Raw genomic sequence first — 72,089 nt, 5'->3', positions numbered from 1 at the left:
GTCATGTCTCTCCTCACGTCTAGAGTTGTCATGTCTCTCCTCTCCTCACGTCTAGAGTTGTCATGTCTCTCCTCACGTCTAGAGTTGTCATGTCTCTCCTCTCCTCACGTCTAGAGTTGTCATGTCTCTCATGTCTCTCCTCACGTCTAGAGTTGTCATGTCTCTCTCCTCACGTCTAGAGTTGTCATGTCTCTAGAGTTGTCATCCTCTCCTCACGTCTAGAGTTGTCATGTCTCTCCTCTCTCCTCTCCTCACGTCTAGAGTTGTCATGTCTCTCCTCACGTCTAGAGTTGTCATGTCTCTCCCTCCTCACGTCTAGAGTTGTCATGTCTCTCCTCACGTCTAGAGTTGTCATGTCTCTCCTCTCCTCACGTCTAGAGTTGTCATGTCTCTCCTCTCCTCACGTCTAGAGTTGTCATGTCTCTCCTCACGTCTAGAGTTGTCATGTCTCTCCTCTCCTCACGTCTAGAGTTGTCATGTCTCTCTCTCACGTCTAGAGTTGTCATGTCTCTCCTCACGTCTAGAGTTGTCATGTCTCTCCTCTCCTCACGTCTAGAGTTGTCATGTCTCTCTTGTCATGTCTCTCCTCTCCTCACGTCTAGAGTTGTCATGTCTCTCTCTCTCCTCACGTCTAGAGTTGTCATGTCTCTCCTCACGTCTAGAGTTGTCATGTCTCTCCTCTCCTCGTCTAGAGTTGTCATGTCTCTCCTCACGTCTAGAGTTGTCATGTCTCTCCTCTCCTCACGTCTAGAGTTGTCATGTTGTCATGTCTCTCTCTCCTCACGTCTAGAGTTGTCATGTCTCTCTCCTCACGTCTAGAGTTGTCATGTCTCTCCTCTCCTCACGTCTAGAGTTGTCATGTCTCTCCTCTCCAGAGTTGTCACGTCTAGAGTTGTCATGTCTCTCCTCACGTCTAGAGTTGTCATGTCTCTCTCTCTCTCACGTCTAGAGTTGTCATGTCTCTCCTCTCCTCACGTCTAGAGTTGTCATGTCTCTCCTCACGTCTAGAGTTGTCATGTCTCCTCTCCTCACGTCTAGAGTTGTCATGTCTCTCCTCACGTCTAGAGTTGTCATGTCTCTCTCTCCTCACGTCTAGAGTTGTCATGTCTCTCTCCTCACGTCTAGAGTTGTCATGTCTCTCCTCTCCTCACGTCTAGAGTTGTCATGTCTCTCCTCACGTCTAGAGTTGTCATGTCTCTCCTCTCCTCACGTCTAGAGTTGTCATGTCTCTCTCCTCACGTCTAGAGTTGTCATGTCTCTCCTCACGTCTAGAGTTGTCATGTCTCTCCTCTCCTCACGTCTAGAGTTGTCATGTCTCTCTCCTCACGTCTAGAGTTGTCATGTCTCTCTCTCCTCACGTCTAGAGTTGTCATGTCTCTCTCCTCACGTCTAGAGTTGTCATGTCTCTCCTCTCCTCACGTCTAGAGTTGTCATGTCTCTCCTCACGTCTAGAGTTGTCATGTCTAGAGTTGTCTCCTCTCCTCACGTCTAGAGTTGTCATGTCTCTCTCTCCTCTCCTCACGTCTAGAGTTGTCATGTCTCTCTCTCCTCACGTCTAGAGTTGTCATGTCTCTCCTCACGTCTAGAGTTGTCATGTCTCCTCTCCTCACGTCTAGAGTTGTCATGTCTCTCCTCTCCTCACGTCTAGAGTTGTCATGTCTCTCTCTCCTCACGTCTAGAGTTGTCATGTCTCTCCTCTCCTCACGTCTAGAGTTGTCATGTCTCTCTCTCCTCACGTCTAGAGTTGTCATGTCTCTCCTCTTCACGTCTAGAGTTGTCATGTCTCTCCTCTCCTCACGTCTAGAGTTGTCATGTCTCTCCTCACGTCTAGAGTTGTCATGTCTCTCTCCTCCTCACGTCTAGAGTTGTCATGTCTCTCCTCTCCTCACGTCTAGAGTTGTCATGTCTCTCCTCACGTCTAGAGTTGTCATGTCTCTCCTCTCCTCACGTCTAGAGTTGTCATGTCTCTCCTCACGTCTAGAGTTGTCATGTCTCTCCTCTCCTCACGTCTAGAGTTGTCATGTCTCTCCTCTCCTCACGTCTAGAGTTGTCATGTCTCTCCTCACGTCTAGAGTTGTCATGTCTCTCTCTCATGTCTCACGTCTAGAGTTGTCATGTCTCTCCTCACGTCTAGAGTTGTCATGTCTCTCCTCTCCTCACGTCTAGAGTTGTCATGTCTCTCCTCACGTCTAGAGTTGTCATGTCTCTCTCTCCTCACGTCTAGAGTTGTCATGTCTCTCTCTCCTCACATGTCTAGAGTTGTCATGTCTCTCCTCTCTCTCCTCACGTCTAGAGTTGTCATGTCTCTCTCTCCTCACGTCTAGAGTTGTCATGTCTCTCCTCACGTCTAGAGTTGTCATGTCTCTCTCCTCCTCACGTCTAGAGTTGTCACGTCTAGAGTTGTCTCTCCTCACGTCTAGAGTTGTCATGTCTCTCTCCTCACGTCTAGAGTTGTCATGTCTCTCCTCTCCTCACGTCTAGAGTTGTCATGTCTCTCTCCTCTCTCACGTCTAGAGTTGTCATCTCTCTCCTCACGTCTAGAGTTGTCATGTCTCTCCTCTCCTCACGTCTAGAGTTGTCATGTCTCTCCTCACGTCTAGAGTTGTCATGTCTCTCTCTCCTCACGTCTAGAGTTGTCATGTCTCTCTCTCCTCACGTCTAGAGTTGTCATGTCTCTCCTCACGTCTAGAGTTGTCATGTCTCTCCTCACGTCTAGAGTTGTCATGTCTCTCCTCTCCTCACGTCTAGAGTTGTCATGTCTCTCCTCACGTCTAGAGTTGTCATGTCTCTCCTCTCCTCACGTCTAGAGTTGTCATGTCTCTCCTCACGTCTAGAGTTGTCATGTCTCTCCTCTCCTCACGTCTAGAGTTGTCATGTCTCTCCTCACGTCTAGAGTTGTCATGTCTCTCCTCACGTCTAGAGTTGTCATGTCTCTCTCCTCACGTCTAGAGTTGTCATGTCTCTCCTCTCCTCACGTCTAGTTGTCATGTCTCTCCTCTCCTCACGTCTAGAGTTGTCATGTCTCTCCTCACGTCTAGAGTTGTCATGTCTCTCCTCACGTCTAGAGTTGTCATGTCTCTCCTCACGTCTAGAGTTGTCATGTCTCTCCTCACGTCTAGAGTTGTCATGTCTCTCCTCTCCTCACGTCTAGAGTTGTCATGTCTCTCCTCACGTCTAGAGTTGTCATGTCTCTCCTCTCCTCACGTCTAGAGTTGTCATGTCTCTCTCACGTCTAGAGTTGTCTCTCCTCACGTCTAGAGTTGTCATGTCTCTCCTCTCCTCACGTCTAGAGTTGTCATGTCTCTCCTCACGTCTAGAGTTGTCATGTCTCTCCTCACGTCTAGAGTTGTCATGTCTCTCTCTCTAGAGTTGTCATGTCTCTCTCCTCACGTCTAGAGTTGTCATGTCTCTCTCTCTACGTCTAGAGTTGTCTCTCCTCTCCTCACGTCTAGAGTTGTCATGTCTCTCTCTCCTCACGTCTAGAGTTGTCATGTCTCTCTCTCCTCACGTCTAGAGTTGTCATGTCTCTCTCCTCACGTCTAGAGTTGTCATGTCTCTCTCTCCTCACGTCTAGAGTTGTCATGTCTGTCTCTCCTCACGTCTAGAGTTGTCATGTCTCTCCTCTCCTCACGTCTAGAGTTGTCATGTCTCTCCTCTCCTCACGTCTAGAGTTGTCACGTCTAGAGTTGTCATGTCTCTCCTCACGTCTAGAGTTGTCATCTCTCTCTCTCCTCACGTCTAGAGTTGTCATGTCTCTCTCTCCTCACGTCTAGAGTTGTCATGTCTCTCCTCTCCTCTAGAGTTGTCATGTCTCTCTCCTCTCCTCACGTCTAGAGTTGTCATGTCTCTCCTCACGTCTAGAGTTGTCATGTCTCTCTCTCCTCACGTCTAGAGTTGTCATGTCTCTCCTCACGTCTAGAGTTGTCATGTCTCTCGTCTCTCCTCACGTCTAGAGTTGTCATGTCTCTCCTCACGTCGTCTCAGAGTTGTCATGTCTCTCTCCTCACGTCTAGAGTTGTCATGTCTCTCCTCACGTCTAGAGTTGTCATGTCTCTCTCTCCTCACGTCTAGAGTTGTCATGTCTCTCTCCTCACGTCTAGAGTTGTCATGTCTCTCCTCACGTCTAGAGTTGTCATGTCTCTCCTCTCCTCACGTCTAGAGTTGTCATGTCTCTCTCTCCTCACGTCTAGAGTTGTCATGTCCTCTCCTCACGTCTAGAGTTGTCATGTCTCTCCTCACGTCTAGAGTTGTCATGTCTCTCTCCTCACGTCTAGAGTTGTCATGTCTCTCCTCACGTCTAGAGTTGTCATGTCTCTCTCTCTAGAGTTGTCATGTCTCTCCTCCTCACGTCTAGAGTTGTCATGTCTCTCCTCTCCTCACGTCTAGAGTTGTCATGTCTCTCCTCACGTCTAGAGTTGTCATGTCTCTCCTCTCACGTCAGAGTTGTCATGTCTAGAGTTGTTGTCATGTCTCTCTCCTCACGTCTAGAGTTGTCATGTCTCTCTCCTCTCGTCTAGAGTTGTCATGTCTCTCCTCACGTCTAGAGTTGTCATGTCTCTCCTCTCCTCACGTCTAGAGTTGTCATGTCTCTCTCTCCTCACGTCTAGAGTTGTCATGTCTCTCCTCACGTCTAGAGTTGTCATGTCTCTCTCTCCTCACGTCTAGAGTTGTCATGTCTCTCCTCACGTCTAGAGTTGTCATGTCTCCTCCTCACGTCTAGAGTTGTCATCTCTCTCTCTCCTCACGTCTAGAGTTGTCATGTCTCTCCTCACGTCTAGAGTTGTCATGTCTCTCCTCTCCTCACGTCTAGAGTTGTCATGTCTCTCCTCACGTCTAGAGTTGTCATGTCTCTCTCTCCTCACGTCTAGAGTTGTCATGTCTCTCTCTCCTCACGTCTAGAGTTGTCATGTCTCTCCTCACGTCTAGAGTTGTCATGTCTCTCCTCTCCTCACGTCTAGAGTTGTCATGTCTCTCCTCACGTCTAGAGTTGTCATGTCTCTCCTCTCCTCACGTCTAGTTGTTGTCATGTCTCTCTCTCACGTCTAGAGTTGTCATGTCTCTCCTCACGTCTAGAGTTGTCATGTCTCTCCTCACGTCTAGAGTTGTCATGTCTCTCCTCACGTCTAGAGTTGTCATGTCTCTCGTCTAGAGTTGTCTCTCCTCACGTCTAGAGTTGTCATGTCTCTCCTCTCCTCACGTCTAGAGTTGTCATGTCTCTCCTCACGTCTAGAGTTGTCATGTCTCTCCTCTCCTCACGTCTAGAGTTGTCATGTCTCTCTCTCCTCACGTCTAGAGTTGTCATGTCTCTCCTCACGTCTAGAGTTGTCATGTCTCTCCTCACGTCTAGAGTTGTCATGTCTCTCTCTCTCCTCACGTCTAGAGTTGTCATGTCTCTCCTCACGTCTAGAGTTGTCATGTCTCTCCTCTCCTCACGTCTAGAGTTGTCATGTCTCTCCTCACGTCTAGAGTTGTCATGTCTCTCCTCTCCTCACGTCTAGAGTTGTCATGTCTCTCCTCTCCTCACGTCTAGAGTTGTCATGTCTCTCCTGTCTAGAGTTGTCTCTCCTCACGTCTAGAGTTGTCATGTCTCTCCTCTCCTCACGTCTAGAGTTGTCATGTCTCCTCTCCTCACGTCTAGAGTTGTCATGTCTCTCCTCTCCTCACGTCTAGAGTTGTCATGTCTCTCTCCTCACGTCTAGAGTTGTCATCTCCTCTCTCCTCTCCTCACGTCTAGAGTTGTCATGTCTCTCCTCACGTCTAGAGTTGTCATGTCTCTCCTCTCCTCACGTCTAGAGTTGTCATGTCTCTCCTCACGTCTAGAGTTGTCATGTCTCTCCTCTCCTCACGTCTAGAGTTGTCATGTCTCTCTCTCTCCTCACGTCTAGAGTTGTCATGTCTCTCCTCACGTCTAGAGTTGTCATGTCTCTCCTCTCCTCACGTCTAGAGTTGTCATGTCTCTCTCTCCTCACGTCTAGAGTTGTCATGTCTCTCCTCACGTCTAGAGTTGTCATGTCTCTCCTCTCCTCACGTCTAGAGTTGTCATGTCTCTCCTCTCCTCACGTCTAGAGTTGTCATGTCTCTCTCTCCTCACGTCTAGAGTTGTCATGTCTCTCCTCACGTCTAGAGTTGTCATGTCTCTCCTCTCCTCACGTCTAGAGTTGTCATGTCTCTCCTCTCCTCACGTCTAGAGTTGTCATGTCTCTCTCTCCTCACGTCTAGAGTTGTCATGTCTCTCCTCTCACGTCTAGAGTTGTCATGTCTCTCTCCTCACGTCTAGAGTTGTCATGTCTCTCCTCCTCTCCTAGAGTTGTCATGTCTCTCTCTCCTCACGTCTAGAGTTGTCATGTCTCTCCTCACGTCTAGAGTTGTCATGTCTCTCTCCTCACGTCTAGAGTTGTCATGTCTCTCTCTCCTCACGTCTAGAGTTGTCATGTCTCTCCTCTCCTCACGTCTAGAGTTGTCATGTCTCTCCTCACGTCTAGAGTTGTCATGTCTCTCCTCTCCTCACGTCTAGAGTTGTCATGTCTCTCCTCACGTCTAGAGTTGTCATGTCTCTCCTCTCCCTCACGTCTAGAGTTGTCATGTCTCTCCTCTCCTCACGTCTAGAGTTGTCATGTCTCTCCTCACGTCTAGAGTTGTCATGTCTCTCCTCTCCTCACGTCTAGAGTTGTCATGTCTCTCCTCACGTCTAGAGTTGTCATGTCTCCTCTCCTCACGTCTAGAGTTGTCATGTCTCTCCTCACGTCTAGAGTTGTCATGTCTCTCCTCTCCTCACGTCTAGAGTTGTCATGTCTCTCCTCTCCTCGTCTAGAGTTGTCATGTCTCTCCTCTCCTCACGTCTAGAGTTGTCATGTCTCTCCTCACGTCTAGAGTTGTCTCTCCTCTCCTCACGTCTAGAGTTGTCATGTCTCTCCTCTCCTCACGTCTAGTTGTCATGTCTCTCCTCACGTCTAGAGTTGTTGTCTCTCTCTCCTCACGTCTAGAGTTGTCATGTCTCTCCTCACGTCTAGAGTTGTCATGTCTCTCCTCTCCTCACGTCTAGAGTTGTCATGTCTCTCCTCACGTCTAGAGTTGTCATGTCTCTCCTCTCCTCACGTCTAGAGTTGTCATGTCTCTCCTCACGTCTAGAGTTGTCATGTCTCTCCTCTCCTCACGTCTAGAGTTGTCATGTCTCTCCTCACGTCTAGAGTTGTCATGTCTCTCCTCTCCTCACGTCTAGAGTTGTCATGTCTCTCCTCACGTCTAGAGTTGTCATGTCTCTCTTCACGTCTAGAGTTGTCATGTCTCTCCTCTCCTCACGTCTAGAGTTGTCATGTCTCTCCTCTCCTCACGTCTAGAGTTGTCATGTCTCTCCTCACGTCTAGAGTTGTCATGTCTCTCCTCACGTCTAGAGTTGTCATGTCTCTCCTCTCCTCACGTCTAGAGTTGTCATGTCTCTCCTCACGTCTAGAGTTGTCATGTCTCTCCTCTCCTCACGTCTAGAGTTGTCATGTCTCTCCTCACGTCTAGAGTTGTCATGTCTCTCCTCTCCTCACGTCTAGAGTTGTCATGTCTCTCCTCACGTCTAGAGTTGTCATGTCTCTCTCATGTCCTCACGTCTAGAGTTGTCATGTCTCTCCTCACGTCTAGAGTTGTCATGTCTCTCCTCTCCTCACGTCTAGAGTTGTCATGTCTCTCCTCTCCTCACGTCTAGAGTTGTCATGTCTCTCCTCACGTCTAGAGTTGTCATGTCTCTCCTCACGTCTAGAGTTGTCATGTCTCTCCTCACGTCTAGAGTTGTCATGTCTCTCCTCTCCTCACGTCTAGAGTTGTCATGTCTCTCCTCACGTCTAGAGTTGTCATGTCTCTCCTCTCCTCACGTCTAGAGTTGTCATGTCTCTCCTCACGTCTAGAGTTGTCATGTCTCTCCTCTCCTCACGTCTAGAGTTGTCATGTCTCTCTCTCCTCACGTCTAGAGTTGTCATGTCTCTCCTCACGTCTAGAGTTGTCATGTCTCTCCTCTCCTCACGTCTAGAGTTGTCATGTCTCTCCTCACGTCTAGAGTTGTCATGTCTCTCTCTCCTCACGTCTAGAGTTGTCATGTCTCTCCTCACGTCTAGAGTTGTCATGTCTCTCTCCTCACGTCTAGAGTTGTCATGTCTCTCTCTCCTCACGTCTAGAGTTGTCATGTCTCTCCTCACGTCTAGAGTTGTCATGTCTCTCCTCTCCTCACGTCTAGAGTTGTCATGTCTCTCCTCACGTCTAGAGTTGTCATGTCTCTCTAGAGTTGTCTCTCCTCACGTCTAGAGTTGTCATGTCTCCTCCTCACGTCTAGAGTTGTCATGTCTCTCCTCACGTCTAGAGTTGTCATGTCTCTCCTCTCCTCACGTCTAGAGTTGTCATGTCTCTCCTCACGTCTAGAGTTGTCATCTCTCCTCTCCTCATGTCTAGAGTTGTCATGTCTCTCTCCTCACGTCTAGAGTTGTCATGTCTCTCCTCTCCTCACGTCTAGAGTTGTCATGTCTCTCCTCTCCTCACGTCTCTCCTCTCCTCACGTCTAGAGTTGTCATGTCTCTCCTCACGTCTAGAGTTGTCATGTCTCTCTCCTCTCCTAGAGTTGTCAGAGTTGTCATGTCTCTCCTCACGTCTAGAGTTGTCATGTCTCTCCTCTCCTCACGTCTAGAGTTGTCATGTCTCTCTCTCCTCACGTCTAGAGTTGTCATGTCTCTCCTCACGTCTAGAGTTGTCATGTCTCCTCTCCTCACGTCTAGAGTTGTCATGTCTCTCCTCACGTCTAGAGTTGTCATGTCTCTCTCCTCTCCTCACGTCTAGAGTTGTCATGTCTCTCCTCTCCTCACGTCTAGAGTTGTCATGTCTCTCTCCTCACGTCTAGAGTTGTCATGTCTCCTCCTCTCCTCACGTCTAGAGTTGTCATGTCTCTCTCTCCTCACGTCTAGAGTTGTCATGTCTCTCTCTCCTCACGTCTAGAGTTGTCATGTCTCTCCTCACGTCTAGAGTTGTCATGTCTCTCCTCTCCTCACGTCTAGAGTTGTCATGTCTCTCCTCCTCACGTCTAGAGTTGTCATGTCTCTCCTCACGTCTAGAGTTGTCATGTCTCTCTCCTCACGTCTAGAGTTGTCATGTCTCTCTCTCTCCTCACGTCTAGAGTTGTCATGTCTCTCCTCTCCTCACGTCTAGAGTTGTCATGTCTCTCTCTCCTCACGTCTAGAGTTGTCATGTCTCTCCTCACGTCTAGAGTTGTCATGTCTCTCTCCTCACGTCTAGAGTTGTCATGTCTCTCCTCTCCTCACGTCTAGAGTTGTCATGTCTCTCCTCACGTCTAGAGTTGTCATGTCTCTCTCTCCTCACGTCTAGAGTTGTCATGTCTCTCTCTCCTCACGTCTAGAGTTGTCATGTCTCTCCTCTCCTCACGTCTAGAGTTGTCATGTCTCTCCTCACGTCTAGAGTTGTCATGTCTCTCCTCTCCTCACGTCTAGAGTTGTCATGTCTCTCCTCTCCTCACGTCTAGAGTTGTCATGTCTCTCCTCACGTCTAGAGTTGTCATGTCTCTCTCCTCTCCTCACGTCTAGAGTTGTCATGTCTCTCCTCACGTCTAGAGTTGTCATGTCTCCTCTCCTCTCCTCACGTCTAGAGTTGTCATGTCTCTCCTCACGTCTAGAGTTGTCATGTCTCTCCTCACGTCTAGAGTTGTCATCCTCTCCTCTCTGTCATGTCTCTCCTCACGTCTAGAGTTTGTCATGTCTCTCCTCACGTCTAGAGTTGTCATGTCTCTCTCTCCTCACGTCTAGAGTTGTCATGTCTCTCTCTCCTCACGTCTAGAGTTGTCATGTCTCTCCTCACGTCTAGAGTTGTCATGTCTCTCCTCTCCTCACGTCTAGAGTTGTCATGTCTCTCCTCTCCTCACGTCTAGAGTTGTCATGTCTCTCCTCACGTCTAGAGTTGTCATGTCTCTCCTCTCCTCACGTCTAGAGTTGTCATGTCTCTCCTCTCCTCACGTCTAGAGTTGTCATGTCTCTCCTCACGTCTAGAGTTGTCATGTCTCTCCTCTCCTCACGTCTAGAGTTGTCATGTCTCTCCTCACGTCTAGAGTTGTCATGTCTCTCCTCTCCTCATGTCTCTCCTCACGTCTAGAGTTGTCATGTGTCTCTCCTCACGTCTAGAGTTGTCATGTCTCTCCTCTCCTCACGTCTAGAGTTGTCATGTCTCTCCTCACGTCTAGAGTTGTCATGTCTCTCCTCTCCTCACGTCTAGTTGTCAGTTCTCTCCTCATGTTGTCATCTCCTCACGTCTAGAGTTGTCATGTCTCTCTCCTCACGTCTAGAGTTGTCATGTCTCTCCTCACGTCTAGAGTTGTCATGTCTCTCCTCTCCTCACGTCTAGAGTTGTCATGTCTCTCTCCTCCTCTAGAGTTGTCAGAGTTGTCATGTCTCTCTCCTCACGTCTAGAGTTGTCATGTCTCTCCTCACGTCTAGAGTTGTCATGTCTCTCCTCACGTCTAGAGTTGTCATGTCTCTCCTCTCCTCATGTCTAGAGTTGTCATGTCTCTCCTCACGTCTAGAGTTGTCATGTCTCTCCTCTCCTCATGTCTAGAGTTGTCATGTCTCTCTTCACGTCTAGAGTTGTCATGTCTCTCCTCTCCTCACGTCTAGAGTTGTCATGTCTCTCCTCTCCTCACGTCTAGTTGTCATGTCTCTCCTCACGTCTAGAGTTGTCATGTCTCTCCTCTCCTCACGTCTAGAGTTGTCATGTCTCTCCTCACGTCTAGAGTTGTCATGTCTCTCTCTCCTCACGTCTAGAGTTGTCATGTCTCTCCTCTCCTCACGTCTAGTTGTCATGTCTCTCCTCACGTCTAGAGTTGTCATGTCTCTCCTCTCCTCACGTCTAGAGTTGTCATGTCTCTCCTCACGTCTAGAGTTGTCATGTCTCTCCTCTCCTCACGTCTAGAGTTGTCATGTCTCTCCTCACGTCTAGAGTTGTCATGTCTCTCCTCACGTCTAGAGTTGTCATGTCTCTCCTCTCCTCATGTCTAGAGTTGTCATGTCTCTCCTCACGTCTAGAGTTGTCATGTCTCTCCTCACGTCTAGAGAGTTTGTCATGTCTCTCCTCACGTCTAGAGTTGTCATGTCTCTCTCTCCTCACGTCTAGAGTTGTCATGTCTCTCCTCTCCTCACGTCTAGAGTTGTCATGTCTCTCCTCACGTCTAGAGTTGTCATGTCTCTCCTCTCCTCATGTCTAGAGTTGTCATGTCTCTCCTCACGTCTAGAGTTGTCATGTCTCCTCTCCTCACGTCTAGAGTTGTCATGTCTCTCCTCTCCTCACGTCTAGAGTTGTCATGTCTCTCCTCTCCTCACGTCTAGAGTTGTCATGTCTCTCCTCTCCTCACGTCTAGAGTTGTCATGTCTCTCCTCACGTCTAGAGTTGTCATGTCTCTCCTCTCCTCACGTCTAGAGTTGTCATGTCTCTCCTCACGTCTAGAGTTGTCATGTCTCTCCTCACGTCTAGAGTTGTCATGTCTCTCCTCTCCTCACGTCTAGAGTTGTCATGTCTCTCCTCTCCTCACGTCTAGAGTTGTCATGTCTCTCCTCACGTCTTAGAGTTGTCATGTCTCTGTCTCTCCTCACGTCTAGAGTTGTCATGTCTCTCCTCACGTCTAGAGTTGTCATGTCTCTCCTCACGTCTAGAGTTGTCATGTCTCTCTCTCCTCACGTCTAGAGTTGTCATGTCTCTCCTCTCCTCACGTCTAGAGTTGTCATGTCTCTCTCCTCCTCACGTCTAGAGTTGTCATGTCTCTCCTCTCCTCACGTCTAGAGTTGTCATGTCTCTCCTCACGTCTAGAGTTGTCATGTCTCTCCTCTCCTCACGTCTAGAGTTGTCATGTCTCTCCTCACGTCTAGAGTTGTCATGTCTCTCATGTCTCTCCTCATGTCTAGAGTTGTCATGTCTCTCTCTCTTCGTCTAGAGTTGTCATGTCTCTCCTCTCCTCACGTCTAGAGTTGTCATGTCTCTCCTCACGTCTAGAGTTGTCATGTCTCTCCTCTCCTCACGTCTAGAGTTGTCATGTCTCTCTCCTCACGTCTAGAGTTGTCATGTCTCTCCTCTCCTCACGTCTAGAGTTGTCATGTCTCTCTCTCCTCACGTCTAGAGTTGTCATGTCTCTCTCTCTCACGTCTAGAGTTGTCATGTCTAGTTGTCTCCTCTCCTCACGTCTAGAGTTGTCATGTCTCTCCTCACGTCTAGAGTTGTCATGTCTCTCCTCCTCACGTCTAGAGTTGTCATGTCTCTCCTCACGTCTAGAGTTGTCATGTCTCTCCTCTCCTCACGTCTAGAGTTGTCATGTCTCTCCTCTCCTCACGTCTAGAGTTGTCATGTCTCTCCTCTCCTCACGTCTAGAGTTGTCATGTCTCTCCTCTCCTCACGTCTAGAGTTGTCATGTCTCTCCTCACGTCTAGAGTTGTCATGTCTCTCCTCTCCTCACGTCTAGAGTTGTCATGTCTCTCCTCACGTCTAGAGTTGTCATGTCTCTCCTCACGTCTAGAGTTGTCATGTCTCTCCTCTCCTCACGTCTAGAGTTGTCATGTCTCTCCTCACGTCTAGAGTTGTCATGTCTCTCCTCTCCTCACGTCTAGAGTTGTCATGTCTCTCCTCACGTCTAGAGTTGTCATGTCTCTCCTCTCCTCACGTCTAGAGTTGTCATGTCTCTCCTCACGTCTAGAGTTGTCATGTCTCTCCTCACGTCTAGAGTTGTCATGTCTCTCCTCTCCTCATGTCTAGAGTTGTCATGTCTCTCCTCACGTCTAGAGTTGTCATGTCTCTCCTCTCCTCATGTCTAGAGTTGTCATGTCTCTCCTCACGTCTAGAGTTGTCATGTCTCTCCTCTCCTCACGTCTAGAGTTGTCATGTCTCTCCTCTCCTCACGTCTAGTTGTCATGTCTCTCCTCACGTCTAGAGTTGTCATGTCTCTCCTCTCCTCACGTCTAGAGTTGTCATGTCTCTCCTCACGTCTAGAGTTGTCATGTCTCTCTCCTCACGTCTAGAGTTGTCATGTCTCTCCTCACGTCTAGAGTTGTCATGTCTCTCCTCTCCTCACGTCTAGAGTTGTCATGTCTCTCCTCTCCTCACGTCTAGAGTTGTCATGTCTCTCCTCACGTCTAGAGTTGTCATGTCTCTCCTCTCCTCACGTCTAGAGTTGTCATGTCTCTCCTCTCCTCACGTCTAGAGTTGTCATGTCTCTCTCTCCTCACGTCTAGAGTTGTCATGTCTCTCTCCTCACGTCTAGAGTTGTCATGTCTCTCCTCTCCTCACGTCTAGAGTTGTCATGTCTCTCCTCTCCTCACGTCTAGAGTTGTCATGTCTCTCTCTCCTCACGTCTAGAGTTGTCATGTCTCTCTCTCCTCACGTCTAGAGTTGTCATGTCTCTCCTCACGTCTAGAGTTGTCATGTCTCTCCTCTCCTCACGTCTAGAGTTGTCATGTCTCTCCTCTCTCATGTCTCTCCTCACGTCTAGAGTTGTCATGTCTCTCTCTCCTCACGTCTAGAGTTGTCATGTCTCTCCTCTCCTCACGTCTAGAGTTGTCATGTCTCTCCTCACGTCTAGAGTTGTCATGTCTCTCCTCTCCTCACGTCTAGAGTTGTCATGTCTCTCCTCACGTCTAGAGTTGTCATGTCTCTCCTCACGTCTAGAGTTGTCATGTCTCTCCTCTCCTCACGTCTAGAGTTGTCATGTCTCTCTCTCCTCACGTCTAGAGTTGTCATGTCTCTCCTCACGTCTAGAGTTGTCATGTCTCTCCTCACGTCTAGAGTTGTCATGTCTCTCCTCACGTCTAGAGTTGTCATGTCTCTCCTCTCCTCACGTCTAGAGTTGTCATGTCTCTCCTCTCCTCACGTCTAGAGTTGTCATGTCTCTCCTCACGTCTAGAGTTGTCATGTCTCTCCTCTCCTCACGTCTAGTTGTCATGTCTCTCCTCTCCTCACGTCTAGTTGTCATGTCTCTCCTCACGTCTAGAGTTGTCATGTCTCTCCTCACGTCTAGAGTTGTCATGTCTCTCCTCTCCTCACGTCTAGAGTTGTCATGTCTCTCCTCTCCTCACGTCTAGAGTTGTCATGTCTCTCCTCACGTCTAGAGTTGTCATGTCTCTCCTCTCCTCACGTCTAGAGTTGTCATGTCTCTCCTCACGTCTAGAGTTGTCATGTCTCTCCTCTCCTCACGTCTAGAGTTGTCATGTCTCTCCTCACGTCTAGAGTTGTCATGTCTCTCCTCACGTCTAGAGTTGTCATGTCTCTCCTCTCCTCACGTCTAGAGTTGTCATGTCTCTCCTCACGTCTAGAGTTGTCATGTCTCTCTCCTCACGTCTAGAGTTGTCATGTCTCTCTCTCCTCACTCTCTCAGTCTAGTTGTCATGTCTCTCCTCACGTCTAGAGTTGTCATGTCTCTCCTCACGTCTAGAGTTGTCATGTCTCTCCTCTCCTCATGTCTAGAGTTGTCATGTCTCTCCTCACGTCTAGAGTTGTCATGTCTCTCCTCTCCTCATGTCTAGAGTTGTCATGTCTCTCTTCACGTCTAGAGTTGTCATGTCTCTCCTCTCCTCACGTCTAGAGTTGTCATGTCTCTCCTCTCCTCACGTCTAGAGTTGTCATGTCTCTCCTCACGTCTAGAGTTGTCATGTCTCTCCTCTCCTCACGTCTAGAGTTGTCATGTCTCTCCTCACGTCTAGAGTTGTCATGTCTCTCCTCTCCTCACGTCTAGAGTTGTCATGTCTCTCCTCTCCTCACGTCTAGAGTTGTCATGTCTCTCCTCACGTCTAGAGTTGTCATGTCTCTCCTCTCCTCACGTCTAGAGTTGTCATGTCTCTCCTCACGTCTAGAGTTGTCATGTCTCTCCTCTCCTCACGTCTAGAGTTGTCATGTCTCTCCTCACGTCTAGAGTTGTCATGTCTCTCCTCACGTCTAGAGTTGTCATGTCTCTCCTCTCCTCACGTCTAGAGTTGTCATGTCTCTCCTCACGTCTAGAGTTGTCATGTCTCTCCTCTCCTCACGTCTAGAGTTGTCATGTCTCTCTCCTCACGTCTAGAGTTGTCATGTCTCTCCTCTCCTCACGTCTAGAGTTGTCATGTCTCTCCTCACGTCTAGAGTTGTCATGTCTCTCCTCACGTCTAGAGTTGTCATGTCTCTCCTCTCCTCACGTCTAGAGTTGTCATGTCTCTCCTCTCCTCACGTCTAGAGTTGTCATGTCTCTCCTCACGTCTAGAGTTGTCATGTCTCTCCTCTCCTCACGTCTAGAGTTGTCATGTCTCTCCTCACGTCTAGAGTTGTTGTCATGTCTCTCCTCACGTCTAGAGTTGTCATGTCTCTCCTCTCCTCACGTCTAGAGTTGTCATGTCTCTCCTCTCCTCACGTCTAGAGTTGTCATGTCTCTCCTCACGTCTAGAGTTGTCATGTCTCTCCTCTCCTCACGTCTAGAGTTGTCATGTCTCTCCTCTCCTCACGTCTAGAGTTGTCATGTCTCTCCTCACGTCTAGAGTTGTCATGTCTCTCTCTCTCCTCTCCTCACGTCTAGAGTTGTCATGTCTCTCCTCACGTCTAGAGTTGTCATGTCTCTCCTCACGTCTAGAGTTGTCATGTCTCTCCTCTCCTCACGTCTAGAGTTGTCATGTCTCTCCTCTCCTCACGTCTAGAGTTGTCATGTCTCTCCTCTCCTCACGTCTAGAGTTGTCATGTCTCTCCTCACGTCTAGAGTTGTCATGTCTCTCCTCTCCTCACGTCTAGAGTTGTCATGTCTCTCCTCTCCTCACGTCTAGTTGTCATGTCTCTCCTCACGTCTAGAGTTGTCTCTCCTCTCCTCACGTCTAGAGTTGTCATGTCTCTCCTCCTGTCTAGAGTTGTCATGTCTCTCCTCTCCTCACGTCTAGAGTTGTCATGTCTCTCCTCTCCTCACGTCTAGAGTTGTCATGTCTCTCCTCTCCTCACGTCTAGAGTTGTCATGTCTCTCCTCTCCTCACGTCTAGAGTTGTCATGTCTCTCCTCTCCTCACGTCTAGAGTTGTCATGTCTCTCCTCTCCTCACGTCTAGAGTTGTCATGTCTCTCCTCTCCTCACGTCTAGAGTTGTCATGTCTCTCCTCACGTCTAGAGTTGTCATGTCTCTCCTCACGTCTAGAGTTGTCATGTCTCTCCTCTCCTCACGTCTAGAGTTGTCATGTCTCTCCTCACGTCTAGAGTTGTCATGTCTCTCCTCACGTCTAGAGTTGTCATGTCTCTCCTCACGTCTAGAGTTGTCATGTCTCTCCTCTCCTCACGTCTAGAGTTGTCATGTCTCTCCTCTCCTCACGTCTAGAGTTGTCATGTCTCTCCTCTCCTCACGTCTAGAGTTGTCATGTCTCTCCTCCTCACGTCTAGAGTTGTCATGTCTCTCCTCACGTCTAGAGTTGTCATGTCTCTCCTCACGTCTAGAGTTGTCATGTCTCTCCTCATGTCTAGAGTTGTCATGTCTCTCCTCATGTCTAGAGTTGTCATGTCTCTCCTCACGTCTAGAGTTGTCATGTCTCTCTCTCCTCACGTCTAGAGTTGTCATGTCTCTCCTCTCCTCTCCGTCTAGAGTTGTCATGTCTCTCCTCACGTCTAGAGTTGTCATGTCTCTCCTCACGTCTAGAGTTGTCATGTCTCTCCTCATGTCTAGAGTTGTCATGTCTCTCCTCACGTCTAGAGTTGTCATGTCTCTCCTCTCCTCACATCTAGAGTTGTCATGTCTCTCCTCTCCTCACGTCTAGAGTTGTCATGTCTCTCCTCACGTCTAGAGTTGTCATGTCTCTCCTCACGTCTAGAGTTGTCATGTCTCTCCTCATGTCTTGAGTTGTCATGTCTCTCCTCACGTCTAGAGTTGTCATGTCTCTCCTCACGTCTAGAGTTGTCATGTCTCTCCTCTCCTCACGTCTAGAGTTGTCATGTCTCTCCTCACGTCTAGAGTTGTCATGTCTCTCCTCACGTCTAGAGTTGTCATGTCTCTCCTCTCCTCACGTCTAGAGTTGTCATGTCTCTCCTCACGTCTAGAGTTGTCATGTCTCTCCTCATGTCTAGAGTTGTCATGTCTCTCCTCACGTCTAGAGTTGTCATGTCTCTCCTCACGTCTAGAGTTGTCATGTCTCTCCTCTCCTCACGTCTAGAGTTGTCATGTCTCTCCTCATGTCTAGAGTTGTCATGTCTCTCCTCACGTCTAGAGTTGTCATGTCTCTCCTCACGTCTAGAGTTGTCATGTCTCTCCTCACATCTAGAGTTGTCATGTCTCTCCTCATGTCTAGAGTTGTCATGTCTCTCCTCACGTCTAGAGTTGTCATGTCTCTCCTCACGTCTAGAGTTGTCATGTCTCTCCTCTCCTCACGTCTAGAGTTGTCATGTCTCTCCTCATGTCTAGAGTTGTCATGTCTCTCTTCACGTCTAGAGTTGTCATGTCTCTCCTCTCCTCACGTCTAGAGTTGTCATGTCTCTCCTCATGTCTAGAGTTGTCATGTCTCTCCTCACGTCTAGAGTTGTCATGTCTCTCCTCTCCTCACGTCTAGAGTTGTCATGTCTCTCCTCATGTCTAGAGTTGTCATGTCTCTCCTCACGTCTAGAGTTGTCATGTCTCTCCTCTCCTCACGTCTAGAGTTGTCATGTCTCTCCTCATGTCTAGAGTTGTCATGTCTCTCCTCACTTCTATTTGTCATGTCTCTCCTCACGTCTAGAGTTGTCATGTCTCTCCTCGCATCTATATATGAGATGGAGGATGAGGAGGAATAGAAGTAGGATGCGGAAGAGAAGTAGAAGTGTCTGAATATTTGTGTGTATGAGAGTGTACACAGTTATACTACACAGTGATGTCCTCCTTACTCTGGACAGGGCAGTGCATCAGGGGCTTCCCTCCTGACACAGATCCTCTTCCACATACCTCACAACCAGAGGCCAACTATGTGACGCACCTTCGGCATGCCTGCTAGGGGCTCTGTGTCTGTTCGGTCATACCCCCTTAGGGACTCACCTGCCCTCTCCTGTTACAGCATGAGGCAGAGAGTATGATGGGTAAAAACCACAGAGGCAGACCTAGACATGTTACCACCATAAAGAATAAACTAAACTCGACACCTAGGAAGCGGGAACCTAGTGTGCAGTTCTCAGAACAGCACTCCCCTGGTCATACGCTAACCTAAACAACAGTTCTCAGAACAGCACTCCCCTGGTCATACGCTAACCTAAACAACAGTTCTCAGAACAGCACTCCCCTGGTCATACGCTAACCTAAACAACAGTTCTCAGAACAGCACTCCCCTGGTCATACGCTAACCTAAACAACAGTTCTCAGAACAGCACTCCCCTGGTCATACGTGTGTGCTAACCTAAACAACAGTTCTCAGAACAGCACTCCCCTGGTCATACGTGTGTGCTAACCTAAACAACAGTTCTCAGAACAGCACTCCCTGGTCATACGTGTGTGCTAACCTAAACAACAGTTCTCAGAACAGCACTCCCCTGGTCATACGTGTGTGCTAACCTAAACAACAGTTCTCAGAACAGCACTCCCCTGGTCATACGTGTGTGCTAACCTAAACAACAGTTCTCAGAACAGCACTCCCCTGGTCATACGTGTGTGCTAACCTAAACAACAGTTCTCAGAACAGCACTCCCCTGGTCATACGTGTGTGCTAACCTAAACACCAACATTGTTTTTTCCCCCCTCACTCTGTCCATGCAGCACATGTTGAGATTATTAACATACATCTGTCTTGACAGAGCCGGCTAGAGGAATGTCCCCAGGAGGCCCTGGCATTACCAATGAGGCCAGTGGGAGAGGCTTGCGGTAAGTGACAACAGCAGCTGCCGCCCATGACTGATCACTGTGTGTGTGTGTGTGTGTGTGTGTGTGTGTGTGTGTGTGTGTGTGTGTGTGTGTGTGTGTGTGTGTGTGTGTGTGTGTGTGTGTGTGTGTGTGTGTGTGTGTGTGTGTGTGTGTGTGTGGAGTTAGAATTTCGGAGGGAGGGTAGTTGGGGAGATCACAGATAGTCGAGGAGAGGTAGAAAGATTGAGATGGGGGGTTAGAGTTAGGGAGGGAGGTTGAGGGGTTAGAGTTAGGGAGGGAGGTTGGGGGTTAGAGTTTGGGAGGGAGGTTGGGGGTTAGAGTTTGGGAGGGAGGGAGGTTGGGGGTTAGAGTTAGGGAGGAGGTTGGGGGTTAGAGTTAGGGAGGGAGGTTGGGGGTTAGAGTTAGGGAGGGAGGTTGGGGGTTAGAGTTAGGGAGGGAGGTTTGGGGTTAGAGTTAGGGAGGGAGGGTTAGATTTAGGGAGGTTAGGGAGGGAGGTTGGGGGTTAGAGTTAGGGAGGTTAGAGTTCAGGGAGGGAGGATGGGGGTTAGAGTTAGGGCGGGGGAGGGCCTCATAGCCATCCCGGAAGGGAGAGTAACAATGGTTGAGAGTTTTTGAAGAGTGAGTACTACAGGTAATGTGTTGATAAAACTTTGGTAGCATTTTCCTCAAATTTCCTGTTCAAGTCCCCACCCACCGTAAATACAGTCCCCGGTTCAAATTCAGGCTGAATCACATCCGGCTGTGATTGGGAGTCCCATAGGGCGGCACACAATTGGCCCAGCATCGTCTGGGTTTGGTTGGGGTAGGCCGTCATTGTAAATAAGAATTTGTTCTTACTGACTTGCCTAATTAAATAAAGGTAACATATATATAGATATAGATATAGATATACATATATACAGTATATATATATATATATATATATATATATATATATATATATAAAAAAAATTTAAGCGGCCTCAGGATATGTGGTTTGCAGAAAGTCTAGTGTAGGAAATAGAGGTAATACGGTCGGCCTTTGATTGTGAGATGTTCTAGGTCGGGTGAACAAAAATACTTGAGTTCCTGTACGTTATTACAATCACACCATGAGTAGTTAATCATGAAACATACACCACCCCCTTTCTTCTTCCCGGAGAGTTCTTTATTCCTGTCTGTGTGATGTACTGAGTACCCAGCTGGCTGTTTGGACAGGGACAGTATATCCGGAGAGAGCCATGATTCCATGAAAGAGAGTATGTTACAGTCCCTGATGTCTATCTGGAAGGAGATCCTCGCCCTGAGCTTGACTACTTTATTATAAAGCGACTGAACATTAGCGAGTAATATACTCTGAAGTGGTGGATGGTGTGCACGCCTCCTGAGGCGGACTAGAAGTCCACTCCGAATACCTCTTCTCCAGCTCTTCTCCAGCTGTGGGGTCTTGGAGCAGACTCTGGGTAAGTTAAATTGCCTTACCAACAAAGGATCCAATTCGGGAAAGTCATATTTCTGGTCAGAATGCTGGTGAGTTACCGCTGCTCTGATAGCCAAAACTTCAGTGTGTATGTAATAACACCTAAAAATCAATCAAATGTATTTTTTGAGCCCTTCTTAGATCCACAGGTGTTACAAAGTGCTATACAGAAACCCAGCCCAAAACCCAAAACATCAAGCAATGCAGATGTAGAAGCCTGGTGGCTAGAAAAAACTCCCTAGGAAGAAACCTAGAGAAGAACCAGGCTCTGAGAGGTGGCCAGTCCTCTTCTGGCTGTGCCGGGTGGAGATTATAAGAGTACATGGCCATTAAGGTCAGATTGTTCTTCAAGATGTTCAAATTACTTATCAGCTATGAAGGTAAGACCCAAATGCAAACAATGTCGAATAAACGGTATAAAAATGGTTTTATAATCCAACAGGGGCAGGCAATAGAGAAGTCAGGCAGAGGTCAATAAACCAGAGGTGGGGCAACGGTACTGGACGGCAGGCAGGGTCAGGGTAAGGCAGAGGGGTCAGGCAGGCAGGCTCGGAGACAGGACAGGCAAGGGTCAAAACCAGGAGGGGGAGAAAAGAGAGACTGGAAAAAGCAGGAGCTGAGACACAAAATGTTTGTTAACTTGAACAAAGAAGACAAACTGGTAACAGACAAACAGAGAACACAGGTACACATACCCAGGGGATAATGGGGAAGATGGGGGACACCTGGAGGTGGGTGGAGACAATCACAAAGACAGGTGAAACAGATCAGGGTGTGACATGACTGTTTCTCTACAGCTGCAGTACATTACTGACTGTTTCTCTACAGCTCCAGTACATTACTGACTGTTTCTCTACAGCTCCAGTACATTACTGACTGTTTCTCAACAGCTTCAGTATATTACTGACTGTTTCTCTACAGCTCCAGTATATTACTGACTGTTTCTCTACAGCTCCAGTACATTACTGTACTGACTGTTTCTCAACAGCTCCAGTATATTACTGACTGCTTCTCAACAGCTCCAGTACATTACTGACTGTTTCTCTACAGCTCCAGTACATTACTGACTGTTTCTCTACAGCTCCAGTACATTACTGACTGTTTCTCTAAAGCTCCAGTTGTCATGCCCTGAACTTAGTATTCTTTGTTTTCTTTATTATTTTGGTTAGGTCAGGGTGTGACATGGGTGATGTATGTGTGTTTTGTTACTGTCTAGGGTTTATATCCTGTCTAGGGTTTTTGTATGTTTATGGGGTTGTTTACCATCTAGGTGTTTATGTATGTCTATGGTTGCCTAGTTTGGCTCTCAATTAGAGGCATCTGTTTATCGTTGTCTCTGATTGGGAACCATATTTAGGCAGCCATCTTCTTTGGGTATTTTGTGGGTTATTGTCTATGTGTTAGTTGCCTGTGTCAGCACTATATTTAGCTTCACGTTCGTTTTGTTGTTTTGTAGTTTGTTTATGTGTTTCTGCGTCGTCATTAAAGTAACATGTATTCATATCACGCTGCGCCTTGGTCTCCTCCATTCAACGAACGTGACAGAATAACCCACCGTAAACGGACCAAGCAGCGTGATAAGGAGGAACAGCGCTTTGTGGAAGAATGGACCCGGGCGAAGGATGAGTTGGTAACAACCTGGGAGGAGATAGAGAGGTGGTCGATCGATCCAGAGAGAGTGCCAGTGCCCGCCTGGGATTCGATGGAACAGTGCGAGGAGGGATACAGGAGAATGGAGGAACGGTGACGATATAAGGGTACACGGCTAGCACGGAAGCCCGAGAGACAGCTCCAATGATTTTTTGGGGGGGCACACAAGAAGATTGGCTAAATCAGGTAGGAGACCTGAGCCAACTCCTCGTGCTTACCGTGGGGAGCGTGTTACTGGTCAGGCACCGTGTTATGCAGAGATGCGCACGGTGTCTCCAGTGTGCATTTCTAGCCCGGTGCGCTACATTCCAGCTCCTCGCATTGGCCGGGCTAGAATGAGCATCCAGCCAGGAAGGAGGGTGCCGGCTCAGCGCTCCTGGTCTCCAGTATACCTCCATGGACCAGGATATCCTGCGCCGACTCTGCGTACTGTGAGTCTGCACAGCCCTGTGCGTCCTGTGCCAGCACCCTGCATTTGCAGGACAAGTATAACCATCCAGCCAGGATGGTTTGGGTCAGCTCTACACTCCAGACCTCCAGTACACCTCCACAGCCCAGTACGTCCGGTGCCTCCTCCCCGCACTCGCTCTGAGGTGCGTGTCTCCAGCCCAGAGTCTCCCTCCAGTCTGGATCCGCCAGAGTCTCCCTCCAGTCTGGATTCGCCAGTCACACACACAAACACACACATATGAATGCAGGCAGGTAGGTACTCACACGAACAAAGAAACATACACATGCATGCGCACACACCAGACAACCCAGTCACGCCAGACAACCCAGTCACGCCAGACAACCCAGTCACGCCAGACAACCCAGTCACACCAGACAACCCAGTCACACCAGACAACCCAGTCACACCAGACAACCCAGTCACACCAGATAATCCAGTCACGCCAGACAACCCAGTCACACCAGATAATCCAGTCACACCAAACAACCCAGTCACACCAGATAATCCAGTCACACCAGATAATCCAGTCACACCAGATAATCCAGACAACCCAGTCACAACAGATAATCCAGTCACACCAAATAATCCAGTCACACCAGACAACCCAGTCACACCAGATAACCCAGTCACACCAGACAACCCAGTCACACCAGATAACCCAGTCACACCAGACAACCCAGTCACACCAGACAACCCAGTCACACCAGATAATCCAGTCACACCAGATAATCCAGTCACACCAGATAATCCAGACAACTCAGTCACACCAGATAATCCAGTCACACCAGATAATCCAGACAACTCAGTCACACCAGATAATCCAGTCACACCAGATAATCCAGTCACACCAGATAATCCAGTCACACCAGACAACCCAGTCACACCAGACAACCCAGTCACACCAGATAATCCAGTCACATCAGACAACCCAGTCACACCAGATAATCCAGTCACACCAGATAATCCAGTCACACCAGACAACCCAGTCACACCAGATAATCCAGTCACACCAGATAATCCAGTCACACCAGATAATCCAGTCACACCAGATAATCCAGTCACACCAGATAATCCAGTCACACCAGTAACACCAGATAATCCAGTCACACCAGACAACCCAGTCACACCAGACAATCCAGTCACACCAGACAACCCAGTCACACCAGATAATCCAGTCACACCAGACAACCCAGTCACACCAGATAATCCAGTCACACCAGATAATCCAGTCACACCAGATAATCCAGGCAACCCAGTCACACCAGATAATCCAGTCACACCAGACAACCCAGTCACACCAGACAACCCAGTCACACCAGATAATCCAGTCACACCAGACAACCCAGTCACACCAGACAACCCAGTCACACCAGACAACCCAGTCACACCAGACAACCCAGTCACACCAGATAATCCATTCACACCAGATAATCCAGTCACATCAGATAATCCAGTCACACCTAGGGTTGTTACGCTGACCGTATTGCAGCCACACCGTTACCGCTGTTAGTTGCCAGGACTCCATGAAGAGCCTTCCACTGGAGGTCTCTCCGCCCCACATACCCCCTGCCTTCACTCCCGTTAGGCTCCTAATGTTCCGCACCTTAATGCAGAGGTGGTAGAGGGCTTTACCTTCCACCACCTTAAACTTCCCCAGGCTCGGATTGTTAAAATCTAACTGGTGTTAACCCCGGTGTCCTGAGTAAATTCCCAATCTGCCCTCAAACCATCACGGTCACCTAATAATCCCCAGTTTACAATTGGCTCATTCATCCCCCTCCTCTCCCCTGTAACTTTTCCCCAGGTCGTTGCTGTAAATGAGAACGTGACCTCAGTCAACTTACCTGGTAAAATAACGGATAAACAAACAAAATATATAATTCCTCCAGACCCCCTTGCCAGTCCCTAGTGTCTGCCATCACCTGCAGTGGCGGAAATATTGGTGCCCCATCCCTCTTTGGCCGCTCAAACACCCCCTTACCGGCTCCGACAGTGCCTCCTGGACCTTCCCCAGAAATCTATCTAGTCCTGTTTGTTGTGCTAGGACTTCCAGGGGTTTCCACCCCTCCTCCCCCCGCAGCCGCAGGTCACCCAGCCTTAGTAAACCCAGTGTCATCAGTCTCCCTTGCAGGGTGGCAGACTGAACCGATCTCAAAAGGATGGCTGGGTTGTGGAAGATAGGCTCCTCCCACACCCCCTTCTCATGTGGGTCTTAGCAGCTGCCAGGCCCTCAGCACCACAAAGTCAAAATCTGAGAGACCTGCTGTATTCAGCTTCTCCAGCGTTATGAGGAACAGCCACCGGTCCAACCCTAGTCCACCAGCTCTCCTCAGCAGCGCGCATGCTGGGTCCCTCCTGCTGGCTCCCTCCTGCTGGGCCCCTTCCTGCCGACATCAGTATGGCACAGCAGTCTTTCTGCCTCCATTAGTCATGCAGCCACCCTGCTCTCCAGTTCCACCAGGCCCTGTCCTTCCTAGTGGACAGACATATACAACACTGCCGGCCTCAGCCAGTGATGTCCCGATCAGAAAAAAATCCACCAGCTTGAGTTGCAGGTCTGTGAGCAGACCCCCAGGGGGGTTGAGGACTGCCAGTTTATGCCACAGTGAGGATGCCACTAGTTTGTTGATTATGACACTTGGGACAGGAGCCACCTCCACCTGGCCAGTCTTGACACCACTGCCTGTGAAAGCCCCTCCCAGTTCTTCCTGACCCACCTCTTCGAGCCCAGGTACACCTCCAAAATGTTAAGCCCTTCACAACCCCACTGCAAACCTCCTGGAAGAAGAGGGGGGGCCCTATCTCTCCATGCCCCACATAACAGAGTTTTGCTCTTGCCCCACTTCACCTTAGCTGACGAAGCTCCCTCGTACACCTTCAGACTTGTCTCTAGTACCTGCATATCCTGCCCATCCATGACCATCATAGAAATGTCATCTGCATACGCCGACACTGCTATGCCTGTCAACACACCCATGCCTGTCCAGCACTCTCCCTGCAGTCTCCTGCGTAGCAGGCCCAAAAAAGGTTCAATGGCTAGTGTATATAACTGCCCCGATAGAGGGCATCCCTGTCTAATGCCCCGTCTCATCCAGACTGGCCTACTGAGCCCCTCTCCCACCTTGACCATACATGACGCCCCAGCTTACAACATCTTCACACAGGCAGCAAGCCTTCCCCCAAACCCAAACACAGACATCACATTAAACATAGTCTCATAGTCCACTCTATCAAAAGCCTTCTCTTGGTCTAAAGAGACCAGTCCAAAGTTCACATTAGAAACTCTCAACAAGTCCAACATGTCTCTGATTAAGAACAAGTTGTCCGTGATTGAGAGTACCGGTACACAATATGCCTGGTCGTTGTGTACTATAGAGTCCAGATAGGACTTCAGTCAGTTAACGAGGACCTTGGCAAATATCCTGTAGTCCGCAGCAGAGTAATGCCACAGGCCTCCAGTTCTTAAGTAAACACAAGTCCCCTTTCTTGGGCAGGAGAGTCAACTCTCCTACCCCAACGCACTCACGCAACACGCAAAAGTCCAGTCCAATTATTCCCCAGTATTTTTAATAAAACTCCACAGTCAATTCCCGCGTCTCCCGCACCACATAACTGGGTGTGTTTTATAACAACAGAACTGGGTGTGTTTTATAACAACAGAACTGGGTGTGTATATTGTGTATCTGTATGTATACAGTATTTATACAAGCAGTGGTTTTCCTTGTCCATGTAAGGGTTTTCTTGTGATGAAGTAGAGGCGGACCAAAACGCAGCGTGGTTATATTGATTCATGTTTAATAAAAAAAGATAAACACGAACACTACAAAACAATAAACGTGGAAAACCAAAAACAGCCCTATCTGGTGCAAAACACAGAGACCGGAACAATCACCCACAAACACACAGTGAAACCCAGGCTACCTAAGTATGATTCTCAATCAGAGACAACTAATGACACCTGCCTCTGATTGAGAACCATACAAAGCCGAAACATAGAAATACCCCAAAACATAGAAAAACAAACATAGACTGCCCACCCAACTCACGCCCTGACCATACTAAAATAAACACAAAACAAAGGAAATAAAGGTCAGAACGTGACAGTCCAGACCCCCTCACACTGTGGAGTGTTGAAGATGTAATTGGGATATCTCTGGCATGCCCTCGTGCCTTCGTGACCCTGTTGTGGTCATATGATGTGTTTGTGTTTTCCCTTACCACTGAGCTCCGAGCCAGCAGAATGTCTGTTATGGTAGAGGTCAGAAGTCATGGCACACTCTGAAAGGTTACCTTTCATCATGTTCATCAGACCTAGATCAGTGTTATTGTGTAGTTCCTAGTTGGACAGGAGCTCGTTGTTCATGAGACCTAGATCAGTGTTATTGTGTAGTTCCTAGTTGGACAGGAGCTCATTGTTCATCAGACCTAGATCAGTGTTATTGTGTAGTTCCTAGTTGGACAGGAGCTCGTTGTTCATCAGACCTAGATCAGTGTTATTGTGTAGTTCCTAGTTGGACAGGAGCTCATTGTTCATCAGACCTAGATCAGTGTTATTGTGTAGTTCCTAGTTGGAGAGGAGCTCATTGTTCATCAGACCTAGATCAGTGTTATTGTGTAGTTCCTAGTTGGAGAGGAGCTCATTGTTCATCAGACCTAGATCAGTGTTATTGTGTAGTTCCTAGTTGGACAGGAGAGGAGCTCGTTGTTCATCAGACCTAGATCAGTGTTATTGTGTAGTTCCTAGTTGGAGAGGAGCTCATTGTTCATCAGACCTAGATCAGTGTTATTCTGTAGTTCCTATGAAAGTAACTGCTACTTTCTCTGGACCCTGTCTCTGCTTTATGCAGACTTAGCTTTGTCTCTATTTCCTTCTTCCCTCCTTTCCTTCTCTTTCTGATCAAAACTCTGATTGCCAGGGTGGACCGTTGGCGGCGCAAGCTAATCTTTAGCACACGTCACAAAACACATACAAGTCAGCCCGGTCTCACGGATGTCTCTCAATACTTCAGGTTAGTTTGGCTTTAGGGTGATATTATTGATACTGTGTCTCACTACTGGCAGGCTGCTCTCTAGAGTATAAAGTGAGCCTATATAAGGAGAAAGGACACTGCATGAGACAAACAGCTGTCAGAGTTCTGGTTCTAGTAGAGTTGAGGATAGGGTTACATGAACAGTAAGAGTGGAATATCTGAATCCTGAAATATCGGCCCTGGTCAAAAGCAGTGCAGTATATAAGGAAGAGGGTGCCATTTGCTCTTCTTGCTGATGGACAGACATGTAGTTACTCATGTTTTTTTTGTTGGTATTTAACTTTTATTCAAGTTTTGTTGTCGTTCTACTTGTGCTTCTTGACAAAGTTGAGGTACTCGTTGACGTCATCAGGTGAACCCACAATAAACGGAACTCTCTGGTGGATGTTGGTTGGAACCACGTCTAGGACACGCCCTTCTCCCGTAGTCGCCACGCCTCCACACTGCTCGATCAGGAAGGCGATGGGGTTGCACTCGTACAGCAAACGCAGCTAGGGAAGGGAAAGGAATACACACACCAAGATTAGAGGAGGGAATGTGAAGGAGTGATACACAGCTTCAAACTATTTAACTGGATTGGCTATTGTTTATACCTTTCTTAACTTTCCTTCTCTTAGCCAGAGGGATCTGGGCCCTGTTTCCCCACATCCAGAGAGCCCTGGGCCCTGTTTCCCCACATCCAGAGAGACCTGGGCCCTGTTTCCCCACATCCAGAGAGACCTGGGCCCTGTTTCCCCACATCCAGAGAGACCTGGGCCCTGTTTCCCCACATCCAGAGAGACCTGGGCCCTGTTTCCCCACATCCAGAGAGACCTGGGCCCTGTTTCCCCACATCCAGAGAGACCTGGGCCCTGTTTCCCCACATCCAGAGAGACCTGGGCCCTGTTTCCCCACATCCAGAGAGACCTGGGCCCTGTTTCCCCACAGCCAGAGAGACCTGGGCCCTGTTTCCCCACAGCCAGAGAGCCCTGGGCCCTGTTTCCCCACATCCAGAGAGACCTGGGCCCTGTTTCCCCACATTCAGAGAGACCTGGGCCCTGTTTCCCCACATCCAGAGAGACCTGGGTCCTGTTTCCCCACATCCAGAGAGACCTGGGTCCTGTTTCCCCATAGCCGGAGAGATCTGGGCCCTGTTTCCCCATAGCCGGAGACTCTACTACAACTGTAATGGTATTACTACAGCTGTAATGGTATTACCACAGCTGTAATGGTATTACTACTATTACTAAGCCAGGGACTTGTCATCTCCTGTCTGGACATCTGCAACTCTCTGTTGGCTGGGTTCCCCGCTTGTGCCGTCAAACCCATGCAACCTATTGAGATTGCAGCAGGCCGCCTGGTTTTGAACCCAAGTTCTCTCATGTCACACCGCTCCTCCTCACTCTCCACTGGCCTCCTGTTGAAGCTCCACTACCAGACCATGATGCTTACCTACGGAACTGCAAGGGGAACTGCCCCTCCCTACCTTCAGGCTCAAACCCTACACCCCAACCCGAGCACTCTGTTCTGTCACCTCAGGTCCCTTGGCCCTCCAACCCCCAAGGGAGGGCAGCTCCTGTCTCAGCCCAGTCTATGCTCCTCCTCCTGTCTCAGCCCAGTCTATGCTCCTCCTCCTGTCTCAGCCCAGTCTATGCTCCTCCTCCTGTCTCAGCCCAGTCTATGCTCCTCCTCCTGTCTCAGCCCAGTCTATGCTCCTCCTCCTGTCTCAGCCCAGTCTATGCTCCTCCTCCTGTCTCAGCCCAGTCTATGCTCCTCCTCCTGTCTCAGCCCAGTCTATGCTCCTCCTCTGTTCTGGCACCCCAATGGTGGAACCAGCTTCCCCCTGAATCTAGAACATCAGAGTCCCTGCTCATCTTCTGAAAACATCTGAAACCCTACCTCTTCAAACATTATCTTAAAGAATCCCCCTCCTCACCTTGACCCCCCCCCACCCAAAAGATAAATAATACAAATACAAAAATAACCACTTAACCTGTTTTCTGTGGTCTGTGGATGAGTTAAATCTATAGAGTCTATAATTCAATTAATCTTTTCACTGACGTGGTTAGAGGTCAAGGGATACTTTTAGGGTCAGGGCCTGCCTACCTAGCCCTTGGGGCTCTTCTTGTTGATAGGGTTATGGCTAAAGGTCAGGGGTTAGGGGTTAGAGGTCAATGGTTAAGGCTAAACCTACCTTTCCCTTAGGGCTCTTTTCATTGGCGGGGTACATGAAGATTCCTCCATATGCGATGGTGCGATGGACGTCTGCCACCATAGAGCCCACATACCTTGCTCCATAGGGGGCGCTCCCGTCCTATAGGGGCAGAGACAACAAGACACTGAACTCACTCTCATCACCATACACTGTTATCAAAACAACTTTGATTGATTGATGTACAGTTTTGATTGATACCATCACAACCATATTAGTTTGCCAGAGCCATAGATGAAGCTACAGTAGCAAGCAACAGGAGGCTATGCACATATCTGAGTGTTGATTCTAGTGGGGTTAACACCAGGGTTATATCTGAGTGTTGATTCTAGTGGGGTTAACACCAGTGTTATATCTGAGTGTTGATTCTAGTGGGGTTAACACCAGTGTTATATCTGAGTGTTGATTCTAGTTGGGGTTATATCAGTGTTGATTCAGTGTTATATCTGAGTGTTGATTCTAGTGGGGTTAACACAGTGGTATACCAGTGTTGATTATATCTGTATAGTGTTGATTCTAGTGGGGTTAACACCAGTGTTATATCTGAGTGTTGATTCTAGTGGTTAACACCAGTGTTATATTTAGTGTTGATTCACCAGTGTTATATCTGAGTGTTGATTCTAGTGGGGTTAACACCAGGTATAAGTGTTGATTCCAGTGGTTATATCTGAGTGTTGATTCTAGTGGGGTTAACTGAGTGTTGACCAGTGGTTATATCTGAGTGTTGATTCTAGTGGGGTTAACACCAGTGTTATATCTGAGTGTTGTTAACACCAGTGTTATATCTGAGTGTTGATTCTAGTGGGGTTAACACCAGTGTTATATCTGAGTGTTGATTCTAGTGGGGTTAACACCAGTGTTATATCTGAGTGTTGATTCTAGTGGGGTTAACACCAGTGTTATATCTGAGTGTTGATTCTAGTGGGGTTAACACCAGTGGTATATCTGAGTGTTGATTCTAATGGGGTTAACACCAGTGGTATATCTGAGTGTTGATTCTAGTGGGGTTAACACCAGTGTTATATCTGAGTGTTGATTCTAGTGGGGTTAACACCAGTGGGATTAAAATTGATACCACCTGCGGTGAATAAATAAAGTGTTATTTGAATTACAGTGGTATCAACACTGCGTGGTGTTGGTTAATCGACTGTGTTGAGTTCATTTCCGTTAACTCTCGGAGTGAAAGAACATGTTGAAGGACCTCTGTCATATTTCCCAGGATGCTTTGTTGCAGGTTGATTTTTAGAATTTTTTATTTTAATATCTAGATCTTTGTGATCAATACTCAGTCTTGTCTCAGGGTGGTATGTTGGTGGTTGAAGATATCCTTGTAGTGGTGTGGAGACTGTGCTTTGGCAAAGTGGGTGGGGTTATATTCTGCCTGGTTGGCCCTGTCCGGGGGTATCATCGGACTGGGCCACAGTGTCTCCTGACCCCTCCTGTCTCAGCCTCCAGTATTTATGCTGCAGTAGTTTGTGTCGGGGGGCTAGGGTCAGTTTGTTATATCTGGAGTACTTCTCCTATCGTATCCGGTGTCCTGTGTGAATTTAAGTATGCTCTCTCTAATTCTCTCTCTCTTTCTCTCGGAGGACCATGCCCCAGGACTACCTGGCCTGATGGCTCCTTGCTGTACCCAGTCCACCTGGCCGTGCTGCTGCTCCAGTTTCAACTGTTCTGCCTGCGGCTATGGAACTCTGACCTGTTCACCGGACGTGCTACCTGTCCCAGACCTGCTGTTTTCAACTCTCTCTCTCTCTACTGCACCTGCTGTCTTTAACTCTAAATGCTCGGCTATAAAAAGCCAGCTGACATTTACTCCTGAGGTGCTGACCTGTTGCGCCCTCTACAACCACTGTGATTATTAATATTATTTGACCCTGCAGGTCATCTTTGAACATTTGAAAATCTTGGCCATGTACTGTTATAATCTCTACCCGGCACAGCCAGAAGATGACTGGCCACCCCTCAGAGCCTGGTTCCTCTCTAGATTTCTTCCTAGGTTCCTGCCTTTCTAGGGAGTTTTTCCTAGCCACTGTGCTTCTACACCTGCATTGCTTGCTGTTTGGGGTTTTAGGCTGGGTTTCTGTATAGCACTTTGTGACATCGGCTGATGTAAAAAGGGCTATAAAAATACATTTGATTGATGCATCCTCACACAGATCTAATCAAATCAAATCACATGTTATTTGTCACATGAGCCGAATACAACAGGTGTAGTAGACCTTACCGTGAAATTCTTACTTACAAACCCTTAACCAACAATGCAGTTTTAGGAAAATAGAGTTAAGTAAAGATTTACAAAATAAAACACCGTAAAAAATCAATTAAAAAGTAACACAATAAAATAACAATAATGAGGCTATATAAATAAGGTTATATACAGGGGGTACCGGTGCCAAGTCATTGTGCAAGAGTACAGGATAGTAAAACAAGGTCATTTGTACATGTAGGTAGGGGTAAAGTGACTATGCATAGATAATATGCATAGTACCTGACGTGCTACCTGTCCCAGACCTGCTGTTTTCAACTCTCTAGAGACAGCAGGAGCGGTAGAGATACTCTGAAGGATCGGCTATGAAAAGTCAACTGACATTTACTCCTGAGGTGCCAAACAGCATTGCTTGCGGTTTGGGGTTTTAGGCTGGGTTTCTGTACAGCACTTTGAGATATCAGCTGATGTAAGAAGGGCTTTATAAATACATTTGATTTGATGATAATAAACAGCGTGTAGCAGCAGTGTACAAAACAAATGGTGGGGGTCAATGTAAATAGTCCAGGCGGCCATTTGATTAGTTGTTCAGCAGTCTTATGGCTTGGGGGTAGAAGCTGGTAAGGAGCCTTTTGGACCTGGACTTGGCGCTCTGGTACCGCTTGCCGTGCAGTAGCTGAAAGAACAGTCTATGACTTAGGTGACTGGAGTATTGGGTGACAATCTTTTGGGCCTTTCTCTGACACCGCCTGGTATATAGTTACGGGATGGCAGGAAGCTTGGCCCCAGTGAATATCCTGGGCCATACGCACTACCCTCTGTAGCGCCGTATGGTCGGATGCCGAGCAGTTACCATACAACTGGTCAGGATGCTCTCGATGGTGCAGCTGTAGACATTTTTGAGGATCTGGGGACCCATGCCAAATCTTTTCAGTCTCCTGAGGGGGAAAAGGTGTTGTGGTGCCCTCTTCTCTTTCTTGGTGAGTTTTTGAACATGATAGTTCGTTGGTGATGTGGACACAAAGGAACTCTCGACCCACTCCACTACAGCCTCCTCGATGTGAATGGGGTTGTGTTTGACCCCCCCTTTACCTGTATCATGAGCTAGTGAGTGGTACCGTGAGGTGAGAGTAACTGACTACTGGAATCACTGTCTGCAAGAATACATAAGGCTAGACAGAGAGGTTACTGTGAGGCTAACTGACTACTGGACTCACTGTCAGCAAGAATACATAAGGCTAGACAGAGAGGTTACTGTGAGGCTAACTGACTACTGGACTCACTGTCAGCAAGAATACATAAGGCTAGACAGAGAGGTTACTGTGAGGCTAACTGACTACTGGACTCACTGTCAGCAAGAATACATAAGGCTAGACAGAGAGGTTACTGTGAGGCTAACTGACTACTGGACTCACTGTCAGCAAGAATACATAAGGCCAGTGTGTTTAATGGGTTCCATAAGGCTAGACAGGAGGTTACTGTGAGGCTAACTGACTACTGGACTCACTGTCAGCAAGAATACATAAGGCTAGACAGAGAGGTTACTGTGAGGCTAACTGACTACTGGACTCACTGTCAGCAAGAATACATAAGGCTAGACAGAGAGGTTACTGTGAGGCTAACTGACTACTGGACTCACTGTCAGCAAGAATACATAAGGCTAGACAGAGAGGTTACTGTGAGGCTAACTGACTACTGGACTCACTGTCAGCAAGAATACATAAGGCTAGACAGAGAGGTTCAGATGGGTTCCATAAGACTAGTGTGTGTAATGGGTTCCATAAGGCTAGTGTGTGTTAATGGGTTCCATAAGACTAGTGTGTGTAATGGGTTCCATAAGACTAGTGTGTTTAATGGGTTCCATAAGGCTAGTGTGTTTAATGGGTTCCATAAGGCTAGTGTGTGTAATGGGTTCCATAAGGCTAGTGTGTTTAATGGGTTCCATAAGGCTAGTGTGTTAATGGGTTCCATAAGGCTAGTGTGTTTAATGGGTTCCATAAGGCTAGTGTGTTTAATGGGTTCCATAAGGCTAGTGTGTTTAATGGGTTCCATAAGGCTAGTGTGTGTAATGGGTTCCATAAGGCTAGTGTGTTTAATGGGTTCCATAAGGCTAGTGTGTTTAATGGGTTCCATAAGGCTAGTGTGTGTAATGGGTTCCATAAGGCTAGTGTGTTTAATGGGTTCCATAAGGCTAGTGTGTTTAATGGGTTCCATAAGGCTAGTGTGTTTAATGGGTTCCATAAGACTAGTGTGTGTAATGGGTTCCATAAGGCTGTGTGTGTAATGGGTTCCATAAGGCTAGTGTGTTTAATGGGTTCCATAAGGCTAGTGTGTTTAATGGGTTCCATAAGGCTAGTGTGTTTAATGGGTTCCATAAGGCTAGTGTGTTTAATGGGTTCCATAAGGCTAGTGTGTTTAATGGGTTCCATAAGGCTAGTGTGTTTAATGGGTTCCATAAGGCTAGTGTGTTTAATGGGTTCCATAAGGCTAGTGTGTGTAATGGGTTCCATAAGGCTAGTGTGTTTAATGGGTTCCATAAGGCTAGTGTGTGTAATGGGGAAATGGAAGATCGTTAAAAGTTATTTGTGGTTCCAAAACTCAAGGTGTCAGATGATGATCATGTTTGCGTGTGTGTGTACCTCTGGGTATTTCTTGTGCTTCAGGTACGCGTTGATGGATGGGTGCATGTATTTGGCGTATCCCTCGTTCAGACTGTAGATCTTTCCTTTGGGCTTGATCTTCACATTTTTCTCTGTCAGGATAAACTCTCCAATCGCCTGGAAACCAAACAACACAGTTAGTTAAGGACATTCACTTGTTATTTTACCGACACTGGCCTCTGTCTCTGTCCTGGGTTCCACTAAGTCACTTTAATGGGTTCCTCTGTCTCTGTGTTTACTGTCTCTGCTAGTGTGTTTCTGGGTTCCATGTCTCTGTGTTTCTGTCTCTTCCATAAGGCTAGTCTGTTTAATGGGTTCCTCTGTCCTCTGTCACTGTCCTCTGGGTTCCTCTGTGTGTGTAATGGGTCTCTGGAAGTCCACTGTTCCAAAACTCTGTCCTCTGTCCTCTGTCACTGTCCACTGTCCTCTGTAGATCTTTCCTTTGGGCTTGATCTTCACACTTTGTCCACTTTTCTCTCTGTCCACTGTGGAAACCAAACAACTCTGTCCTAAGGACATTCACTTGTTATTTTACCGACACTGTCCTCTGTCCTCTGTCCTCTGTCCTCTGTCCTCTGTCACTGTCCTCTGTCCTCTGTCCTCTGTCCTCTGTCCTCTGTCCTCTGTCCTCTGTCTCTGTCCTCTGTCTCTGTCCTCTGTCCACTGTCACTGTCCTCTGTCTCTGTCACTGTCCTCTGTCTCTGTCCTCTGTCCTCTGTCACTGTCCACTGTCTCTGTCCTCTGTCCTCTGTCCTCTGTCTCTGTCCTCTGTCCTCTGTCACTGTCCTCTGTCTCTGTCACTGTCCTCTGTCTCTGTCCTCTGTCCTCTGTCCTCTGTCCTCTGTCTCTGTCCTCTGTCCACTGTCACTGTCCTCTGTCTCTGTCACTGTCCTCTGTCTCTGTCCTCTGTCCACTGTCTCTGTCCTCTGTCCTCTGTCCTCTGTCCTCTGTCTCTGTCCTCTGTCACTGTCCTCTGTCTCTGTCCTCTGTCTCTGTCCTCTGTCTCTGTCCTCTGTCTCTGTCTCTGTCCTCTGTCTCTGTCCTCTGTCTCTGTCCTCTGTCTCTGTCCTCTGTCCACTGTCCTCTGTCCACTGTCACTGTCCTCTGTCTCTGTCCTCTGTCCTCTGTCCTCTGTCTCTGTCCTCTGTCCTCTGTCACTGTCCTCTGTCTCTGTCTCTGTCCTCTGTCTCTGTCCTCTGTCCACTGTCACTGTCACTGTCCTCTGTCCTCTGTCCTCTGTCCTCTGTCTCTGTCCTCTGTCCACTGTCACTGTCCTCTGTCTCTGTCACTGTCCTCTGTCTCTGTCCTCTGTCCACTGTCACTGTCCACTGTCCTCTGTCCTCTGTCCTCTGTCCTCTGTCTCTGTCCTCTGTCACTGTCCTCTGTCTCTGTCCTCTGTCTCTGTCCTCTGTCTCTGTCCTCTGTCTCTGTCCTCTGTCTCTGTCCTCTGTCCTCTGTCCTCTGTCCACTGTCTCTGTCCACTGTCCTCTGTCACTGTCCTCTGTCCTCTGTCACTGTCCTCTGTCCTCTGTCACTGTCCACTGTCTCTGTCCTCTGTCCTCTGTCCTCTGTCCTCTGTCCTCTGTCCTCTGTCACTGTCCACTGTCCTCTGTCACTGTCCTCTGTCTCTGTCTCTGTCCTCTGCCTCTGTCCTCTGTCCTCTGTCCTCTGTCCTCTGTCCTCTGTCACTGTCCTCTGTCCTCTGTCCTCTGTCCACTGTCCACTGTCACTGTCCTCTGTCCTCTGTCTCTGTCCTCTGTCCACTGTCCACTGTCACTGTCCTCTGTCACTGTCCTCTGTCTCTGTCCTCTGTCCACTGTCACTGTCCACTGTCTCTGTCCTCTGTCCTCTGTCCTCTGTCCTCTGTCCTCTGTCCTCTGTCTCTGTCCACTGTCTCTGTCCACTGTCCTCTGTCCTCTGTCCTCTGTCCTCTGTCACTGTCCACTGTCCACTGTCACTGTCCTCTGTCCTCTGTCCTCTGTCCTCTGTCCTCTGTCCTCTGTCCACTGTCTCTGTCCTCTGTCCTCTGTCCTCTGTCCTCTGTCCACTGTCTCTGTCCACTGTCTCTGTCCACTGTCCTCTGTCCACTGTCCTCTGTCCACTGTCCTCTGTCCACTGTCCTCTGTCACTGTCACTGTCCTCTGTCACTGTCCTCTGTCACTGTCCTCTGTCCTCTGTCCTCTGTCCTCTGTCCTCTGTCTCTGTCCACTGTCACTGTCACTGTCCACTGTCCACTGTCCTCTGTCCTCTGTCACTGTCCTCTGTCCTCTGTCCTCTGTCCACTGTCCACTGTCCACTGTCCTCTGTCCACTGTCCTCTGTCCACTGTCTCTGTCCTCTGTCCTCTGTCCACTGTCCACTGTCTCTGTCCACTGTCTCTGTCCTCTGTCTCTGTCCTCTGTCTCTGTCCTCTGTCACTGTCCTCTGTCACTGTCCTCTGTCCTCTGTCCTCTGTCCTCTGTCTGTCCTCTGTCCTTGTCCACTGTCACTGTCCTCTGTCTCTGTCCACTGTCCTCTGTCCACTGTCCTCTGTCCTCTGTCCTCTGTCACTGTCCTCTGTCCTCTGTCCTCTGTCCTCTGTCCTCTGTCCTCTGTCCTCTGTCCTCTGTCCTCTGTCTCTGTCTCTGTCCTCTGTCTCTGTCCTCTGTCCTCTGTCTCTGTCCTCTGTCTCTGTCTCTGTCTCTGTCCTCTGTCCTCTGTCTCTGTCCTCTGTCTCTGTCCTCTGTCTCTGTCCTCTGTCTCTGTCCTCTGTCTCTGTCCTCTGTCTCTGTCCTCTTGCCTCTGTCCTCTGTCCTCTGTCCACTGTCACTGTCCTCTGTCTCTGTCCTCTGTCTCTGTCCTCTGTCTCTGTCCTCTGTCTCTGTCCTCTGTCCTCTGTCCTCTGTCCACTGTCACTGTCCTCTGTCACTGTCCTCTGTCTCTGTCCACTGTCCTCTGTTTCTGTCCTCTGTCTCTGTCCTCTGTCCACTGTCACTGTCCTCTGTCCTCTGTCCTCTGTCCTCTGTCCTCTGTCCTCTGTCCTCTGTCTCTGTCCTCTGTCCTCTGTCCTCTGTCCTCTGTCCTCTGTCACTGTCCTCTGTCACTGTCCTCTGTCACTGTCCTCTGTCCTCTGTCCTCTGTCCTCTGTCCTCTGTCTCTGTCACTGTCCTCTGTCCTCTGTCCTCTGTCCACTGTCCACTGTCTCTGTCTCTGTCCTCTGTCCTCTGTCCTCTGTCCTCTGTCCACTGTCCACTGTCCTCTGTCTCTGTCCTCTGTCTCTGTCCTCTGTCTCTGTCCTCTGTCTCTGTCCTCTGTCTCTGTCCTCTGTCTCTGTCCTCTGTCTCTGTCCTCTGTCTCTGTCCTCTGTCTCTGTCCTCTATCCTCTGTCTCTGTCCACTGTCCACTGTCCACTGTCACTGTCCACTGTCACTGTCCACTGTCACTATCCTCTGTCCTCTGTCCTCTGTCCTCTGTCCTCTGTCCTCTGTCCACTGTCCACTGTCTCTGTCCTCTGTCCTCTGTCCACTGTCCAATGTCCACTGTCCTCTGTCTCTGTCCTCTGTCTCTGTCCTCTGTCTCTGTCCTCTGTCTCTGTCCTCTGTCTCTGTCCTCTGTCCACTGTCTCTGTCCACTGTCCACTGTCCACTGTCCACTGTCCACTGTCACTGTCCACTGTCACTGTCCACTGTCACTATCCTCTGTCCTCTGTCCTCTGTCCTCTGTCCTCTGTCCTCTGTCCTCTGTCTCTGTCCTCTGTCCTCTGTCTCTGTCCTCTGTCTCTGTCCTCTGTCTCTGTCCTCTGTCACTGTCCTCTGTCCTCTGTCTCTGTCCTCTGTCCTCTGTCTCTGTCCTCTGTCTCTGTCCTCTGTCTCTGTCCACTGTCACTGTCCTCTGTCTCTGTCCACTGTCACTGTCCTCTGTCCTCTGTCTCTGTCCACTGTCACTGTCCTCTGTCTCTGTCCACTGTCACTGTCCTCTGTCTCTGTCTCTGTCCTCTGTCCTCTGTCCACTGTCACTGTCCTCTGTCTCTGTCCTCTGTCTCTGTCCTCTGTCTTCTGTCACTGTCCTCTGTCCTCTGTCCTCTGTCCTCTGTCTCTGTCCTCTGTCCTCTGTCCTCTGTCCTCTGTCCTCTGTCTCTGTCCACTGTCACTGTCCTCTGTCCTCTGTCCTCTGTCCTCTGTCCTCTGTCCTCTGTCCACTGTCACTGTCCACTGTCCACTGTCATCTGTCCTCTGTCATCTGTCCTCTGTCCTCTGTCCTCTGTCCTCTGTCCTCTGTCTCTGTCCTCTGTCCACTGCCCTCTGGCCTCTATCTCTGTCACTGCCCTCTGTCCTCTGTCACTGTCCACTGTCCTCTGTCTTTTTACTTTGTTTATCTTCTGTCTCTGACCTCTGTCTGTCTCTGTCCTCTCTACGTCCTCTGTCTCTGTCCTCTTTCTTCTGTCTCTGACCTCTGTCTCTGTCTCTGTTCTCTGTCCTCTATATCTGTCCTCGAGTCTGAGTAAACACTGTTGCTCAGTGTGGGTGGTGGATTAGCCTGCGCTAAGGAAACTCCTGTGAATTAACTTTGAATATGGGGCTATTACTTCCACAAACTCACAGGGTCCAGCATAAAGAAGTTGAGGCCCTGTCCGGTGGAGAGGGCAACCAAGGTGGCACTACCATAGAGTGCATATCCCGCGGCAACAATCTTGCTGCCAGGCTGCAGCGCATCCTTCTCTGTGGCGTCGTTAGTTGATGTCTGACAAAAATAGACATTGTATCATATTAGTGGATATTCACACTACTCTCACAGGGCAAGTCTGCCGGTTTTGACGATCACTGACTTTTAGTAGCAGGTTAGGAGAATTAGGTTCATGTTAGGAAAATGAACGTGTCAGGTTAGGAGAATTAGGTTAAGGTTAGGAGAAACTTCTTCAGGATTGGTGGGTCCCCTGCGTGACGGTTGAGCTAACGTAGGCTAATGCGATTAGCATGAGGTTGTAAGTAAACAAGAACATTTCCCAGGACATAGACATATCTGATATTGGCAGAAAGCTTACATTCTTGTTAATCTATCTGCACTGTCCAATTTACAGTAGCTATTACAATGAAATAATACCATGCTATTGTTTGAGGAGAGTGCACAGTTTTGAACTTTGAAAAGTTATTAATAAACAAATTAGGCACATTTGGGCAGTCTTGATACAACATTTTGAACAGAAACTTTGCACATGCACTGCTGCCATCTTGTGGCCAAAATCTAAATTGCACCTGGGCTGGAATAATACATTATGGCTTTTCTCTTGCATTTCAAAGATGATGGTACAAAAATAATACAAAAAACAGTTATGTTTTCTTTGTATTGTCTTTTACCAGATCTAATGTGTTATATTCTCCTACATTACCAGATCTAATGTGTTATATTCTCCTACATTACCAGATCTAATGTGTTATATTCTCCTACATTACCAGATCTAATGTGTCATATTCTCCTACATTTCCACAAACTAAAAAAGAGTGTCCTTTTGGTACCAAGAATATGCATATCCCTGCTTCAGGGCAGTTAGATTTGGGGTATGTTATTGCTACAGGCAGTTAGATTTGGGGTATGTCATTGCTACAGGCAGTTAGATTTGGGTATGTCATTGCTACAGGCAGTTAGATTTGGGTATGTCATTGCTACAGGCAGTTAGATTTGGGTATGTCATTGCTACAGGCAGTTAGATTTGGGTATGTCATTGCTACAGGCAGTTAGATTTGGCGTATGTCATTGCTACAGGCAGTTAGATTTGGGTATGTCATTGCTACAGGCAGTTAGATTTGGGTATGTCATTGCTACAGGCAGTTAGATTTGGGTATGTCATTGCTACAGGCAGTTAAATTTGGGGTATGTCATTGCTACAGGCAGTTAGATTTGGGCTATGTCATTGAAAAAAAGGGTCCGATCCTTAAGAAGTTACAGGAATTTACATGTCAGTTTAGGAGAATTAACATACCAGGTTAGGAGAATTAGGTTAAGGTTAGGAGAATTAACATACCAGGTTAGGAGAATTAGGTTAAGGTTAGGAGAATTAACATGGTACGTTAGGATAATTAGGTTACGGTTAGGAGAATTAGGTAGGAAAACAGTTAGGGTTAGCTAAAATTGTTCCCGACACGACTCAAACATATCTAGCTACAATCAGACCTCCCTGAGAACGGTCTACATTTTCATGATTGTGATTCTGCCAAGTAGACATGAATTAGAACATAAACTACACACTGGCTGTGTCCACTGGCTAGACCTATACACACTGGATATAACATGGGCCAGCTGGATATTCCCCCTAATAGACCTATACACACTGGATAGAACATGGGTCATCTGGGTATTCCCCCTACTAGACCTATACACTGGATAGAACATGCAAACATGGGCCAGCTGGATTTTCCTCACTAATAGACCTATACACACTGGATAGATCATGGGCCAGCTGGATATTCCCCCTAATAGACCTATACACACTGGATATAACATGGGCCAGCTGGATAATCCCCCTAATAGACCTATACACACTGGATATAACATGGGCCAGCTGGATATTCCCCCTAATAGACCTATACACAATGGATAGAACATGGGTCATCTGGGTATTCCCCCTAATAGACCTATACACACTGGATAGAATATGGGCCAGCTGGATATTCCCCCTAATAGACCTATACACACTGGATAGAACATGGGTCATCTGGATATTCCTCCCTGATAGACCTATACACACTGGATAGAACATGGGTCATCTGGGTATTCCCCCTAATAGACCTATACGAACTGGATAGAACATGCTAACATGGGCCAGCTGGATATTCCCCCTAATAGACCTATACACACTGGATAGAACATGGGCCAGCTGGATATTCCTCCCTAATAGAGCTATACACACTGGATATAACATGCTAACATGCTAACATGGGCCAGCTGGATATTCCTCCCTAATAGAGCTATACACACTGGATATAACATGGGCCAGCTGGATATTCCTCCCTAATAGAGCTATACACACTGGATATAACATGCTAACATGCTAACATGGGCCAGCTGGATATTCCTCCCTAATAGAGCTATACACACTGGATAGAATATGGGCCAGCTGGATATTCCCCCTAATAGACCTATACACACTGGATAGAACATGGGTCATCTGGGTATTCCCCCTAATATACCCATACACACTGGATAGAACATGGGCCAGCTGGATAATCCCCCTAATAGACCTATACACACTGGATAGAACATGGGCCAGCTGGATATTCCCCCTAATAGAGCTATACACACTGGATATAACATGCTAACATGGGCCAGCTGGATATTCCCCCTAATAGAGCTATACACACTGGATATAACATGCTAACATGCTAACATGGGTCATCTGGGTATTCCCCCTAATAGAGCTATACACACTGGATAGAACATGGGTCATATGGGTATTCCCCCTAATAGACCTATACACACTGGATAGAACATGGGCCAGCTGGATATTCCCCCTAATAGACCTATACACACTGGATAGAACATGGGCCAACTGGATATTCCCCCTAATAGAGCTATACACACTGGATATAACATGCTAACATGGGCCAGCTGGATATTCCTCCCTAATAGAGCTATACACACTGGATATAACATGGGCCAGCTGGATATTCCTCCCTGAAAGAGCTATACACACTGGATATAACATGGGCCAGCTGGATATTCCCCCTAATAGAGCTATACACACTGGATATAACATGCTAACATGGGCCAGCTGGATATTCCTCCCTAATAGAGCTATACACACTGGATATAACATGGGCCAGCTGGATATGCCCCCTAATAGACCTATACACACTGGATAGAACATGGGTAATCTGGAGATTCCCCCTAATATACCTATAAACACTGGATAGAACATGGGCCAGCTGGATATTCCCTCCTGATAGACCTAAACGAACTGGATAGAATATGGGCCAGCTGGATATTCCTCCCTGATAGACCTATACACACTGGATAGAATATGGGCCAGCTGGATAATCCCCCTAATAGACCTATACACACTGGATATAACATGGGTCATCTGGATATTCCTCCCTGATAGACCTATACACACTGGATAGAACATGGGCCAGCTGGATATTCCTCCCTGATAGACCTATACACACTGGATATAACATGGGCCAGCTGGATATTCCCCCTAATAGACCTATACACACTGGATATAACATGGGCCAGCTGGATATTCCCCCTAATAGAGCTATACACACTGGATATAACATGTTAACATGCTAACATGGGCCAGCTAAATATCCCCCTGATAGACCTATACACACTGTATATAACATGCTAACATGCTAACATGGGCCAGCTAAATATCCCCCTGATAGACCTATACACACTGGATATAACATGGGCCAGCTGAATATCCCCCTGATAGACCTATACACACTGGATATAACATGGGCCAGCTGAATATCCCCCTGATAGACCTATACACACTGGATATAACATGCTAACATGCTAACATGGGCCAGCTGAATATCCCCCCTAATAGACCTATACACACTGGATATAACATGGGCCAGCTGAATATTCCCCTGATAGACCTATACACACTGTATATAACATGCTAACATGCTAACATGGGTCAGCTGAATATCCCCCTGATAGACCTATACACACTGTATATAACATGCTAACATGCTAACATGGGCCAGCTGAATATCCCCCTGATAGAGCTAAACACACTGTATATAACATGCTAACATGGGCCAGCTGAATATCCCCCTGATAGAGCTAAACACACTGTATATAACATGCTAACATGTTAACATGGGCCAGCTGAATATCCCCCTGATAGAGCTATACACACTATATATAACATGCTAACATGCTAACATGGGCCAGCTGAATATCCCCCTGATAGAGCTATACACACTGTATATAACATGCTAACATGCTAACATGGGCCAGCTGAATATCCCCCTGATAGAGCTAAACACACTGTATATAACATGCTAACATGCTAACATGGGCCAGCTGAATATCCCCCTGATAGAGCTAAACACACTGTATATAACATGCTAACATGGGCCAGCTGAATATCCCCCTGATAAAGCTAAACACACTGTATATAACATGCTAACATGGGCCAGCTAAATATCCCCCTGATAGAGCTATACACACTGGATAGAACATGGGCCAGCTGGATATTCCCCCTGATAGAGCTAAACACACTGGATATAACATGCTAACATGCTAACATGGGCCAGCTGAATATCCCCCTGATAGAGCTATACACACTGGATATAACATGCTAACATGCTAACATGGGCCAGCTGAATATCCCCCTGATAGAGCTATACACACTGTATATAACATGCTAACATGGGCCAGCTGAATATCCCCCTGATAGAGCTATACACACTGGATATAACATGCTAATATGCTAACATGGGCCAGCTGAATATCCCCCTGATAGAGCTAAACACACTGGATATAACATGCTAACATGCTAACATGGGCCAGCTGAATATCCCCCTGATAGAGCTATACACACTATATATAACATGCTAACTTGAGTCAGTGAAATAAAATCTACTACTTCCATAAAATAAAGTATTTGTGTAAATGTTGAGCGTGACATGATTATTGCATGTCAGGTCTGTGCAACAACAGCACCCTCTATTGTTGGTTATTGTAACTGCGGTCTTCTAAGCCTGCTGGTGCTGGAGCATGGATGGATCCTTCATCTGTTGTAGCTCCTTCAACTCAACCACAGCTTGGACTGAATTTCTCTGTCAATTATGCATGTCTGATACTAATACTAAGTCTGATACTATGATACTAAGAATCATGTTGTTAGTGTCTAATGTCTAAAGAATGTGTCAATCCTTGTGTCTAATGTCTTGTCACACCCTGATCTGTTTCACCTGTCTTGTGCTTGACACCCCCCACCAGGTGTCTCCACCCCCCACCAGGTGTCTCCACCCCCCACCAGGTGTCTCCCATTTGTCCCCATTCTCTCCTGTATATTAATACCTACGTTTACTGTTTGTCTGTTCCAAGTTCGTTTTGTCCCGTCATGTCCTAACAGCGTGTTCCTGTGTTTTTGTTTTTCTTAGTCTTCCCAGTTCTGACCTTTCTGCCTGTCCTGATCCTGCCTGCTGTCCTGTACCTGCCTGCTGTCCTGATCCTGCCTGCTGACCTGATCCTGCCTGCTGTCCTGTACCTGCCTGCTGTCCTGATCCTGCCTGCTGTCCTGTACCTGCCTGCTGTCCTGTACCTGCCTGCTGTCCTGTACCTGCCTGCTGTCCTGTACCTGCCTGCTGTATCTGCCTGCTGTCCTGTACCTGCCTGCTGTCCTGTACCTGCCTCCTGTCCTGTACCTGCCTGCTGTCCTGTACCTGCCTCCCGTCCTGTATCTGCCTGCCGTCCTGTACCTGCCTGCTGTCCTGTACCTGCCTGCTGTCCTGTACCTGCCTGCTGTCCTGTACCTGCCTGCCGTCCTGTACCTGCCTCCCGTCCTGTACCTGCCTGCTGTCCTGTACCTGCCTGCTGTCCTGTACCTGCCTGCTGTCCTGTACCTGCCTGCTGTCCTGATCCTACCTGCCTCCCGTCCAAGTCCTGTACCTGCCCTGTCCTGTACCTGCCTGCCGTCCTGTACCTGCCTGCGTGCCGTCCTGTACCTGCCTGCTGTCCTTATCCTGCCTGCTGTCCTGTACCTGCCTGCTGTCCTGTGCCTGCCGTCCTGACCTGTACCTGCCTGTCCTGTACCTGCCTGCTGTCCTGTACCTGCCTGCCGTCCTGTACCTGCCTGCCGTCCTGTACCTGCCTGCTGTCCTGTACCTGCCTGCTGTCCTGATCCTGCCTGCTGTCCTGTACCTGCCTGCCGTCCTGTACCTGCCTGCTGTCCTGTACCTGCCTGCCGTCCTGTACCTGCCTGCCGTCCTGTACCTGCCTGCTGTCCTGTACCTGCCTGCTGTCCTGATCCTGCCTGCTGTCCTGTCCTGCCTGCCTGCTGTCCTGCCTGCCTCCCGTCCTGTCCTGTACCTGCCTGCTGTCCTGATCCTGCCTGCTGTCCTGATCCTGCCCTGTCCCTGCCTCCCGTCCTGTACCTGCCTGCTGTCCTGTACCTGCCTGCTGTCCTGATCCTGCCTGCTGTCCTGTACCTGCCTGCCGTCCTGTACCTGCCTGCTGTCCTGTACCTGCCTGCTGTCCTGTACCTCCCTGCTGTCCTGTACCTGCCTCCCATCCGTGTCCTGCCTCCTGCTGTCCTGTACCTGCCTGCTGTCCTGTACCTGCCTGTCCTGTACCTCCTGCTGTCCTGTACCTGCCTCCCTGTCCTGTACCTGCCTGCTGTCCTGTACCTGCCTGCTGTCCTGTACCTGCCTCCCATCCTGTACCTGCCTGCTGTCCTGTACCTGCCTGCTGTCCTGTACCTGCCTGCCGTCCTGTACCTGCCTGCTGTCCTGTACCTGCCTGCTGTCCTGTACCTCCCTGCTGTCCTGTACCTGCCTCCCGTCCTGTACCTGCCTGCTGTCCTGTACCTGCCTGCTGTCCTGTACCTGCCTCCCATCCTGTACCTGCCTGCTGTCCTGTACCTGCCTGCTGTCCTGTACCTGCCTCCCGTCCTGTACCTGCCTGCTGTCCTGTACCTGCCTGCTGTCCTGTACCTGCCTGACTCTGATTTGGATCTCAACTCTTTGACTTCCCTTTTGCCTGCCCCTTGTACTATAATAAACTCTGAGGCTTGTACAATCCACCTCCTGTGTCTGGATCTGTGTCTTAGCCTGAGTCCTGATACGTCTAAAGAATGTATCAATCCTAATGACTAATGTCTAAAGAATGTGTCAATCCTAACGACTAATGTCTAAAGAATGTGTCAATCCTAATGACTAATGTCTAAAGAATGTGTCAATCCTAACGACTAATGTCTAAAGAATGTGTCAATCCTAACGACTAATGTCTAAAGAATGTGTCAATCCTAACGACTAATGTCTAAAGAATGTGTCAATCCTAATGACTAATGTCTAAAGAATGTGTCAATCCTAACGACTAATGTCTAAAGAATGTGTCAATCCTAACGACTAATGTCTAAAGAATGTGTCAATCCTAACGACTAATGTCTAAAGAATGTATCAATCCTAATGACTAATGTCTAAAGAATGTGTCAATCCTAACGACTAATGTCTAAAGAATGTATCAATCCTAACGACTAATGTCTAAAGAATGTATCATGGTGCTGGCCTACGGAGCTGTGAGGGGAACGGCACCTCAGTACCTCCAGGCTCTGATCAGGCCCTACACCCAAACAAGGGCACTGCGTTCATCCACCTCTGGCCTGCTCGCCTCCCTACCACTGAGGAAGTACAGTTCCCGCTCAGCCCAGTCAAAACTGTTCGCTGCTCTGGCCCCCCAATGGTGGAACAAACTCCCTCACGACGCCAGGACAGCGGAGTCAATCACCACCTTCCGGAGACACCTGAAACCCCACCTCTTTAAGGAATACCTAGGATAGGATAAAGTAATCCTTCTCACCCCCCCCCTCCTTAAAAGATTTAGATGCACTATTGTAAAGTGGCTGTTCCACTGGATGTCATAAGGTGAACGCACCAATTTGTAAGTCGCTCTGGATAAGAGCGTCTGCTAAATGACTTAAATGTAAATGTAAATGTATCAATCCTAATGACTAATGTCTAAAGAATGTATCAATCCTAATGACTAATGTCTGAGGAATGTGTCAATCCTAATGACTAATGTCTGAGGAATGTGTTCATGCTAGTGTCTAATGTCTAAGGAATGTGTCAATCCTAGTTTTAACAGTTCCATAATATAATTCCATAGCTTAGCTGGTGCATATGATCAGGCTGGCAATCAGTGGGGCAGTTACCTCGTCAATCTGGAGAGGCACATGGAGAGAGACACAAGGAGACACACGTCAGAGAACAGACACAGACAGAGTGCATATGAACAACAGATTTACCCATACTAAATTGCCACTCAGCATGTATTGAATGTCACAAATACACTACACTTCTGTTAGGCATATCTGTTTCTACACTTCTGCTACTCGGCGTACACATCACGAACAAACTGAAATGGTCCATCCACACAGACTGTGTGGTGAAGAAGGCGCAACAGCGCCAGGAGGCTGAAAATATTTGGCTTGTCACCTAAAACCCTCACAAACTTCTATAGATGCACAATTGAGAGCATCCTGTTGGGCTGTATCACCGCCTGGTACGGCAACTGCACCGCCCCACAACCACAAGGCTCTCCAGAGGGTACTGCACAACGCACCAACGGAGGAAAACTACCTGCCCTCCAGGACACCTACACCACCCGATGTCACAGGAAGGCCAAAAAGATCATCAAGGACATCAACCACCCGAGCCGCTGCCTGTTCACCTCACTACCATTCAGAAGGTGAGGTCAGTACAGGTGCATCAAAGCAGGGACTGAGAGACTGAAAAATAGCTTCTATCTCAAGGCCATCAGACTGTTAAACAGCCACCACTAGCACAGAGAGGCTGCTGCCAAAATACATACTTGAAATCATTGGCCACTTTTATAAATGGATCACTAGTCACTTTATTAATGCCACTTTAATAATGATGTTTACATATCTTTCACTACTCATCCCAGATGTATATACTGTATTTTATACCATCTATTGCATCTTGTCTATGCTGCTAGGTCAGGGCCCATCCAAATATTTATATATTCCATCTCTTTAGATTTAGTCTTATTATACCTTTATTTCAACAAGGAACACAGACTGAGACCAAGGTCTCTTTTACATCTGGGCCCAAGTATACATGTTTACACATACAGTTTAGGTACAATGATTAAAAAACTAAACAAGACCAACAAAACGATCACAGATAACAAAGAAATACACATATACCTAACAGAAGTGTAGAAACAGATATACCTAACAGAAGTGTAGAAACAGATATACCTAACAGAAGTGTAGAAACAGATATACCTAACAGAAGTGTAGAAACAGATATACCTAACAGAAGTGTAGAAACAGATATACCTAACAGAAGTGTAGAAACAGATATACCTAACAGAAGTGTAGAAACAGATATACCTAACAGAAGTGTAGAAACAGATATACCTAACAGAAGTGTAGAAACAGATATACCTAGAAACAGATATACCTAACAGAAGTGTAGAAACAGATATACCTAACAGAAGTGTAGAAACAGATATACCTAACAGAAGTGTAGAAACAGATATACCTAACAGAAGTGTAGAAACAGATATACCTAACAGAAGTGTAGAAACAGATATACCTAACAGAAGTGTAGAAACAGATATACCTAACAGAAGTGTAGAAACAGATATACCTAACAGAAGTGTAGAAACAGATATACCTAACAGAAGTGTAGAAACAGATATACCTAACAGAAGTGTAGAAACAGATATACCTAACAGAAGTGTAGAAACAGATATACCTAACAGAAGTGTAGAAACAGATATACCTAACAGAAGTGTAGAAACAGATAACTAACAGAAGTGTAGAAACAGATATATAACAGAAGTGTAGAAACAGATATACCTAACAGAAGTGTAGAAACAGATATACCTAACAGAAGTGTAGAAACAGATATACCTAACAGAAGTGTAGAAACAGATAAACAGATATACCTAACAGAAGTGTAGAAACAGATATACCTAACAGAAGTGTAGAAACAGATATACCTAACAGAAGTGTAGAAACAGATATACCTAACAGAAGTGTAGAAACAGATATACCTAACAGAAGTGTAGAAACAGAAACAGATATACCTAACAGAAGTGTAGAAACAGATATACCTAACAGAAGTGTAGAAACAGATATACAGAAGTGTAGAAACAGATATACCTAACAGAAGTGTAGAAACAGATATACCTAACAGAAGTGTAGAAACAGATATACCTAACAGAAGTGTAGAAACAGATATACCTAACAGAAGTGTAGAAACAGATATACCTAACAGAAGTGTAGAAACAGATATACCTAACAGAAGTGTAGAAACAGAGAAACAGATATACCTAACAGAAGTGTAGAAACAGATATACCTAACAGAAGTGTAGAAACAGATATACAGATAACAGAAGTGTAGAAACAGATATACCTAACAGAAGTGTAGAAACAGATATAAACAGAAGTGTAGAAACAGATATACCTAACAGAAGTGTAGAAACAGATATACCTAACAGAAGTGTAGAAACAGATATACCTAACAGAAGTGTAGAAACAGATATACCTAACAGAAGTGTAGAAACAGATATACCTAACAGAAGTGTAGAAACAGATATACCTAACAGAAGTGTAGAAACAGATATACCTAACAGAAGTGTAGAAACAGATATACCTAACAGAAGTGTAGAAACAGATATACCTAACAGAAGTGTAGAAACAGATATACCTAACAGAAGTGTAGAAACAGATATACCTAACAGAAGTGTAGAAACAGATATACCTAACAGAAGTGTAGAAACAGATATACCTAACAGAAGTGTAGAAACAGATATACCTAACAGAAGTGTAGAAACAGATATACCTAACAGAAGTGTAGAAACAGATATACCTAACAGAAGTGTAGAAACAGATATACCTAACAGAAGTGTAGAAACAGATATACCTAACAGAAGTGTAGAACAGATATACCTAACAGAAGTGTAGAAACAGATATACCTAACAGAAGTGTAGAAACAGACCTAACAGAGATATACCTAACAGAAGTGTAGAAACAGATATACCTAACAGAAGTGTAGAAACAGATATACCTAACAGAAGTGTAGAAACAGATATACCAGAAGTGTAGAAACAGATATACCTAACAGAAGTGTAGAAACAGATATACCTAACAGAAGTGTAGAAACAGATATACCTAACAGAAGTGTAGAAACAGATATACCTAACAGAAGTGTAGAAACAGTAACAGAAGTGTAGAAACAGATATACCTAACAGAAGTGTAGAAACAGATATACCTAACAGAAGTGTAGAAACAGATATACCTAACAGAAGTGTAGAAACAGATATACCTAACAGAAGTGTAGAAACAGATATACCTAACAGAAGTGTAGAAACAGATATACCAGAACAGAAAAGTGTAGAAACAGATATACCTAACAGAAGTGTAGAAACAGATATACCTAACAGAAGTGTAGAAACAGATATACCTAACAGAAAAGTGTAGAAACAGATATAAACAGATATACCTAACAGAAGTGTAGAAACAGATATACCTAACAGAAGTGTAGAAACAGATATACTAACAGAAGTGTAGAAACTAACAGAAGTGTAGAAACAGATATATAACAGAAGTGTAGAAACTAACAGAAGTGTAGAAACAGATATACCTAACAGAAGTGTAGAAACAGATATACCTAACAGAAGTGTAGAAACAGATATACCTAGAAACAGTGTAGAAACAGATATACCTAACAGAAGTGTAGAAACAGATATACCTAACAGAAGTGTAGAAACAGATATACCTAACAGAAGTGTAGAAACAGATATACCTAACAGAAGTGTAGAAACAGATATACCTAACAGAAGAAACAGATATACCTAACAGAAGTGTAGAAACAGATATACCTAACAGAAGTGTAGAAACAGATATACCTAACAGAAGTGTAGAAACAGATATACCTAACAGAAGTGTAGAAACAGATATACCTAACAGAAGTGTAGAAACAGATATACCTAACAGAAGTGTAGAAACAGATATACCTAACAGAAGTGTAGAAACAGATATACCTAACAGAAGTGTAGAAACAGATATACCTAACAGAAGTGTAGAAACAGATATACCTAACAGAAGTGTAGAAACAGATATACCTAACAGAAGTGTAGAAACAGATATACCTAACAGAAGCGTATTAGGTAGTTGTTGTGGAATTGTTCGATTACTTATTAGATATTGCTGCGCTGTCAGAACTAGAAGTACAAACATTTCGCTACACTCGCAATAACATCTGCTAACCATGTGTATGTGACCTATAACATTTGATTTGATTTGATCTGTTTCTACACTTTTGTCAGGAATATCTGTTTCTTAAAAAGTATTTCCATACTGTATAGTTGAACACACAAATGTCTAAAAACGATTTCATGTGTTGACATGCTGTGTACTGTACTACAGACATACTCACCCTTTTGTAGATTGCGAAGATGGTGCCGATGGATGCCAAGCAGTCGATGTTAGAGGAGCCATCCAGAGGATCAAAACACACCACGTATTTACCCTGGAGGAGAGACCAGGGGGGTCAAAACACACCACGTATTTACCCTGGAGGAGAGACCAGGGGAGTCAAAACACACCACGTATTTACCCTGGAGGAGAGACCAGGGGAGTCAAAACACACCACGTATTTACCCTGGAGGAGAGACCAGGGGAGTCAAAACACACCACGTATTTACCCTGGAGGAGAGACCAGGGGAGTCAAAACACACCACGTATTTACCCTGGAGGAGAGACCAGGTGAGTCAAAACACACCACGTATTTACCCTGGAGGAGAGACCAGGGGAGTCAAAACACACCACGTATTTACCCTGGAGGAGAGACCAGGGGAGTCAAAACACACCACGTATTTACCCTGGAGGAGAGACCAGGGGAGTCAAAACACACCACGTATTTACCCTGGAGGAGAGACCAGGGGAGTCAAAACACACCACGTATTTACCCTGGAGGAGAGACCAGGGTAAATCAACTGAGGGTAGAGGTAGGGGGGCATGTATATTGCTACACTAATATTACATGACTTCCCATCAGGGTCATTAAATTACATGACTTTCCATCAGGGTCATTAAATTACATGACTTCCCACTAGGGTCATTAAATTACATGACTTCCCACCAGGGTTATTAAATGACATGACTTCCCACCAGGGTCATTAAATTAAATGACTTCCCATCAGGGTCATTAAATTACATGACTTCCCATCAGGGACATTAAATTACATGACTTCCCACCAGGGTTATTAAATTACATGACTTCCCACCAGGGTTATTAAATGACATGACTTCCCACCAGGGTCATTAAATTACATGACTTCCCATCAGGGTCATTAAATTATATGACTTCCCACCAGGGTCATTAAATTACATGACTTCCCACCAGGGTTATTAAATGACATGACTTCCCATCAGGGTCATTAAATTATATGACTTCCATCAGGGTCCAGGGTTATTAAACTTCCCACCAGGGTTATTAAATTACATGACTTCCCACCAGGGTCATTAAATTACATGACTTCCCACCAGGGTTATTAAATTACATGACTTCCCATCAGAGTTATTAAATTACATGACTTCCCACCAGGGTCATTAAATTACATGACTTCCCACCAGGGTTATTAAATTACATGACTTCCCACCAGGGTCATTAAATTACATGACTTCCCACCAGGGTTATTAAATTACATGACTTCCCACCAGGGTTATTAAATTACATGACTTCCCACCAGGGTTATTAAATTACATGACTTCCCATCAGAGTTATTAAATTACATGACTTCCCATCAGAGTTATTAAATTACATGACTTCCCATCAGAGTTATTAAATTATATGACTTCCCACCAGGGTCATTAAATTACATGACTTCCCACCAGGGTTATTAAATTACATGACTTCCCACCAGGGTCATTAAATTACATGACTTCCCACCAGGGTTATTAAATGCGTGTTCGAAGGCTGTTAGGGACTGTACTGTAGGCTTCTAGCACATTTTTATGTCTCTTTCTCAATTTGTCTTTCTGCGACTCCTCAAATCCCATCTTTTTGCCTCCTCGTCACCCGTGTTGGAGAAGAAGGTCCAAGGAACCTCAATGGCCTTTAGAAGAGGCAAGGAGAGTGAATGTGAGGAACCTCAATGGCCTTTAGAAGAGGCAAGGAGAGTGAATGTGAGGAACCTCAATGGCCTTTAGAAGAGGCAAGGAGAGTGAATGTGAGGAATCGATGAAAGATTAACTGAGAAAGAGAATAGTCTTCCAAACTTTTATCTGAACAATTAGAGAGAAGATGAAACGATACCCTCTTTTCCTTGGGTGTGATGATGGCATGTTCGTTCTCCTCTGACACCATGCAGCAGGTTCCGTAGGAAGACCTCAGCATATTAATGACCAGGTCATTAGAGAGGATGTCCAGCTTCTTCTGGTCATCACCCGTCGTGTTCACTGTCCCTGCAATGCCCTGGCTGGAACACACACACACACACACACACAACACACACACACACACACACACACACACACACACACAGAGTTACAGGGAGACTCTCCAGTACAGGATAAGGTGTAACAGACAATGTTAGACACACTCTCCAGTACAGGATAAGGTGTAACAGATAATGTTACAGGGAGACTCTCCAGTACAGGATAAGGTGTAACAGATAATGTTACAGACAGACTCTCCAGTACAGGATAAGGTGTAACAGATAATGTTAGACAGACTCTCCAGTACAGGAGAAGGTGTAACAGATAATGTTACAGGGAGACTCTCCAGTACAGGATAAGGTGTAACAGATAATGTTACAGGGAGACTCTCCAGTACAGGATAAGGTGTAACAGATAATGTTAGACAGACTCTCCAGTACAGGAGAAGGTGTAACAGATAATGTTACAGGTAGACACACCAGTACAGGATAAGGTGTAACAGATAATGTTACAGGTAGACTCTCCAGTACAGGAGAAGGTGTAACAGATAATGTTACAGGGAGACTCTCCAGTACAGGTTAAGGTGTAACAGATAATGTTACAGGTAGACTCTCCAGTACAGGATAAGGTGTAACAGATAATGTTACAGGGAGACTCTCCAGTACAGGAGAAGGTGTAACAGATAATGTTACAGGTAGACTCTCCAGTACAGGATAAGGTGTAACAGATAATGTTAGACAGACTCTCCAGTACAGGATAAGGTGTAACAGATAATGTTAGACAGACTCTCCAGTACAGGAGAAGGTGTAACAGATAATGTTACAGGGAGACTCTCCAGTACAGGATAAGGTGTAACAGATAATGTTACAGGGAGACTCTCCAGTACAGGATAAGGTGTAACAGATAATGTTACAGGGAGACTCTCCAGTACAGGATAAGGTGTAACAGATAATGTTAGACAGACTCTCCAGTACAGGAGAAGGTGTAACAGATAATGTTACAGGTAGACTCTCCAGTACAGGATAAGGTGTAACAGATAATGTTACAGGTAGACTCTCCAGTACAGGAGAAGGTGTAACAGATAATGTTACAGGGAGACTCTCCAGTACAGGATAAGGTGTAACAGATAATGTTACAGACAGACTCTCCAGTACAGGAGAAGGTGTAACAGATAATGTTACAGGGAGACTGTCTGCCTGGTTGGGAATTAAGAATATGGCAAACGCCCCCTTCAAAGGGAGGCAACGTGTCGATCCCTGCATGGACGAGAGGGTGTGCCCCTCTACAGCCAATGAACTAAACAAGTTTTTCACCCGCGTTGAAACAGGGGTCGCCCCCGCTCCCCTGGCCTGTCTTGAGGAGGATGTCATGGCAACCAAGAGCGCGCTTATCATCAATGAGGAAGTCGTACAACGAGTGTTCAAAAGCGCTGGAGCACGAAAGAGCCCGGGGCCTGATAACATCAGTGGTCGTGTCTTGAAACACTGTTCAGCTGAGGGGTGTCTTCTGCTCCCTCTTTCAGAGGTCCCTGGATACATTTAAAACAATCTATTGTTGTACCTGTCTCAAAAACCTCTCATCCATCTGCATCAAATGATTACAGACCTGTCACTATGACCTCTCTCTTGATTAAATCTCTTGAAAAGATCATCAAGGCATACATCATCAACACCACCAGTCACCTTGTTGACCCTCTCCAATCTGCATACATCCTCAACACCACCAGTCACCTTGTTGACCCTCTCCAATCTGCATACATCATCAACACCACCAGTCACCTTGTTGACCCAATCTGTCACCTTGTTGACCCAATCTGCATCATCAACACTACCAGTCACCTAGTTGACCCAATCTGCATACATCATCAACACCACCAGTCACCTTGTTGACCCAATCTGCATACATCATCAACACCACCAGTCACCTTGTTGACCCCCTCCAATCTGCATACATCATCAACACCACCAGTCACCTTGTTGACCCAATCTGCATACATCATCAACACCACCAGTCACCTTGTTGACCCCCTCCAATCTGCATACATCATCAACACCACCAGTCACCTTGTTGACCCAATCTGCATACATCATCAACACCACCAGTCACCTTGTTGACCCAATCTGCATACATCATCAACACTACCAGTCACCTTGTTGACCCCCTCCAATCTGCATACATCATCAACACTACCAGTCACCTTGTTGACCCTCTCCAATCGGCATACATCATCAACACCACCAGTCACCTTGTTGACCCCCTCCAATCGGCATACATCCTCAACACCACCAGTCACCTTGTTGACCCCCTCCAATCGGCATACATCATCAACACCACCAGTCACCTTGTTGACCCCCTCCAATCTGCATACATCATCAACACCACCAGTCACCTTGTTGACCCCCTCTAATCTGCATACATCATCAACACCACCAGTCACCTTGTTGACCCAATCTGCATACATCATCAACACCACCAGTCACCTTGTTGACCCAATCTGCATACATCATCAACACTACCAGTCACCTTGTTGACCCCCTCCAATCGGCATACATCATCAACACTACCAGTCACCTTGTTGACCCTCTCCAATCTGCATACATCCTCAACACTACCTAGTTGACCCCCTCCAATCTGCATACATCCTCAACACTACCTAGTCACCTTGTTGACCCCCTCCAATCTGCATACATCATCAACACCACCTTGTTGACCCCCTCCAATCTGCATACATCATCAACACCACCAGTCACCTTGTTGACCCTCTCCAATCGGCATACATCCTCAACACCACCAGTCACCTTGTTGACCCCCTCCAATCTGCATACATCATCAACACCACCAGTCACCTTGTTGACCCTCTCCAATCGGCATACATCCTCAACACCACCAGTCACCTTGTTGACCCAATCTGCATACATCATCAACACTACCAGTCACCTTGTTGACCCCCTCCAATCTGCATACATCATCAACACCACCAGTCACCTTGTTGACCCAATCTGCATACATCATCAACACTACCAGTCACCTTGTTGACCCAATCTGCATACATCCTCAACACCACTAGTCACCTTGTTGACCCCCTCCAATCGGCATACATCATCAACACTACCAGTCACCTTGTTGACCCCCTCCAATCTGCATACATCATCAACACTACCAGTCACCTTGTTGACCCCCTCCAATCTGCATACATCATCAACACCACCAGTCACCTTGTTGACCCCCTCCAATCTGCATACATCATCAACACCACCAGTCACCTTGTTGACCCCCTCCAATCTGCATACATCATCAACACCACCAGTCACCTTGTTGACCCCCTCCAATCTGCATACATCATCAACACCACCAGTCACCTTGTTTACCCCCTCTAATCTGCATACATCATCAACACCACTAGTCACCTTGTTGACCCAATCTGCATACATCATCAACACCACCAGTCACCTTGTTGACCCCCTCTAATCTGCATACATCATCAACACCACTAGTCACCTTGTTGACCCAATCTGCATACATCATCAACACCACCAGTCACCTTGTTGACCCAATCTGCATACATCATCAACACCACCAGTCACCTTGTTGACCCCCTCCAATCTGCATACATCATCAACACCACCAGTCACCTTGTTGACCCAATCTGCATACATCATCAACACTACCAGTCACCTTGTTGACCCAATCTGCATACATCATCAACACCACCAGTCACCTTGTTGACCCCCTCTAATCTGCATACATCATCAACACCACTAGTCACCTTGTTGACCCAATCTGCATACATCATCAACACCACCAGTCACCTTGTTGACCCAATCTGCATACATCATCAACACCACCAGTCACCTTGTTGACCCAATCTGCATACATCATCAACACCACCAGTCACCTTGTTGACCCAATCTGCATACATCATCAACACCACCAGTCACCTTGTTGACCCAATCTGCATACATCATCAACACCACCAGTCACCTTGTTGACCCAATCTGCATACATCATCAACACCACCAGTCACCTTGTTGACCCAATCTGCATACATCATCAACACTACCAGTCACCTTGTTGACCCCCTCCAATCTGCATACATCATCAACACCACCAGTCACCTTGTTGACCCAATCTGCATACATCATCAACACCACCAGTCACCTTGTTGACCCAATCTGCATACATCATCAACACCACCAGTCACCTTGTTGACCCCTTCCAATCTGCATACATCATCAACACCACCAGTCACCTTGTTGACCCCCTCCAATCTGCATACATCATCAACACTACCAGTCACCTTGTTGACCCTCTCCAATCGGCATACATCATCAACACCACCAGTCACCTTGTTGACCCCCTCCAATCTGCATACATCATCAACACCACCAGTCACCTTGTTGACCCCCTCTAATCTGCATACATCATCAACACCACCAGTCACCTTGTTGACCCTCTCCAATCTGCATACATCATCAACACCACCAGTCACCTTGTTGACCCCCAATCTGCATACATCATCAACACCACCTTGTTGATACCCAACTAATCTGCATACATCATCAACACCACCAGTCACCTTGTTGACCCTCTCCAATCTGCATACATCATCAACACCACCAGTCACCTTGTTGACCCCCTCTAATCTGCATACATCATCAACACCACCTTGTTGACCCCCTCCAATCTGCATACATCATCAACACCACCAGTCACCTTGTTGACCCTCTCCAATCTGCATACATCATCAACACCACCAGTCACCTTGTTGACCCCCTCTAATCTGCATACATCATCAACACCACCTTGTTGACCCCTCCAATCTGCATACATCCTCAACACTACCAGTCACCTTGTTGACCCAATCTGCATACATCATCAACACCACCAGTCACCTTGTTGACCCAATCTGCATACATCATCAACACCACCAGTCACCTTGTTGACCCAATCTGCATACATCATCAACACCACCAGTCACCTTGTTGACCCAATCTGCATACATCATCAACACCACCAGTCACCTTGTTGACCCAATCTGCATACATCATCAACACCACCAGTCACCTTGTTGACCCCCTCTAATCTGCATACATCATCAACACCACTAGTCACCTTGTTGACCCAATCTGCATACATCATCAACACTACCAGTCACCTTGTTTACCCCCTCCAATTTGCATACCGGTCAGAGAGGGACAGATGATGCCATCCTGCAACATGCAGTAAAACCCACGTGCGTATCAATCATTTTTAGGGCAGTAAAAACCCACGTGCGTATCAATCATTTTGAGGGCAGTAAAAACCCACGTGCGTATCAATCATTTTGAGGGCAGTAAAACCCACGTGTGCATTATATTTGCAGATTTCTCCTCGGCATTTAACACAATCAATCCATGGTCCTCGCGGACAGACTGAGAGGAGACTTGGGACTTGATGCTCATCACATGGATGACCAACTTCCTAACTGATAGGTCTCAGCAGGTACGAGTTGGCAACACACTCTCTGAGGTGGGCACTGCTTCAGTTGGAACCCCACAGGGCAGTGTTCTTTCACCAATACTATACATACTGTCTACAGACAGCTGCCGGAGTCGGGTTCCCAGGGCGACACCTGATCAAATATGCTGACGATACTGCTTTGGTCAGTCTTCTCGAAGGGGATGAGATGGAGCACGGACTGGCTCTGAATGATTTTACTGTCTGGTGTGAGTCATCCCATCTAATATTAAATAAACTCATTAAAAAAAGAAACGTCCCTTTTTCAGGACCCTGTCTTTCAAAGATAATTCGTAAAAATCAAAATAACTTCACAGATCTTCATTCTAAAGGGTTTAAACACTGTTTCCCATAATTGTTCAATGAACCATAAATAATTAATGAACATGCATCTGCTGAACGATCGTTAAGACATTAACAGCTTACAGACAGTAGGCAATTAAGGTCACAGTTATGAAAACTTAGGACACTAAAGAGGCCTTCTACTGATTCTGAAAAACACCAAAAGAAAGATGCCAGGGTCCCTGCTCATCTGCGTGAACGTGCCTTAGGCATGCTGCAAGGAGGCATGAGGACTGAAGATGTGGCCAGGGCAAGAAATCGCAATGTCCGTACTGTGAGACGCCTAAGACACCGCAACAGGGAGACAGGACAGACAGCTGATCATCCTCGCAGTGGCAGACCACGTGTAACAACACCTGCACAGGATCGGTACATCCGAACATCACACTTGCGGGACCGGTACAGGATGACAACAACTGCCCGAGTTACACCAGGAAAGCACAATCAGTGCTCAGACTGTCCGAAATAGGTTGAAAGAGGCTGGACTGAGGGCTTGTATGTAGGCCTGTTATAAGGCAGGTCCTCACCAGACAAATACAATAGAGGTTGACTCTTCCCATCCACTCCTCCTCCTCCTCCTCCTCCTGAAATCCATCTCCTTCCCTCTGGTTGCAGGTACAGACTACCTAACGTTAAAAAAAGTGCCAAGTTCTCTTTTATTCCAAATGCAATTCTGCAACTTAACAAATGTTGGACTAATTGCCCTGACTATTTGTTTGTAAATATCCTTTGCTATTTATTTGAGATTTTTAGATGTTTTATGTTTTATGACTGCTGCAAGATGAATTGCCTCTTTGAGGACATTAAAGTTTTCGAAATCTGAATCTCTCTCTCTCTCTCTCTCTCCCTCTCTCTCTCTTCCCTCCCCCTCGCTCTCTCCTCTCCCCCTCTCTCTCCCCCTCCCTCCTTCCATCACTAAGGAATTATAATATATATATTTATATCCACGGATTTCACGTTGCCACATGTGAAGGCACGACAACACCTCAGGAGGCTGAAACATTTTCTGATCTCAGATCTTCAAAAAGTTCTAGAGCTGCACCATTGAGAGCATCTTGACTGGCTGCATCACCTCTTAGTACGGCAACTGCTTGGCATCTGACCAGGCGCTACAGACGGTGGTGCGTACGGCCCAGTACATCAATGGGGCTCCCTGCTAACCAGGACATCTAGACTACTGTTCAAACGTTTGGGGTCACTTAGAAATGTCCTTGTTTTTGAACAGAAGCATTTTTTGTCCATTAAAATAAGAGAAAATTGATCAGAAATACAGTGTAGACACTGTTAATGTTGTAAATGACTATTGTAACTGGAAACGGCAGATTTTATATGGAATATCTACATAGGCGTAACAGAGGCCCATTATCAGCAACAATCACTCCTGTGTTCCAATGACACATTGTGTTAGCTAATCCAAGTTGATCATTTTAAAAGGTTAGTTGATCATTAGAAAACCCTTTTGCAATTATGTTAGCACAGCTGAAAACTGTTGTCCTGATTAAAGAAGTAATAAAACTGGCCTTCTTTAGACTAGTTGAGTATCTGGAGCATCAGCATTTGTGGGTCAAAATGGACAGAAACAAAGGACTTTCTTTTGAAACTCGTCAGTCTATTCTTGTTCTGAGAAATGAAGGCTATTCCATGCGAGAAACTGCAGATCCCGTACAGCGCTGTGTACAACTGCGTGAACTGGATCTAACCAGAATAGAAAGAGTGGGAGAATAGAAAGAGTGCACAACTGAACAAGAGGACAAGTATATTAGAGTGTCTAGTTTGAGAACAGACACAAGTCCTTAACTGGCAGCTTCATTAAATAGTACCCGCAAAACACCAGTCTCAACGTCAACAGTGAAGAGGCGACTCTGGGATGCTGGCCTTCTAGGCAGAGCTGCAAAGAAAAAGCCATATCTCAGACTGGCCAATAAAAAGAAAAGATTAAGATGGGCAAACGAGAAAAAGCCATATCTCAGACTGGCCAATAAAAATAAAAAGCAAAATAACACAGACACTGGACAGAGGAACTCTACCTAAAAGGCCAGCATCCCGGAGTCACCTCTTCACTGTTGACGTTGAGACTGGTGTTTGAGGGTACTAGTTAATGAAGCTGCGTTTTCGGTTTGAGCTTCTAGTCATGAAATCTATGCAGCCTACTCAAACACTTGTTACAGCTACTGTTTACAGGTCTCCTGGGCTGTATACAGCATTCCTCACTGAGTTCCCTGAATTCCTATCGAACCTTGTAGTCATGGCAGATAATATAAACATTTTTTGGTGACTTTTGGTGACTTTAATATTCACATGGAAAGGTATAATGATTTTCCTCATAATCCTGGACTGTTGGACCACCATTTTTTTTATGTTTGCAATCGCAACAAATAATCTGCTCAGACCCCAACCAGGGAAAAAGCCGTGCTATAAAATCGGTTAACCACCTAACTGGCTGCTTCCTGTGCTTGGCCCTCCTATGTTGAATATAATGAACGCCTCCCTACCCACCGGATACAAATTCTCAGACAACCCAAAGATTCCTAGATGCCCTTTCAGACTCCCTCCACCTACCCAAAAATCGGTTAACCACCTAACTGAGGAATTAAATTTAACATTGTGTAATACCCTAGATGCAGTCGCACCCCTAAAACATTTGCATTAAACACTAGCTCCCCGGTATACAGAAAAACCCAAGCCCTGAAGCAAGCTTCCAGAAAATTGGAAAGGAAATGGCGTTGCACCAAACTGGAAGTCTTCGAATTAGCTTGGAAAGACAGTACCGTGCAGTATCGAAGAGCCCTCACTGCTGCTCAATCATCCTCTTTTCCAACTTAATTGATGAGAATAAGAACAATCCAAAATAAATGTTTGTTGCTGTAGCAAAGCTAACTAAAAACAGCATTCCCCAAGAGAGGATGGCTTTCACAAAGATCATGATCATTAGGAAGCAAATTGCGGACTCCTCTTTAAATCTGCGTATTCCTCCAAAGCTCAGTTGTCCTGAGTCTGCACAACTCTGCCAGGACCTAGGATCAAGGGAAACACTCAAGTGTTTTAGTATTATATCTCTTGACACATTGATGAAAATAATCATGGCCTCAAAACCTTAAAGCTGCATACTGGACCCTATTCCAACTAAACTACGGAAAGAGCTGCTACTGTGCTTGGTCCTCCTATGTTGAACATAATAAACAGCTCTCTATCCACCAGATGTGTACCAAACTCACTAAAAGTGGCAGTAATAAAGCCTCTCTTGAAAAAGCCAAACCTTGACGAGAAATAATAAAAAACGAATCGGCCTATATCGAATCTCCAATTCCTCTCAAACATTCTTGAAAAAGCTGTTGGCAGCAACTCATTGCCTTCCTGAAGACAAAACAATGTTTACGAAATGCTTCAGTCTGGTTTTATACCCCATCATAGCACTGAGACTGCAGTCGTGAAGGTGGTAAATGACCTTTTAATGGCGTCAGAACGAGGCTCTGCATCTGTCCTCGTGCTCCTAGACCTTAATGCTCCTTTTGATATCAGTTTGTCTCTGTGGATGGTTTGTCCTCTGACAAATCAACTGTAAATGTCGGTGTTCCTCAAGGTTCCGTTTTAGGACCACTATTGTTTTCATTATATATTTTACCTCTTGGTGATGTCATTTGGAAACATAATGTTAACTTTGCGGATGATACACAGCTGTACATTTCAATGAAATATGGTGAAGCCCTAAAATTGCCCTCCTTGGAAACCTGTGTTTCAGACACAAGGAAAATGTGTTACTTTTAAACTCGAACAAAACAGAGATGCTAGTTCTACGTCCCAAGAAACAATAATATCTAAACAAGTTCTAAACACGGCTGCTAGAATCTTGACTAGAACCAAAAAATGTGATCATATTACTCCAGTGCTAGCCTCTCTACACTGGCTTCCTGTTAAGGCAAGGGCTGATTTAAAGGTTTTACTGCTAACTTTCAAAGCAAACAGCTTGAGCTAGGGCTTTCTCCTATAGAGCTCCATTTTTATGGAATGATCTGCCTATCCATGTGAGAGACGCAGACTCGGTCTCAACCTTTAAGTCTTTATTGAAGACTCACCTCTTCAGTAGGTCCTATGATTGAGTGTAGTCTGGCCCAGGGGTGTGAAGGTGAACGGAAAGGCTCTGGAGCGACGAACCTCCCTTGCTGTCTCTGCCTGGCCGGTTCCCCTCTCTCCACCGGGATTCTCTGCCTCTAACCCTATTACAGAGGCTGAGTCACGGGCTTACTGGTGCTCTTCCATGTTGTAACTAGGAGGGGTGCATCACTTGAGTGGGTTGAGTCAATGATGTGATCTTCCTGTCCGGGTTGGCACCCCCCTCGGGTTCTTGCTGTGGGGGAGATCTTTGTGGGCTATACTCAGCCTTGTCTCAGGGTAGTAAGTTGGTGGTTTGAGGGTATCCCTCTAGTGGTGTTGGGGCTGTGCTTTGGAAAAGTGGGTGGGGTTATATCCTGCCTGGTTGGCCCTGTCCTGTGGGTATCGTCGGACGAGGCCACAGTGCCTCCAGTCCCCTCCTGTCTCAGCCTCCAGTATTTATGCTGCAGTAGTTTGTGTCGGGGGGCTAGGGTCTGTTTGTTATATCTGGAGTATTTCTCTTGTCTTATCCGGTGTCCTGTGTGAATTTAAGTATGCTCCCTCTTTCTCTCTCTCTTTCTCTCTTTTCTCTCTTCTCTCGGAGGACCTGAGCCCTAGGACCATGCCTCAGGACTACCTGGCATGATGACTCCTTGCTGTCCCCAGTCTACCTGGTCGTGCTGCTGCTCCAGTTTCAACTGTTCTGCCTGCGGCTATGGAACCCTGACCTGTTCACTGGACGTGCTACCTGTCCCAGACCTGCTGTTTTCGACTCTCTCTCTACCCCACCTGCTGTCTCTAACTCTGAATGATCAGCTATGAAAAGCCAACTGACATTTACTCCTGAGGTGTAGACCTGTTGCCCCCTCTACAACCACTGTGATTATTATTATTTTACCCTGCTGGTCATCTATGAACATCTTGGCCATGTACTTTTATAATCTCCACCTGGCACAGCCAGAAGAGCACTGGCCACCCCTCAGCCCCTGGTTCCTCTCTAGATTTCTTCCTAAATTCATGCCTTTCTAGGGAGTTTTTCCTAGCCACCAGGCTTCTACATCTGCATTGCTTGCTTGCTGTTTGGGGTTTTAGGCTGGGTTTCTGAATAGCACTTTGTGACATCGGCTGATGCAAAAAGGGCTTTAAAAATGATACCTCCTGCTGAATACAACATCCTGTACTGTCCCAGAGAACAGCTATCTCCTGCTGAATACAACATCCTGTACTGTCCCAGAGAACAGCTATCTCCTACTGAATACAACATCCTGGACTGTCCCAGAGAACAGCTATCTCCTGCTGAATACAACATCCCGTACTGTCCCAGAGAACAGCTATCTCCTGCTGAATACAACATCATGTACTGTCCCAGAGAACAGTTATCTCCTGCTGAATACAACATCCTGTACTGTCCCAGAGAACAGCTATCTCCTGCTGAATACAACATCATGTACTGTCCCAGAGAACAGCTATCTCCTGCTGAATACAACATCCTGTACTGTCCCAGAGAACAGCTATCTCCTGCTGAATACAACATCCTGTACTGTCCCAGAGAACAGCTATCTCCTGCTGATTACAACATCCTGTACTGTCCCAGAGAACAGCTTTCTCCTCCTGAATATAACATCCTGTACTGTCCCAGAGAACAGCTATCTCCTGCTGAATACAACATCCTGTACTGTCCCAGAGAACAGCTATCTCCTGCTGAATACAACATCCTGTACTGTCCCAGAGAACAGCTATCTCCTGCTGAATACAACATCCCGTACTGTCCCAGAGAACAGCTATCTCCTGCTGAATACAACATCCCGTACTTTCCCAGAGAGCAGCTATCTCCTACTGAATACAACATCCCGTACTTTCCCAGAGAGCAGCTATCTCCTGCTGAATACAACATCCCGTACTGTCCCAGAGAACAGCTATCTCCTGCTGAATACAACATCATGTACTGTCCCAGAGAACAGTTATCTCCTACTGAATACAACATCCCAGAGAACAGCTATCTCCTGCTGAATGCCCCAGAGAACAGCTATCTCCTGCTGAATACAACATCCCGTACTGTCCCAGAGAACAGCTATCTCCTGCTGAATACAACATCATGTACTGTCCCAGAGAACAGTTATCTCCTACTGAATACAACATCCCGTACTGTCCCAGAGAGCAGCTATCTCCTGCTGAATACAACATCATGTACTGTCCCAGAGAACAGTTATCTCCTACTGAATACAACATCCCGTACTGTCCCAGAGAACAGCTATCTCCTACTGAATACAACATCCGGTACTGTCCCAGAGAACAGCTATCTCCTACTGAATACAACATCCCTATCTCCTACTGTACTGTCCCAGAGAACAGCTATCTCCTACTGAATACAACATCCCGTACTGCCCCAGAGACAGCTAACAGAATACAACATCCCTACTGCCCCAATACAACATCCCTGAATACAACATCCCGTACCCCAGAGAACAGCTATCTCCTACTGAATACAACATCCCGTACTGTCCCAGAGAACAGCTATCTCCTACTGAATACAACATCCCGTACTGCCCCAGAGAACAGCTATCTCCTACTGAATACAACATCCCGTACTGCCCCAGAGAACAGCTATCTCCTGCTGAATACAACATCCCGTACTGTCCCAGAGAACAGCTATCTCCTGCTGAATACAACATCCTGTACTGTCCCAGAGAACAGCTATCTCCTGCTGAATACAACATCATGTACTGTCCCAGAGAACAGCTATCTCCTGCTGAATACAACATCCTGTACTGTCCCAGAGAACAGCTATCTCCTACTGAATACAACATCCGGTACTGTCCCAGAGAACAGCTATCTCCTACTGAATACAACATCCCGTACTGTCCCAGAGAACATCTATCTCCTACTGAATACAACATCCCGTACTGCCCCAGAGAACAGCTATCTCCTACTGAATACAACATCCAGTACTGTCCCAGAGAACAGCAATCTCCTGCTGAATACAACATCATGTACTGTCCCAGAGAACAGCTATCTCCTGCTGAATACAACATCCTGTACTGTCCCAGAGAACAGCTATCTCCTACTGATTACAACATCCTGTACTGTCCCAGAGAACAGCTTTCTCCTCCTAAATATAACATCCTGTACTGTCCCAGAGAACAGCTATCTCCTGCTGAATACAACATCCTGTACTGTCCCAGAGAACAGCTATCTCCTGCTGAATACAACATCCCGTACTGTCCCAGAGAACAGCTATCTCCTGCTGAATACAACATCCCGTACTGTCCCAGAGAACAGCTATCTCCTGCTGAATACAACATCCCGTACTGTCCCAGAGAACAGCTATCTCCTCCCAGAGAACAGCTATCCTGAATACAACATCCCGTACTGTCCCAGAGAACAGCTATCTCCTGCTGAATACAACATCCCGTACTGTCCCAGAGAACAGCTATCTCCTGCTGAATACAACATCCCGTACTGTCCCAGAGAACAGCTATCTCCTGCTGAATACAACATCCTGTACTGTCCCAGAGAACAGCTATCTCCTGCTGAATACAACATCCTGTACTGTCCCAGAGAACAGCTATCTCCTGCTGAATACAACATCCTGTACTGTCCCAGAGAACAGCTATCTCCTGCTGAATACAACATCCTGTACTGTCCCAGAGAACAGCTATCTCCTACTGAATACAACATCCTGTACTGTCCCAGAGAACAGCTATCTCCTACTGAATACAACATCCTGTACTGTCCCAGAGAACAGCTATCTCCTGCTGAATACAACATCCTGTACTGTCCCAGAGAACAGCTATCTCCTGCTGAATACAACATCCTGTACTGTCCCAGAGAACAGCTATCTCCTGCTGAATACAACATCCTGTACTGTCCCAGAGAACAGCTATCTCCTGCTGAATACAACATCCTGTACTGTCCCAGAGAACAGCTATCTCCTGCTGAATACAACATCCTGTACTGTCCCAGAGAACAGCTATCTCCTGCTGAATACAACATCCTGTACTGTCCCAGAGAACAGCTATCTCCTGCTGAATACAACATCCTGTACTGTCCCAGAGAACAGCTATCTCCTGCTGAATACAACATCCCTGTACTGTCCCAGAGAACAGCTATCTCCTGCTGAATACAACATCCTGTACTGTCCCAGAGAACAGCTATCTCCTACTGAATACAACATCCTGTACTGTCCCAGAGAACAGCTATCTCCTACTGAATACAACATCCTGCCCCAGAGAACAGCTATCTCCTGCTGAATACAACATCCTGTCCCAGAGAACTGTCCCAGAGAACAGCTATCTCCTCTGAATACAACATCCATGTACTGTCCCAGAGAACAGCTATCTCCTGCTGAATACAACATCCTGTACTGTCCCAGAGAACAGCTATCTCCTGCTGAATACAACATCCCGTACTGTCCCAGAGAACAGCTATCTCCTACTGAATACAACATCCCGTACTGTCCCAGAGAACAGCTATCTCCTACTGATTACAACATCCCGTACTGTCCCAGAGAACAGCTTTCTCCTCCTGAATACAACATCCCGTACTGTCCCAGAGAACAGCTATCTCCTGCTGATCCCGTACTGTCCCAGAGAACAGCTATCTCCTGCTGAATACAACATCCCGTACTGTCCCAGAGAACAGCTATCTCCTACTGAATACAACATCCCGTACTGTCCCAGAGAACAGCTATCTCCTACTGAATACAACATCCGGTACTGTCCCAGAGAACAGCTATCTCCTGCTGAATACAACATCCTGTACTGTCCCAGAGAACAGCTATCTCCTACTGAATACAACATCCTGTACTGTCCCAGAGAACAGCTATCTCCTACTGAATACAACATCCCGTACTGTCCCAGAGAACAGCTATCTCCTACTGAATACAACATCCCGTACTGTCCCAGAGAACAGCTATCTCCTGCTGAATACAACATCCCGTACTGTCCCAGAGAACAGCTATCTCCTGCTGAATACAACATCCCGTACTGTCCCAGAGAACAGCTATCTCCTGCTGAATACAACATCCCGTACTGTCCCAGAGAACAGCTATCTCCTGCTGAATACAACATCCCGTACTGTCCCAGAGAACAGCTATCTCCTGCTGAATACAACATCCCGTACTGTCCCAGAGAACAGCTATCTCCTGCTGAATACAACATCCCGTACTGCCCCAGAGAACAGCTAACTCCTACTGAATACAACATCCCGTACTGCCCCAGAGAACAGCTAACTCCTACTGAATACAACATCATGTACTGTCCCAGAGAACAGCTAACTCCTACTGAATACAACATCATGTACTGTCCCAGAGAACAGCTATCTCCTGCTGAATACAACATCCCGTACTGTCCCAGAGAACAGCTATCTCCTGCTGAATACAACATCCCGTACTGTCCCAGAGAACAGCTATCTCCTGCTGAATACAACATCCCGTACTGTCCCAGAGAACAGCTATCTCCTGCTGAATACAACATCCCGTACTGTCCCAGAGAACAGCTATCTCCTACTGAATACAACATCCTGTACTGTCCCAGAGAACAGCTATCTCCTACTGAATACAACATCCCGTACTGTCCCAGAGAACAGCTATCTCCTACTGAATACAACATCCCGTACTGTCCCAGAGAACAGCTATCTCCTGCTGAATACAACATCATGTACTGTCCCAGAGAACAGCTATCTCCTACTGAATACAACATCCTGTACTGTCCCAGAGAACAGCTATCTCCTGCTGAATACAACATCATGTACTGTCCCAGAGAACAGCTATCTCCTGCTGAATACAACATCCTGTACTGTCCCAGAGAACAGCTATCTCCTACTGAATACAACATCATGTACTGTCCCAGAGAACAGCTATCTCCTACTGGAGCATACAGTACATTCAGCCTTAAATATCACAGGTCATGGCAGAAGCATGTGTCCCCATGCATTCAACTCACCACACCCGTTTCATTCACATGCTGCTGCCTGTAGGTTACTCTCAAACAGTAGTTAGCTAACTGACTTTAACATCATGTTGCTCTGATTCAACTGAGAGGGGAGTACCGTAGAAACATGTCACACTGCAGAGGGGAACGTCCTTAATTAACACTATATACTGTCTCTATCACAAACACTGTCTGTCTCTCAATCTCTTCTGCCATCCATGTTGCATGAATGAATTGAAAATGGTTCATAACTTTCAATCAGGACTTTCCAATAACTTTTGAATTATGTTTCAAAGGTACAGGTGGAGGTGCAGAGAGACAGTGTAGTACTTACAGGTGTGCTGTAGTCAGAGAGACAGTGTAGTACATACAGGTGTGCTGTAGTCAGGGAGACAGTGTAGTACATACAGGTGTGCTGTAGTCAGGGAGACAGTGTAGTACATACAGGTGTGCTGTAGTCAGGGAGACAGTGTAGTACTTACAGGTGTGCTGTAGTCAGAGAGACAGTGTAGTACATACAGGTGTGCTGTAGTCAGAGAGACAGTGTAGTACTTACAGGTGTGCTGTAGTCAGGGAGACAGTGTAGTACTTACAGGTGTGCTGTAGTCAGGGAGACAGTGTAGTACTTACAGGTGTGCTGTAGTCAGGGAGACAGTGTAGTACTTACAGGTGTGCTGTAGTCAGGGAGACAGTGTAGTACATACAGGTGTGCTGTAGTCATAGAGACAGTGTAGTACATACAGGTGTGCTGTAGTCAGGGAGACAGTGTAGTACTTACAGGTGTGCTGTAGTCAGGGAGACAGTGTAGTACTTACAGGTGTGCTGTAGTCAGGGAGACAGTGTAGTACTTACAGGTGTGCTGTAGTCAGGGAGACAGTGTAGTACTTACAGGTGTGCGAGTCCGGCCTTACGCACGGCGCAGGAGATGGCTTTGATGGATGTCAGCAGACTGTTAATCAGCTGGGTCAGCTCTCCTGTTGACCCCTTGACCTGGCGCCCCGTCTCCATCACAAACCGAGTTAGGGTCCACACGTCCGTGTCGATCTTAGAGCTATTATCCGACATGTTGTAGCCGCGTTGGGGTCCTACCTCGTGGGGTCCGGGTTAGGCTGATACTCCTGGGTAGAGAAGCACGACTGTGTCTGTGAGAGGTGTATGAGTGAGTGAGAGGGTCAGGCTGTGTGTGTGTGAGAGAGAGGGAGAGAGCAGCTGTTATTAACAGAGAAGGTCAACCTCATTCCAGCAGCATGGCTGAACGCCGAGGTTATATTTGTGATGGCAGTACAGGGGGAGAGTAGAGAAGGGTTTAGAGTGGAAGCAAACCTTTGGTCACAGACAGACGGATATGTACAGTGGGGAGAACAAGTATTTGATACACTGCCGATTTTGCAGGTTTTCCTACTTACAGAGCATGTAGAGGTCTGTAATTTTTATTATCATAGATACACTTCAACTGTGAGAGACGGAATCTAAAACCAAAAATCCAGAAAATCACTTTGTATGATTTTTAAGTAATTAATTTGCATTTTATTATTTTGTGTGTGTCTGGACTTTCTAAGACAGAAGTTCAATGCTAGAAGGATGCAGTAAGACATGTCCATACTAGAAGGATGCAGTAAGACATGTCCATGCTAGAAGGATGCAGTAAGACATGTCCATGCTAGAAAGATGCAGTAAGACATGTCCATGCTAGAAGGATGCAGTAAGACATGTCCATGCTAGAAGGATGCAGTAAGACATGTCCATGCTAGAAGGATGCAGTAAGACATGTCCATACTAGAAGGATGCAGTAAGACATGTCCATGCTAGAAGGATGCAGTAAGACATGTCCATGCTAGAAGGATGCAGTAAGACATGTCCATGCTAGAAGGATGCAGTAAGACATGTCCATGCTAGAAGGATGCAGTAAGACATGTCCATGCTAGAAGGATGCAGTAAGACATGTCCATGCTAGAAGGACTAGAAAGACTCATAATAGATAGTAGTGAGTAGACTCATCGTAGATACTAGTGAGTAGACTCATCATAGATAGTAGTGAGTAGACTCATCATAGATACTAGTGAGTAGACTCATTATAGATAGTAGTGAGTAGACTCATCATAGATAGTAGTGAGTAGACTCATCATAGATAGTAGTGAGTAGACTCATTATAGATACTAGTGAGTAGACTCATTATAGATAGTAGTGAGTAGACTCATCATAGATAGTAGTGAGTAGACTCATCATAGATAGTAGTGAGTAGACTCATTATAGATACTAGTGAGTAGACTCATCATAGATAGTAGTGAGTAGACCTATCATAGATACTAGTGAGTAGACTCATCATAGATAGATAGTGAGTAGACTCATCATAGATAGTAGTGAGTAGACCTATCATAGATACTAGTGAGTAGACTCATCATAGATACTAGTGAGTAGACTCATCATAGATACTAGTGAGTAGACTCATCATAGATAGATAGTGAGTAGACTCATCATAGATACTAGTGAGTAGACTCATCATAGATAGTAGTGAGTAGACCTATCATAGATAGTAGTGAGTAGACTCATCATAGATACTAGTGAGTAGACTCATCATAGATACTAGTGAGTAGACTCATCATAGATACTAGTGAGTAGACTCATCATAGA

The 72,089-nt window shown here is 46.6% G+C and overlaps 1 protein-coding gene across 1 annotated transcript; it reads right to left on the bottom strand.

Annotated features, from left to right (window-relative positions):
- Positions 1-26,151: 26,151 nt before the first annotated feature.
- LOC115125449 (fructose-1,6-bisphosphatase isozyme 2-like) lies at positions 26,152-70,659 on the bottom strand. Its single transcript, XM_065011304.1, has 8 exons — positions 70,348-70,659; positions 53,480-53,642; positions 51,599-51,691; positions 47,336-47,344; positions 39,049-39,189; positions 34,451-34,588; positions 29,585-29,704; positions 26,152-27,902 (listed from the first exon to the last, which is right to left on the bottom strand). The coding sequence occupies exons 1-8, from the start codon at positions 70,521-70,523 to the stop codon at positions 27,717-27,719; spliced, it is 1,026 nt and encodes a 341-aa protein (XP_064867376.1). The 5' UTR covers positions 70,524-70,659; the 3' UTR covers positions 26,152-27,716.
- Positions 70,660-72,089: the final 1,430 nt, after the last annotated feature.

This window comes from Oncorhynchus nerka, linkage group LG27 (genome assembly GCF_034236695.1).
Source record: "Oncorhynchus nerka isolate Pitt River linkage group LG27, Oner_Uvic_2.0, whole genome shotgun sequence".
Lineage (NCBI taxonomy): Eukaryota > Metazoa > Chordata > Actinopteri > Salmoniformes > Salmonidae > Oncorhynchus > Oncorhynchus nerka.
Note: the sequence above shows the minus strand (reverse complement) of the source record. Positions and strands in the feature narration are given on the sequence as shown.

Coding starts and splice junctions, on each gene's coding strand:
- LOC115125449 (XM_065011304.1), bottom strand. CDS start 70,523: ATGTCGGATAATAGCTCTAAGATCGACACGGACGTGTGGACCCTAACT. Junction 53,643..70,347: donor AAGGCCGGACTCGCACACCT/GTAAGTACTACA, acceptor TGTGTGTTCCAG/CCAGGGCATTGCAGGGACAG. Junction 51,692..53,479: donor TCACACCCAAGGAAAAGAGG/GTATCGTTTCAT, acceptor TCTCTCCTCCAG/GGTAAATACGTGGTGTGTTT.